Genomic DNA, 52,424 nt, shown 5'->3' on the forward strand with positions numbered 1-52,424 from the left:
GGACCAAACCCTGTAGAAGCAGAGGGCATTTCCATGATTAAATTGCCTTATGAGGTTATCTCATCTTACAGATGAGGGAAACAGAGGCTGTTAACCACACAAGTGAGAACCTGGATGGAGGGGAAGACGGGCACCTGACAATGGCCACAGCTCAGGCTCGGCCAGGACAGACAGACAGAAAGGAGAACAAGCCAGCTGGGCTGGAACTGGGAGGAGCTCCCAGGAGTGGGTTTGCGGTGGGAGGATATCTCCAATCAGAATGACCTTCAGGCTAAGTCAGCTCTCTAAAAACTAGAGCTCAAGCTCAACAGCCCTGCAGCCAGAGGCCTCAAACGTAGGGGGCGGGGGCGGGGCACTGGGGTAGGCCTGGGCTGCAGTGGCCAGAGCCTTCTTTAAGAGCAGGGGCTATTAAATTGAGGCAGTATCTCTTCCTATAACTTACATGTATTTTTTACATCATTCTCATCACTACAGTAAATTAAATAACTTCACAAGTCTATTAAGAATGACAACCAAAGAAGGCACAACCCGTTTTGGAAGCCAGTGCTTTAAACTGAGTCTGGCTAGTTAACAGGCAGTCAAGGAAGTCGGAGGACGCTTGGCTGCCACCTGGTGGGACAAGGAGAGAGAGGAAAAGGCCAGATAGAAATTTCTGGCCAAATTGTCTTCAAAAAACCATGGGTCTCCTGTAGAGGCAGTTGTGTGGGGCCTGTGTTCCAGCTCGCCACACTCACTGCCCCCCTCTTCACTCTCCACCCCCCCAATTCTTCACCACTGGAAAAAAAATGGACTCAAAGCTATAGTTCATACAATTGAAGATTTATGTAAGTTACTTAAGTTACTTATTTTTAAACTGCACAATGCTGAAGCCAGTCTAAAAAAGAATCAAACACACCACTGCAAGTTAATTCAATGAGTTACTATTTTTTTTTTAAACAGATTTGTACAGCAAAAAGTTCCCAGATCAGTCTCTACCATACAGTCACCCGTCCAGTGTGCAGGAAGCCACAGGGGCCCTGGCCAGAGGCGCCAAGAGCGGAAGCTGCACTGCAGAGTCTACTTCTACTTACAGGTAACATGTGGCTGGAAAAATCTTGAGTTCCCTTTGTTCTCCAGTGTATCTTGTACAAAATATTACATTTGTTTAAACACATATTTACAGAGTTTGCACAAATAGAAAATGGTTACAAATTACAACCAGGCTTGGCAGGATACCAGTTCCCCTCCCCACTGACCAAGGTCAGGTGTGATGACCATTTCATATTTACAGATGCAATTTAAAAAGTCTGTGTTTAGAGACCAAAATGAAGTTTATAAAAACTGGTTAAATATCATCAATTCATTTATGTAAGCTGTACAAGTAGTGGATACCAATTAGTCAGTTCATGTCTTGCTCCCTGAAGAAAGATTTTGAAGTAAAAGAAACCCTCTCAAGCAAGCAAACATACATCCCTGGCCTGTCTGCCAGTTTGTTTGGTTTTTGCCAGGGAAGGAGATAGAAGGAAGAAGAGGGGAATGGAACAGGGGGAACAGGACAGTCTGGTTGAGGCTGTTTCTATTCCTTTTTTTTTTTTTTTTTTTAAACAGCTGAGAACCAGGATAAGCCTGCTGGCTTGTTAAACACTATCCTTTGGCTTTGAGAAGAGAACCCATAGTTCCATCCTTTTTTCTCAGAGACGAAACGTCTTCTCAATAGGACTACAGTATGGAGGAAGAAAGGACTTTCTGGAGAGGACAATGTTTGTTATTCCGATGTTAATCTTAGACTTGAGTGCCAAGCCCAATTTCAACAGTGCAAAAAAAAGACTCTGAGGAAGCAGTATAGGGGTCAAAGGCTTGCGTAGTAGCTGTCTACCCACTGGGCAAGGCCTCGCTCCACCAGGGACCGGTTTATCAACACCACCTAGAAAAGAAAGTTCCCTTAAAGCTTTGTCCATGGCACCTTGGGGCCATCTCCCAAGCCAACATGAGTTCTCCCCTCCCCGGTTGCCACTGCAGGCAACAGATGTACGAGAGTAACAGTGTAGGCCAGACGCAGTGGCTCATGCCTGTAATCCTAGCATTTTGGGAGGCTGAGGCAGGTGGATCACCTGAGGTCAGGAGTTCGAGACCAGCCTGGCCAACATGGTGAAACCCCGTCTCTACTAAACATACAAAAATTAGCCAGGTGTGGTGGCAGGCACCTGTAATCCCAGTTACTGAGGCTGAGGCAGAATCGCTTGAACCCCGGAGGCGGAGGTTACAGTGAGCCAAAATCACGCCACTGCACTCCAGCCTGGACAACAAGAGCAAGACTCTGTCCCAAAAAAAAAAAAAAAAAAGAGTAACAGGGTGGGGGACATGGCTTATGCTCTAGCCAACAGGAACGTTTATTTAAGTGTTCTGTTGGCTGCTGTGACATAAGGATAGGTTTTTTTTTTTTTTTTTTTTTTTTTTTTTTTGTTGAGACAAGAGTCTTGCTCTGTCACCCAGACTGGAGTGCAGTGGCACAATGTTGTTTCACTGCAACCTCCATCTCCCAGGTTCAAGTGATTCTCCTGCCTCAGCCTCCCAAGCAGCTGGGATCACAGGTGTGCATCACCACACCTAGCAGATTTTTGCATTTTTAGTAGAGATGGGGGTTTCGCCGTGTTGGCCAGGCTGGTCTCAAACTCCTGACCTCAAGTGATCTGCCCGTCTCGGCCTCCCAAAGTGCTGGGATTACAGGGGTGAGCCACTGTACCTGGCCAGGATAGGCTTTTTAATATGCTGAGGAAATCTAAGCTTTCATAACCATAAGACAGAGGACAGAAAAACCCAACAGACAGAAGGTCCCACAGAGTCTCGCACAGGGTTTCTCCACCTTGGCGCTATTGACATTTGGGGTTGGATAATTCTTTGCTGTGGGGTGCTGTCCTGAATACTATGGGATGTTTAGTGGCATCCCTGGCCTCTACCCACTAGAGGATACTGACATCACCACTGCCAATCAGGACATCCAAAGTGTCCCCTAGGAGGTGCTTGTCTACAGTTATATCCTCTGATTAACTCAAGAGGAAACAAATCCCAGGACCAGCTCCTAATCAATCCATTACTTCGGGCCAGCAACACAGAGGGAAAAGAAGGGCAGAACTTACTTCATCTCCAACCACACTCCACAGCTGAATCAGAGGAAGACCAGTTGGACTGTAACTTGTCACCTGAAGAAGCGGGGGTGGAAAGTATAATATGGTTAGGTTTTGTGTCCCCGCTCAAATATCATCTTGAATTGTAATCTCCATAATCCCCACGTGTCGAGGGAGAGACCTGGTGGGAGGTGACTGGATCATGAGGCGGTGTGCCCATGCTGTTCTCGTGATAGTGAGTTCTCATGAGATCTGATGGTTTTGTAAGTATCTGACAGTTCCTCCTTCACATACTTGCCTGCCCATCATGTAAGACAGGCCTCTTCCCTTTCTGCCACGATTGTAAGTTTCCTGAGGTCTCCTCAGGCCCGCAGAATTGTGAGTCAATCACACCTCTTTCCTTTATAGATTATTCAGTCCCGGGTATTTCTTTATAGCAATGTGAGAACAGACTAATACCAAGTATTAGTTACTTTATGCACTTTTCCTTAAATACTGCTGGTCAATCCAGGGCCAAGCCACAGGAAAGAAGGAATTGAAAGGTCAGTTCCCAAGAACCCAAGCCAGCCTGCCTCCCCCACCCCTGCCAACCACACACCTGAGCAAGCAGTGCTGTATTCCCTGTCATCTCGCTCATGGCAGCATCTGCTTCAGGTGAAAACTGGTCATCGTCTTCAGGAGGAAAAGGAAAAGCAGCATTTAGGCTCTCGCTGAGGCAAGGCACCCTTGTCATATACACAAGTTTCAGGTGCATTCCAAGTAGAATGCTTCAGATGCTGTGGGACTTAAGAACTGCACTGGGGAGATCCACCCAGGTCAGAGACAGAGCCTAGGCCTCCATATGACTCCCAGTGGATAAACTCAGGGCTGCTGCTGCTGCATGTTGCCCACTGGAGCACAGACAACAGATGGACAGAAACTCTTGCCTTCACCACTAACACCACCACCAATACCACCAGCAGCAGCACCACCACCACCCCCACCAATTCGGGTGCTGGCAGTGCAGAGCATATAGTATGTGTTCTTCCACCAAATTAGTAACACCAAGTGCTATCGCCACTTTACAGGAGAGAACACTGAGGCAAAGGTGGATTTCTGAAGGTCAACCAGCTCCCAAGTGGTGAAGGTGGGAATCAAACCCAGGCAGTTGGCCACACAGCCCAATAAGGCCAGCCACTCAGAGTGGGCAAGGCGCTGCAGCAGCATTCAGCTTTGCTGGATTACAAAAGTTACATAGAACGACACACCCAAGGCAAGCAGTGGCAAGGATGGGAGGGACAGGGGTTTACCAAGGAAGATCTGGGAAAATCTTACGAAGGAGAAAGAGTTTCAGCTGGGTCTGGACAGATCACTTGGACAGAAGCAGAGAGGAAGGAGGGGCAACAGCAATAAAAGAAGCAAAACAAAGATCTTGCCCCAGTGCTCCCTCTGAGCCGACTCCAGCTAGACTATAGTATTTCTAACACATGCAATCACTTAAGATAAACAAGAAGAAGATCAGAAGGGGCAAACCTGGAGAGGGAGTGGGATGGGATGAACTATCACCTACAAATATAAAATTCCTCGCCATAAACAGCTGCCATTTCGCCACCCTCTACACACCAGATCTTAGGTTTATGTAATTCTCACAGCCAGCATCAAAGACAGGTATCATTCCCATGTTCTTGGGTGAAAACTGAGGCTAAGTAATTTACCCAAGATTTTGCCAGTCCTCTTCCCTCTGACAATGCTTTCACAGTCTAAGACACCAGATAGTGTGTCCCCACTGTGCCCTATGGAGCTATGGCCTGGCTGAGCAGTATCAGTGAGCAGCACATCCTCAACCACCAGGACTAAGACTCTGGGTCTGAACTATAATCTGGAAAGTGCCTTTGTTGGAAGCCCCTTGATGCCTGAGGTCTGAGTACAGTCTAGAGCAGTGGATCTCAAAGGATCAGCAGCACTGGTCTCACCTGGGAACTTGATAGCAATGTAAGTTCCTAGGCCTAAGCCCAGACCTATTCAATCAGAAACTCTTGAGTGGTAGCAACTTATGTTAGCATAAATCCTCCAGGTAAGAACGGAGGCTCTGAGAAAGACCTACTCTCAACAACTGTCCCCAACAATCCCCCAAGCCAAAGGCCCCCGCTGTTACCTGACAGGGGCATCACACTGTCCAGAAGGACTTCTGCTCCCTGAAACGGCAGGGTGACAAAGTCAGACCTGGGAAGGCAAAAAAGGAACAAGTTTAACGTGGACATGAAGGCTGACTCCACTCCAAGCCAGTATTCATCTTTGTACAGTGACACCCATAACCTGGGATGCAGCAAAGCAGAGGGTTCGTACTTTGCAGCAGGCCATGGCTCACGGCACACCCAAACACAGCCAGCCGACCCTGCTGCAAGCCTGACCTCAGAGGGACTAGGTCCTACAGCAAATTCCTAAAAAGGAGCCCGCTTCACTTTTTTCCTTTTTTGTTGTTGTTGTAGAGAGGAGGTCTCGCTATACTGCCCGGTCTGGTCTTGAACTCCTGCACTCAAGTGACCCTCCCAAAGCGCTGGGATTTGCAGCAGGCCACCACGCCTGGCCCAGCTTCACTTCTGAAGGATGATGCTGGGGATTCTTCCACAAGACAGGCCTTCTAGCTCAGTTTGGCTAAGCGAGTAATCGAGTTTGTATCAGACTCTGCTAAAACACAGTAGGCAGCAGGAGGGAAGAATTAACCCTCACCCAAGCCCTGGCACAACTGAGCCAGCCACGCAGAGATCACACATCCCAGAACAAGCAGGGCGTAGGCCTGTCTGAGGCATCTCCGCTCACCTGATTTGCCGGAGCACGTCTACTTTCACCCTCTTATATCCGCCGTAGTCCACGTATCGAATCTCCACTTCGTTGGTCTCCTCGTAGGAGGCAACCACTTGGGCTCGCCACCAGGCCCCGTCTGCACCAGGGGCGGCACAGATGACCGTTACTGCAGGGTAGGGAGCAGAGTGTGTGGAACGCCTGGGCCCAGGCAGGGCACCAAGGGCCACCTGGCCACTACCCACCTCCCTACGTTACCTCTCAGAGGCCTGCAACCTCCACAGTGCAGGGGACAGGAACAGCAACCGGCCCCAAGCAAAGCCTCCCCCAAGCCCAAGACCAGCCAAGGGAAGAACCTGGATGTGAGAAGTTCAGCCTAGCAAGTGTGCCGCCCCCGAGGCCATCCAGACTGAGAAGCATTCAGTCTAGATTCATTACTCCAAAACTTACTGGGACCCAAGAGGGACACAGATGAATAGGAATAAACCAAGTAAATATAGCACTCAGGGAATGGGGGCCAGGGCCAGCCTTACATTTAAAAGAAAGTCCCTGAAGAAATCAAGTGCAGCAGATCTCAGCATCCTCATACCTAGGGTGTGCTCCAGCCCACAACTCAGATGGAGAGCTTGACCAGAAGGGGCCTCCTGGGCCTAAACCCCCTTCTTCTAGCCTTTGCCTCTGGAAGGTGCTGACAGCACCTCGGCAGCCACCCAGGATCAAGGGGTCACTAACCCACTGTGGGTCAGAGGCAGATGAGACCAGGAGGTAAAGGTTCCCAGCAGCACCCCAACAGCTGCCCACGCTGGCCAGGATGAGGACCTGTGACATGAGGCTGACTGTGCTGGGTCCTGACCCTTAGAGAGAATCCCTGGCAGTTACCTCTCGGACTCCGGTTCAGTCTTTACTGCTAGGTTAAGGCAACTTTAGAGAAGCTGATGAAAACTAAGGCCTTATCCTTCCAAAAGGAAAAAACACACACAAAAGGCTACAGATCACTTCAGAAGGTTTTCTACTGCACTGAGTGACCCCGCCATCCCCTGGTGAGGAATGGGTGATGTTCTGACATTCAATCGTCTCTGATAAGGACAACAAAGATAATAATGACAAAGGCTGGGCTCAGACCCCAGATCCTGCTCACTTGGGCAAGTCACCTGAGGCTCAGTTTTCTCATCTGTTAAATGGAGATGACCCAACACACTGCACAGGCTTGTTGGACTTAGGGATTTTTTTATGGTAACCATTATATGCATCAAGTGCTTTATATGTAACACATACAGTATTCAACACTAATTCCTGGAACAAGTGGGTATCACCCCCTTTAACAGATAATAAATAGGTGGCAGATACTATGACACTGGCTTTGAGGGAAAAAAAAGAAAAAATTTTAAAAAAAATTAGTGGCAGAGCTGGGATCTGAATCCCTGTGTCAAAACTCTACTCCAACACCCATCACTCTGCCAGCCAGTGGAAACCCCAGCTCTGCCTCGCCAGGAAACCCACCCCAGCTCCATAACAATGGCAAGAATTGAAGGATGCTGCTTCCATGAAGGATCGCAGAACGGCCTCCTCCTGATCAGGATCCAGGGCAGAACAGGCAACCCCAGGGGTCCCCCTTCCCGACTCCTCAGGGCACTGCTTACTTTCCACTGGGGTGGGTAAGGTGGGGATTCCAGGCTGAGAGTAACAGAGGTACATCTGCTGGTCGAGGCTGCGCAGCGCGTGGAAGGTAGGGTGTGTGTGCTGCTGCACGAACAGGTGCCCGGCATTGACCTGGTTGACCACAATGACCTCCACGGTGATGCCATCAGGCAGCATGAGCTGTAGAGGGGAAGGGGGAGCGGCCACTGAAACAATCCTTCTTATCTCATCTTTCAATAAGTCCCAAGACCCAAGGGCAAGTCTCTAGGCTGGCATATCTTTGAAAAGGGCAACTCAAGACAACATGGTACCCAGAAGGCAGAGGTTGAAGGACTACTTTAACAACACAAAGTGTTCGACACCTCTGTGGCTGTTGTCCTGCAATACCATGAGCAGCCATTAGGGGCAGTCTCACCTCAGGGCCAGGCAGGGAGGGTCCCACAGATACTGGGCAACCAAGAAGCAACTGCGGAGGTAGTGCTGGGCCTTGCACAGGCCTGGGCAGGGTCCACCTACCAGCAGTGCCCTCCCTCTCACTTCTGTTGATGAATCTATAAGACCCAGGGAGGGCAACAGAGGAAAGAGGTGGCCGCTGAGAACAAGACTCCTGAAAATAAGCAGTAGGCAGGCCCCCAGGCCCTTTAGCCAACTCCTGTGGACTGGCAGATGACCCCAGGAGCCTATGGTCTGACAGCATCTATGCTGCCTTCCCAAGAGCAAGCAGTGGTCTCAGGTCAGGTCCATGGTCAAGGTCTAGCAGAGTCCGCCTCCTATTTGCTCTCCCCTCCTACTGCTTACCCTCCTGAGGTCAGGAGTTCAAGACCAGCCTGGCAAACGTGGTGAAATCCCATCTCTACTAAAAACATAAAAATTAGCCGGGCATAGTGGAGCACACCTGTAATCCCAACTACTCAGGAGGCTGGGGCAGGATAATCGCTTGAACCTGGTGGGCAGAGGTTGCAGTGAGCCAAGATCAGCCACTGCACTCCAGACTGGGCAACAGAGTGAGACTCTGTCTCAAAAAAAAAAAAAAAAGAGAGTGAGTCTAGGACTGAGCCTCCTGGGAAAAAAAACTCTTGATTCAGGAGTAAAGCATAAAGTGGTATTCAGCCGACTCTCACATATCCACAGGAAAAAGATATCCCAATCCTTTCCCTCCAGCCCAAGGGCCTTTGCAAAGGGGAAGACACAAAACTGAACTGCCTACCATCCATTTAAAAAAAAAAAAAAAAAAACCCACAAAGGAGGACAATTTCCTTGGAGCTACAGTCAGCCCATCTGTCCATCTGTGTAAAATGTAGTCAATAGTCTTTGGCCCACAGAATTCTGCAATTCTACTCCCAGTGAGATAAGACCCAACCAGGGCCAGAGGCACACTGCAGGATATGGGCGACGGCCCTGAGAGACCCTGCAGTCAGCAGCACACAGGGGCCCTGGAGACAGCAGCTCTTCCCTCTGCCAAACTCCTGGGGCAACCTCCAAAGAGTCACTGGGCTTCCGGGCCTGGCAGGGAGTATTCATTCTTCTTTGTAATTTAGGCACCTCCTGGGGAGGGTAAAGGGAAGGAGATCCTTCACCAGGGCCACTGCTAAGGCCTGACTCAACCAGAAGAAAGAACGAGCGCCATCCAAACCCATGATTCTAGTCCCACCCAGGTCTCAGGTGTTGAATGGCGACCCTGGACACACCCAGTCTCCTGGCTGAACTACACCATCCTTTCTAAGCAAATGCCTAGAAAACTTAAAAGGTGCCCAGGGGGCAGAGCCAGGGAAAGTAGTCTTCCCACGTGGGGACCAAGAGGCCTCTGGTTTCCTGCCAGCACTATCACCACCTAAGCCCTGTCCCCAGAACACAGTCCCATAGCAGAACCGACCAGTAGAGGCCAGAGAGGAGAGGGCACAGGCACTCATGTGCACTTGGCCTTCTTAGCCTGAGGTCTGGGGAGTTTCTTGTTTGGGGTAGGTTTGGGGGAAAGAGGCAAGAAGTCCGGATCACCCAGTAGCACACTCACCCAGGATGTCATCGGCAGAGAAGGCAGCGCCAGCGAAGGCAATGGGGGAGCGTAGATATTGGTGAGGTTCAGCTCTTTGAACTTCTTCCCAATCAAGTTCAGCGCTTTGTCTACATGATGTTGAGACCCTAAATAGCGGATGGGGGCAGGACATACAATCACTGTAAGAGGAAAGTCACACACACACTCACAAAAACACAGCCACAGACCCCACTCCACTGCACTTTGCATAGAGTTCAAATGCATCTTTGAGGTACTGAAACACTTAAGCTCTGCTTTAGGAAGAAAGGCATCTAAGCCTTTCAAATGATACCTCTGCCATTATGATCCATGCTTTCAATGCAACAGGAAGAGGCAGGCAGCTGGGAAAATGCCAAAGGGGAATTGCACACAGGGCACTTCTGCTTTGAGAGAAGCCTTTATGGGGTGGTGCGCACTATGAACCCAGGACCCAGGCCCCACCCAACCAAGCACCCACACTTCTCCTGGCCAAAGATCAGAGTAGGGAGGGACCTGAGTCTCCCACAGGCAACTGAAATGGGGGAAAGGCTGCAGGGAAGACACCTAATGCTCCCTTCCCTGGGATGAGAATCAGGGTTTCCTATTCCAAAAAGATAGCAATTGAAACTCAGATGCTATTCACTTCTATTTAATATTTCAGGTAAGAGGCAATACAAGCAGCAGATGCTACTGACCTTCTATGTGGCAGATCTGGACGCTCTGGGTGTAAGGCAGGGTTGAAATGTAGATCTTGGCACCAGATGTTTGCTTCAGAAAACTCACATAGCGCCCCTGCTTGCCAATTAGCCGACCGACTAAGTGCTTCCAGAAAGACAAAAGAGATGAGAGGGTTAACGGGAAACCAATTCCCTGGACACCCAAAGACCTACTTCTGTTTTACACAAGATCATGCTCAAACATATTAGCTGTTACCATGTCAGCATTTATTTTCCAGGACTATTCTAAGCACTTACATTTACTCATAGTACCTGTGAAACACAGATAACTTTATCACCATTCTGTAGATGGGGAAACAAGCCCAGAGAGGCTAAGGAACTACCTTAAGGTCACACAGCTGCTAACCAGGAAGTTGAATCAGGCAGTCTGGCTCCAGGACCAAGCAGTTCCCATTTCGCCCCAACAATGTGGCCCAGACCCAGAAAGCTGCAAAGGCAGCAGCATCTTCTCCTCTAAAACCCATGCTGAGAAGTTTCGCCAGCACACGATTTCTCGATTTCTCGTGCCCCTCTCCCTCAAGTCTACTCAGATCCAAAGATAAAGGGGTACGATTTGAAAATGAAGGTCTAAGAACCCTGGGCTCCCACTGCCAAGTGACAGCAGGCTGAAGCCTGCAGAGCAGGAGGCATGCAGAAGTGCCCAGTGCGACAGAGTTCAAGGCAGATAGAAGCAGCCAAACTTAGCCCTTACGTAAGATGGGCTCCCACACAACCGCCAACGACCCCCTCCCGGAGGAGCTACTGGGGACATGGTCCATCCTCAGGCACAGCCTTTCTCTTCATGCCCTATGTAACCACTGAAGGAAAAGCAGGCAGGACGGATAATAGGGCCCCCCAGGGAGGAAACCACCAAGAGAGCTCGCAACCCAGGGTCAAAACAGCCACTATGATCCAGAGTTCAGACCAAGCCAAGTCTCCACCTGAGCACAGAGCCCAGGGCCCTGGGAGAATGCGGTCTGACAAATTATTTCTGAGCCCCAGAGATAAACATCAAGATCAAGCTAATATGTTGTAAGTTCTAACGGCAAGAAGCTCGAAACCACTTAAGCACTCAGGAATGGGGACTGATGAAGTAAACCGACATCCACACAATGAATAATGCAGTTACAATTACATTTTCGAAGAATAACACACGAAAATTAAATTGTTAAATATTTAAAGTATTAATTAAAGCAACATAATCTCAGTTTTGTTTAAAAACCACAGGGTGCAAGATGAGAAGGAAATAAAAGTCTTTCACAGTCGCTCTCAAGGGTAGGATTAGAGCTGATTTTTATTTTCTGCATATATTTCTATACTTTTCAAGTTCTCTAAAATATGGATTTATGCTTTGCTCCATTATAAAATACACTTTACGTTGGAGCACTTGAGCAGAGCTCAGTGAAGGGATTCTGGCTGGCCCCCACGGCCTTGGTGTCTTTTTTCCAAATAGATCTGAGCCCCAGAATATGCAAGAACCACCCCCAAGGGAGACACACAGGCCTGCGAGTTTGAGAAGTACAAGAATAAGATGCTCCTGGAGGCAGCTGGAGGAATTCCACGTTGCAGGAAGCTCTCTGAGCCTTGGCAAAGTGTAGTGTGTCCTTTCCCTGCAGCCTTTGGCGGACCCAGGGCTCCTTCCGGTTTACCGTCCCTCTCCTGGCCCCCTCCCTCCCCGAGGTCTAATGGCCCTGGCCCCAGGGAGCTTTGCGCTTACCACAGAACCAGACTGGGGGACTCCGCCCCTACCTTTGGCACCTCGATCTCCCAGATGATGAGGTCGACCTTCTTAGGGTTGGAGCCTGCCTGGGCATTTTGGAAGCTCTCAGTCTTCTTGAGACTGCAACAGCTATCCACAGAATCCATGCTGTTCCTGTCAGAACCTGCAGGGGGGGAAGCAGCAGGCGCGCACACACACAGACCCCAGCTCAGAGCAGCCAGTAACCAAGAACTTCCCAAACTCACATTCCCAGGAGGCCCTGCCCCATACCCGCTCCTCAAGCTTGGCAGGTGACTGTCAACTTACAGTCTAGAAGGCTCAGAACAACCCCAGTGAAAGGAGGACTGGGGGTGTCGATACACCTAATTTTAGCCTGTCACTTACAGTCCCACTTGCTTAATTGGCAGCCGCACCCAGCCACAGCTGCTGGAGCAGAGACACAAGTGGTGAACTCAGAAGAGACAGACTGCGCCCAGGGAAGGGGAGCCCACAGGGCGGGGGAGGAGACATGCTTGAGGTCCACATGGTCCTGAGAGCCAGACCGATGGACCGCAAACACCTTGACACCCTTTCAACTATCCTACCCCCTCAGACCAAGAGTTGGTGTCTCCTGTCCCCAGGCCCAGTCCCAGGGTCACAGGTACTAGCCTTCAGCCCAGCAGAGCTAGACAAAGTCCTCACTGGCCTGCCTGAGGGCCCCATTCTTATACCTAGTGGGGACCTGCTCGTTCCTCTGCCATATGTGGACTAAAAAAGGAGAGTCTCCTTTCCCTTTGCTTAGGCCTGATTCGTGCAACTCTGAACATTTTTCTGGCTCAAATACTCCATTGGTCAAAAGACTGAGCCAAAGCTCATGCCCAAGAAAATCCAACGGGAACAGACTCTGCTCCCGACCTGGGCTGTTCCACTCTCACTCAAGAGCGTGCCAAAGGGACCGTCACAAAAAAGCGGGTCCAGATCAGCTCAAGAGAAGTGGCCCTGGCTTAAATATGGATGACTCAATCACCAGAAATAGATCACTCCTGAGAGTCTACCAATTAGGTTACCTTCCACATGGTTTCTCCAAACCCTGGGTATAATCCTTTGCCAAGTAACCCATACAGTGGATGCAGAGAACTAAGGCCCAAGAGATCCTGCTCCCAGCTAAGGAAGAATCACCTTCAAAGTGACTTCCCCCCTTAACACTAGGCGCTTGGAACAGGATTCATGCAGGGAAAAGTACCCCTTCTGGGGGAAGACTGCTTGGCTAGCCTGCTGGAAGCATAACAGGCTGACAGGGGTTGGGGGAGGGGGCAGGGAGCTCTGCTCACTCACAGCGTCCAGCCTCTGTCTCACAGAATGGGACTAGCTAATACCTGCCATCCCGATGGCTCCCAGCAGTGGCTCAGAACCACACCAGGACTCTAGCAGGCTGCACTCAAAGGCCAGCTTCCAGTTCCCTCAGTGGGGTGGTCCCTGGTCCCCTCTCAGCTTCAACTTCCTCACACACAAAGCAGGGCTGACATGAGGGTACATGCGAGGCACTAACCTGGTGCTTGGCACCCACCACATGCTCGTGGACAGTATTACTTCATTTCCACGTGCCATCCCTAAACCTCCCTGCCCATCACCACGGCTTAGGTTCAAGCCTAAACTCAGAAGACTTCAACAGGTCTGAGTAGCTACTACTATCCATCTGGAGTTGGCAGACAAGGCTGTGGGGCTTGTTAATTCAGCTGAGGGGCAGTAAGCAAAGGGAAACTCCTTTATTCTTAAAAAACAAATAAAATAAAAATCACCCATTTTAAGATGCAGTATTTTAAGAAATATTTAAACATCCCGAGATTAGGATGCATCATATAGTATCTTGCCTTCTATAATCATGACTGGCAGCACTTTTTTCTTTCCAAGGTATATAAAAATAGTAGTGTCTTAACAGCATCTTGGAGGTAACAAAATGTAGTGTGTGGCACAAACGAGATGCTGCTGAAAGTGGTAAAATTCCCAATAAAGATTCCCAACCTTCCTGGAGCTGAAATGGGAGGGAATGGCTCCAGGACAAACAAGTCAGAGAGCCACTCGGGATATTCGTGGCCTCTCTCCATGAGATAAATGAAAACACCCCAGGGTGGCTGCAGAAGCAGGGTCAGGAGCTGCTGACCTGTAAGTTAGCGGTCTGAACTGTCTACGTTGGGGTCAGCACTCGAAAAACCCAGGACACCTCGTTATCAAAGTGCCCCGCTTTCCCGGGGGTGGAGCTGCAACTGCACAGAAAGAAAATGGCTGAGGCTTTCTGCAAAGGTGACAGCGACAACTCAGGAAGCTCAAGCCTCCCACAAGTATTCAAAGCTGTGGCCGTTCTTTGGGCACTTACCCTGTAAGAGCTTCTGGAGAAGGAAAGCAGGTGAAGACATGGGAACAAGCACATGATTAAAAGGAAATAAAAACCATTCAAAACACTCACACCCATACCTGGCACTCAAGGGAAATAAAGCTAAGGAGGCCTCTCCATTAAAACACACACACACACACGCACACACAAAGAGGTTAGTGTTTAAAAAAGAAGAAAAATGGGCTGGGCATGGTGGCTCACACCTATAATCCCAGCACTCTGGGAGGCCAAGGGCGGAAGGATCACTTGAGCCCAGGAGTGCAAGACCAGCCTGGGCAACAAAGGAAGACTCCATCTGCACCAAAATAATAATAATTTTTTTAAACAAAGAAAAAGAGGCACATTAATGTTAATCAGCGAGCCCAACTTGGCGCTAGTTCCTTGGGAAGGGCTCACTGGGGAAGGTCACCGGTTGAGGAACCAAGTTACAGCTCCCATGACTTGTGGTTTCAGGGCAATCTAACTCCTCAGTTACCCACCAGCTCTACGCTGTGTCCAGCTCTCTGCAGGTTGCGATAAAGAGCTGAAGAGCACCATGACTTGGCTGCACAAGTAGCAGAAGGGAGAGGCAGACTGGCAGCCTTTCTCCAAGGAATACTGGGAGCGCCCCATCCTCTAAATGAACCCAAGACCCTCCTACCTCCTGAATGATCTGCTTCCGCATCCATGGTCCATCCATCCTCAGCCCCCAAGTCTGACAACTCCCCCTTCAGCACCCCATTGCTGAAGGGCACAGTACTTTCTGGCAGTGGCGGGGTGATGGCCTTGTCCCTGGGGCTTGAGCTGGTCTCTGTGCAAGAGTCTTCAAGCCCTGAAGTGCTGAAAGAATCTGAGCAGTGTCCTGGGGAAGCCACCAAAGGGACACTTTGGCTGCTGTCTGACATGCAGGTGGCACAGGTGGCATCTTCCACCAGGATGCCTGCCCGGTCTGGCGACTCTTCACTTGGGGTGGTCGGTGCCAGGCAGGGGGCCAGGGAGATGTGGTGTGCAGAGATCTTTGGCTTACTGTCCTTGGTGGGGCTGGACAGAGGGCTGTTCAGGCAGCTCACGTAGGTCTTTGGTGGTGGTGAGCCCTCTGCTGGTAGGCCTGGCAATGGGAGGGCAGCATCCGGCGGGGCAGCAGCTGCCTCTACTGGGGCAGGCTCTGCAGTGTCTGGGCCCAAGACAGTTTTCTGGTGAACTGGGACACAGCTCTCTTCCTTCTGCCCTTGGAGCTGACTGGCCTGATACACACGACCTGCAACCTTGCCCACCGTGGTGGCCAGCACCTGTTCGGTTGCTTCTGAGATCACTTGGGAGATTATCTGGAAGGCAGCCTGCTCAATCTCCTCATTTCTATCCAAGCCCTCCTCATTTCTATCCAAGCCCTCCTCATTTCTATCCAAGCCCTCCTCATTTCTATCCAAGCTCTCCTCATTGCCCAGTTCTCCCTCAACACCTCTGTCCTGGGCTTTGGTGTCTGTGACTGGGGGTGCTGGCGCCGCATCGTCCTTTGCCAGCTCTGTGTGAGCCGACTCGATGAACCTACTTGGCAACTTCTCTGCTACATACTCTTCCTCCTGCACCGGCCCCACCACCTGGGATGAGCTGCTCTTCCCCTTATCTTCTTCCCCCTCTAAAGAGGCCAGGCTAGGGCCCTTGCTGTTCTCCAATTCCAAGACATGCTCCTGAGACAATAGAGCTTCTTCAACCACCTTTCTCCCCAACACAGCATCACCGGTCCCTTCGGCCCCACCTGTCTCTCTTGCCCTCTCCCCAGAGCTACGCTTCTCTGCAGGGACTGCGGGGTAGCCTGGCTGGACCCTCCCTGGCACCCTGCTGAACGGGGAATCTTGCTTACACACCTCAGCTGATTTGTTGGGGAATAGTACACCCTTTGGAGATGAAAGGGGGCACTCTAGAGGAATCGATTTGGCTTCACCACCTGTCAGGGCTAGCTCCAGCTTTGTACTGTTGTCTCTGCGTGTTCCTGGTCGCGATCTCATGTCTGTGGTGTTAGGAAGAATGCCCGAGGACTCTGATCTTCGGCAAGGTGGGTGTGTCCGGAGCAATGCTGGGGGCTCTGCAGGCAGCTTGCTCACGGTGGACAGTTCCTTTTCTGGTGGCTCTGTGACACTGGGGGGTGTGGACACTACTTCGGGACAGACGTCTTCCATAGGGAGAGGTTCCTTGATGGCAGGGTCAGCCCTCAGCTGCACAGCACCAGCCTCCACCTGCTCATCATGGCTGCTGACATGGCCTTTTTTACGAGAGAAAAACCACCACCAGCTGAGGAGCGCCAGCATCCCAGGCAATGCCAAGGGGAAGAGCGAACGGAACTGGATTGCCATCCTGGAGGCTTGAAGTAATTACACCTGGGGAGAGCAGGAGAGCGAGGAGGAGGGATGTTACAGAGCCAGGTAGGAGGATACTGGCAACCGCACATGCAAGACAGTCAACAGGGTAGGGCCGGAGCCCTCTCCTCCGCCTTCCCTGCCCTCTAAGAGGAGCACACCTCTCAGCTCGTACCAGTCCACCCTCTGTGTGATCCACTGGGGGTCAGTGGCCAGGAAGAGCCATCTTCCCCTCCATGCTCCCCAACTCACGCACCCTCTTGAAACAAACCGAGCATTCTATTCTTTAACCCAAATCCCTCCCTTCATCACTTCATGATGCCAGATTCTCCCTACGTTCCCCAAAGGGGCTAGCTCTGCTCAGTGCGGCTCACTTCTCTCAACTCACAGAACGTTCTTATCTATCAAGTGGCATCGGAGCATTTCAAACCCCCATGGAATCCACATGTACATGGGTCCCTCACATCTACCCATAAAATCATGAGTCAATGAAATGGAACTTTGTTACTCAGCGATTAGAGATGGTGAGAATGAAGGAGGAATAAAATTCCAAATGGCTAAGGAGATGCTCCAGGGTGAGGGACCAACACAGCAAACTGCAGCCTGAAGGTCCAGGTCAGACTTGGAAGATTCAAGTACAGGCGTTCCCTGATCTTCCAAGGCTCAACTGAGAATTTTTCAACTTTACAATGGTGTGAAAACAATACCCATTCAGTGGAAACTACACTTCCAATTTTGGATTCTGATCTTTTCCTGGACTAGCGATAGGTGATGCGCTACTCTCTCGCAATGCTAGCTCCCAGTCATCCACTCTATCACAAGGGTGAAAAACGGGCACTCCAGAGTGGACCGTGTTGCTAGGTGATTTTGCCCAACTGTAGACTACTGTGAGTGTTCTCAGCTCATGTAAAGTAGGCTAGGCTAAACTATGGTGTTCAGTAGGTTAGGTGCATTAGATGTATTTATTTTCGATTTACGCTATTTTCAGCTTATAATGGGTCTACCAGGATGTAACTCCACTGTAAGCTGAGAAGCATCTGTACCATCGTGAGGTCAGTGAGGGTGTCCTAGGGCCCCACTGCGTAGTCTGGACTTTATCCTGCAGACAACAGAGAACCAACATAGGTCTGCAAGGCACACACACCAAATTGTTTCTAGAAGGCAATTCTGGGAACAGGATGAAAAGTGCATCGAGGGTGGGTGCAGTGGCTCATGCCTGAAGCCTGAAATCCCAGCACTTTTGGAGGCAGAGCTGGGCAGATCACCTAAGGTCAGAAGTTCGAGACTAGCCTGGGCAACACAGTGAAACCCTGTCTCTACTAAAAATACAAAAATTAGCTGGGCATGGTGGCAGGCACCTGTAATCCCAGCTACTCAGGAGGCTGAGGCAGGAGAATTGCTTGAACCCGGGGGGTGGAGGTTGCAGTGAGCCGAGATCAAGACTCCATCTCAAAAAAGAAAAGTGAAGTATATCGAGCAGAAGGAACCTAGAAACCTAAGTCTGTTAGGTCTAAGCAAGGAGGAATGGTAAGGGCCTAGAAGAAGGCAACAGACATGTAAAGGGGATAGAAAACTCAATTTTTCCTCATCTGTAAGACGGGGACACATCTCTTAATGGACGGTTGGTATAAGGATTAGCTGAGATATAGAAAGTTCTTTGCAAAGCAGAGTTAACACTCATTAAAGGTATATGACGGGCTTATTCTAGAACACTTACATTCAATGCTTCCTATGCCAGCAAACTTTAAATCTCTCTGCCCAAGTAATGTCTTTTTAAAATCAAAAATCCTTGAACTGACAAGCTGAATTACACCTTATTTGGGTTTGTTTTCTTTTAGAGATAACAAATGTACATGTTTTAACAACTCATATTGGTTTGACTTACATTGTTTTCTGGCAGAGCCAGAACATCAGTACTTTTTAAAGTTCCCTGAGAGGTTCTACTTTCCAGCCAAGGCTGGGAACCACTACTCTAGGACTCTGCTTCTGAACGTGCGATCCATGTACCAGAAGTCTTGAATATTGCCTAGGACCTTGCTAGAAACGCAGTATCCCAGCCTCACCTCAGACCTGCATTTTAACAAGACCCCTAGGGGATTGAGAAGGACCTTACAGTTTGTGAAGGAATGCTAAGAGGTGTGTTCTGCCCCTAAAGTGATGAAGTGGGGGCAGTGGTAGTGAGAAGGTCACCTCCATTTGAAAGTCCCTATATCTTTAAAGATAAACTTTCTTGCTGATATTTGAAGCAGCACCAATGATAGCATTTGAAGCACAATGCAGGGCTAGGCAGTGGCCAGGGCTAAGGCTTTACATCAATTCCTCTGGGAGGAAATTTAGTGCTACCGTTTTGCTTCACATTCAAACACAGAACCTTGCTAGATTGTTTTCCTTTTATCTTGCTGTCGTCCAGGCTGGAGTGCAGTGGTGTGATCTCGGCTCATTACAACCTCTGCCTCCAGGTTCATGCAATTCTCCTGCCTCAGCCTCCAGAGTAGCTGGGTCTACAGGCGCCCACCACCACACTTTGCTAATTTTTGTATTTTTGGTAGAGACGGGGTTTCGCCATGTTGGCTAGGCTGGAACTCCAGACCTCAGGTGATCCACCAGCCGGCCTCCCAAAGTGCTGGGATGACAGGCCATGGCGCCCAGCCAAATGTATTACTATCTTAAAGGTTAAAATAGCTCAAGGAAGCTGGGTGTGGTGGCTCACGCCTATAATCCTAGCACTTTCAGAGGCTGAGGCGGGTGGATCACGAGGTCAGGAGATCCAAAGACCATCCTGGTTAACATGTTAAACCCTGTTTCTACTAAAAATACAAAAAAAAAAAAAAAAAGAGAGAGAGAGCCGGGCATTGTGGTGGGAGCCTGTAATCCCAGCTACTCGGGAGGCTGAGCAGGACAATCACTTGAACCTGGAAGGCAGAGGTTGCAGTGAGCCAAGATAGCACCACTGCACTCCAGTCTGGGTGACAGAGCGAGACTCAAAAAAAAAAAAAAAAAAAAAAGCTCAAGGCATACAGCCAAGGGATGGGTACCTAAATTCTCTTCCACATTAAATCTGGAACCCGTTATTCTAGAACTGTGGGGAAGAGGCGCTATATGAGCCAAGAAAACGGGAAGTCTGTACTACCTTTCCGGAGAGCCTTATGATAGCTCTTAAAAGCTCATAACCACATCCTACAACTCTGAAATCCCACACTTGGCATCTTTAAATTAAAAAAACAAAAACAAACCTACAACAAAGAAAAATCCACAAAGCCAAGTGCCTGTGATCCCAGCTACTTAAAGAGGCAGAGACAGGAGGATCACTGAAGTCTAGGAGTTGCCACCAGCCTGGGCAACATAGCGAGACTAGTCCCTTAAAAATTTTTGTTTCAAAATGTTTTTAGCCCACGTACCTCTGCATAGGCTGAGGCATCATTTGAAACAAAATTGGGATTAACAAACATTTCAGGGGAATCACTGCTAGGTAGATTATGGAATCCATGGACATACCGATGTTACAGAAAGAAGTTGATCTCATGTGCCAATATGGAAAACATCACCTGGATATGTAAAACAAAAAGGTACAGACCACCATGTGTATGGAATGTCTATGTTCACATAATCCCATGGAAAAACTGGGAAGGACACACAACAAGCCATTCAGTTGTAGGAGAGGGGAAGTTTCTGCACACTGATCTTGTATCCTGCAAACTTGCTGAACTCACTAATTCTAACCATTTAGTAGATTTCCTTGGGATTTCTTACCTACAGATAGAGTCTTACTTCCTCCTTTTGGGAGGAGAGATTTTTAATTTCTTTCACAACGGTTCTCCAACTTGACTTCACATTAGCATCATCTGGTAAGCTTTTAAAAGCCCAAGGCCAAGGCAGCACCAGCCCTATTAAATCAGAATCTTAGAGTGAGACCCCAGCAGCAGGGTTTTTTTTTAAACCAAGGTGATTACAATGTGCAGTCAAGTTTGAGAATCACTGTTCTGAGGCCACGTGTGGTGGCTCATACCCAAAATCCCAGCACTTTGGGAGGCTGGGGTTGGGGGTGGTGGAGGCGGCGGCAAATCGCTTGAGGCCAGGAGTTTGAGACCAGCCTGGGCAACATGTGAAACCCTGTCTCTAAAAAAAAAAAAAAAAATTAGCCAGGTGGTATAGTTCCAGCTGCTCCAGAGGCTGAGGCAGGGAGGTGGAGGTTGCAGTGAGCTGAGATCGTGCCACTGCACCTGCAACAGAGTGAGACCCCATCCTGGGGGGAAAAAAGAGAGAATCACTGTTCTCTAACAACCTGCCCACACCTAAAAAAGTGGTAATGATGGGAGATTTGCCTTGTATTTGCTTTGTGTTCAATTGTCTTTCAAATAAAAGAGTAAAGACAGGGAAGTCTCCCTAAACCTATTCTGGTTTGGGGGCTGCCCAATAAAAATTATTTTATTTTATTTTATTTTTTGCTCTCGTTGCCCAGGCTGGAGTGCAATGGCGTGATCTCGGCTCACCGCAACCTCCGCCTCCTGGGTTCAAGCAATTCTTATGCCTCAGCCTCCTGAGTACCTGACGTTACAGGCATGCGCCACCACGCCCAGCTAATTTTGTATTTTTAGTAGAGACAGGGTTTCTCCATGTTGATCTGGCTGGAAAAAATAATTAAAAAAAAAGAGTAAGTACAGTTTGAGACGGGAAAGTGGCTATGAGGAAAGGCTGCAACGGATAGGGGAGTGTGCCCATGGCCTGCTGTCAGGAGATCAAATCCTACCCAACAAGGCACATGCCAGCAGGAAGAGGAACGGAGTCTAAACCCGGGTTTTCATCTGGTCAGTTTGTTTGTTTGTTTACGTCTTTATTTATTTAAGACAGAGTCTTGCTCTGTCACCCAAGCTGGAGTGCAGTGGGCACGATCTCGGCTTACAGCAACCTCTGCCTACTAGGTTCAAGTGATTCTCCCACCTCAGCCTCCCAAGTAGCTGGGATCACAGGCACACACCACCATGTGTTTTTCTTTTTTTTTTTTTAAGCAGAGATGGAGTTTCATACCATGTTGGCCAGGCTGGTCTCAAACTCCTGACCTCAAGTGATCCCACCCATCTCGGCCTCAAAAACTGCTGGGATTATAGGCGTGAGCTACTGCGCCTGGCCAGGTCAGTAAATTTAGATTGTGATTCCTTATTAACTAGGCAATCCCATTTCACCCAGATTTATAGCTGTGACTCCCATAGTAATTATCTGATCTTAGGAAAAAGATTAAATGGGATGGGGTAGAGAGGAAGAAAAACAATCCTAACAGCTACCCCACCGGGGGCCAGTTCTCCTTATTTTACATATCAAGGGCCCAAGGCCGCAGACTCTAATTGGCTGTCTGCTCAAAACACAAACCACCTCTCAAGATGGCTGGGAGAAGCCCCACCCCTTTAGAGCTAAAAGTTGATCCCAAGGGGTCCTGCTTGTCTCCAGCAGTTAGTTGCTGGTCCCACACCACACTACCACACCCAGCCTCCCAAGAACCCATAAGGGGGCTATACTACAGTGAGGTAGAGACCCAACACTCAAAGCACGCACCTCTGCCCTGGCTTTGGTCCTTTACCCTGGGCCACCCATAGCCAGTCCCCAGCGCCTTCTGTCACTAGGCTCCCTGCACTTCACCTGCCCTGTTCTCAGTCCTCAGACAGAATGCACAGAATCACCACTGCGGGCCACAACACCCATCTCTGCCTGCTGCTCTGTAGCTTACCGGGACACCACCACTAGCCCTCCCAGCCCAGCTTATTCCCCAGAGACTGAGGCTCTAGGCCCCCAGACCACCTCTAGAGTCACCCCTATAGTCACTGGAGCTACTGAAGAATTACTGCCTGGGAAACATGGTTTCTACAACATTTCCAAGCCAGGGAAGGCCTCCTAGAAGGCACTGAATACTGCTACCCATTTCACCCAACCCACAGAATCCAGGATGTCCCACCTAAATTCCCAGTGCCCATCACTCCCCAGCCTTCACCCCGCACTCTGGACTAGAGCCAGAGACCCAAGGCTGAGCAATCAGGAACCAGGTGTCACTGCTTCTATGCAGTGAGTGGCTCAAGATAAAGCCCTTCTCACACCATTGCTTCCAGGAACAGGAACTACCTGGCTTGAAGCGTTCCACCAGCACTTGAGAACAGAGATTACCAGATCCCCAAAGAGCAGAGTGGAAGATGTGTTTTTTTACCTTGCTACCAGGGAATTGTGCTTAGAGATGTGAACCATCTTCCAACAAGAACAGAGCCAAGAGACCCTGGGATCAGCAGGCCTTGGCTGGGTCTCACTAAGGGCGCCCATTGCCAGGAGACACCTCACAGATGCCCCTCCACCAGTCCCCACTTCACACTAGTCAAGAAATCAGCTAGGCTAGGTGCGGTGGCTCATGCCTGTAATCCCAGCACTTTGGGAGGCCAAGGCGGGCGGATCATGAGATCAGGAGATCAAGACCATCCTGGCTAATACAGTGAAACCCCGTCTCTACTAAAAATACAAAAAAAATTAGCCGGGCTTGGTGGTGGGCACCTGTAGTCCCAGCTACTCTGGAGGCTGAGGCAGGAGAATGGCATGAACCTGGGAGCCGGAGCTTGCAGTGAGCTGAGATCGCACCACTGCAGTCCAGCCTGGGCAATGGAGCGAGACTCCGTCTCAAAAAAAAAAAAAAAAAAAATCAGCTAGCTCCTCACTCCCTCAGCCCTGAGCCACTCTCACCTCAGTCAAATACACTTCTTAGGAATTGGTAAGATGCCATTTTGCCCAATTTACGTGGTCCGACAGGCCTACAAGAGGTGGTATAAAATGCATCAGCCTTTCCTGAATGCCCAGGTAGTGCCACCTTCTCATACATACACATACCCCCTCGGCCTTACAAGGCTCTTCTGACATCTTCCTTCCTGCACTGGGCCAGACTCTTCGGAGTTGCTCTCTTTGCCCTGAGGTGTTTTCGTAAACCTGAACTTCTCAACATTTAAGTGGTATCACAGTAGTCCCCAAAGCCTTCCTGCTCACAAGCTAATCAAAGGCTGGCTCCTCCTCCGGGCCCAGGACTAAGGGCAGACCTATCTGCAGTCAGAGAAAAGCCTCCCAGAAGGATGCTGCAGAGCCCTGCTCTAGGGTTGGTGGGGAGGACACTCTGTCATTTTGAGTCTGTTGGAATTAAATAGCTGCCTGCTTATTTTTAGCAGGTCCATTTGCCTGGGAATAGATGCATACTGGCTAGTTGCCAAGTGGTCACACAGAGCTGAAGTTAGGCATGTGCTACAGCCACAGGCCTCAGCATTCATCTGCTCACTCCAGGTTCCAAAGGATCTCTTCTTTCTCCAGGGAGGTACCTGCAGCTTCTCAGAACAGCCCTCAGAAAAGTAATGGCCTCACTCTCAACTCAGCTGACAAACCTGGTAACTGCAGGCTACAGCCTTCTGCTAAATAAGAAAACAAATCCCTGGCAATGGTACAAAGAGTGTTGGTCCCAGTGACTAAGCCAATTTGGCTGCAGTTACTGCAAAAAGAGCCGCATGTAACTGATGGGAAAGTCCACCATAAAAACAACAGCTTAGGAGCCAAGTGCCCAACAAGCCCAATTTGGGCTTGGGCCTGGTCAGTGAAGCCACGTCTACTTTGCGTTCTGAATGAACATTTACACTGGAATTTGAAAATTTCTTCCATTATTCCAGTGTTCACACTGACGAAGGCTGTCCCCAGGCGTTCTACCAATAGGAAGGAGCCTGCCCAAGACACTCCACCTCCAGAGTGCCCAGCTCATTAAGTTCCTGCTGAGGGACTCTTCCTCTTGAAGGGGGTCTTCCAAGGGCAGGGAGTCAGAGCCACTGCATTCAGAGAATACCAGCAGACTGTGGCCAGGCCGAGGCATACTCCCTTCCATGGGAGTTCGGTGGACGAAAATCACAAACTCGGAGTTCTCCGCAAGATTCCAAAAGCGCCTCTTGGCTTGTATCAGATGCATTTACCTATTTCCTCATCAGGTCACAGTCATTCATCTTGCTCATTCATTCAAATACGTTTAAGTTGCTACAAGCAGCAGATTCTGATCACCAGAAGCACACAATTCTGATAGAAGAATCAATCTCTTTCACTCATTCACACACACACCCCTGCGCCACAAGCAGCTGAGAAGTGGGCAAGGGAGCCCAGGAAGGCTTTCTCAAAGAGGGCCAGGATTTCCTTAGGCTGCAATGGGTGGGTAGGGAGGGGGACAGGACACAAATTGAGGTTCTAATATCTTTGGGCATGGGAGGGAACAGTGAGTCCCAGAGTAAAACAGGAAGAAATCCTAGGAGCTGAAGTGCTGGTCAGGCGAGACAAAGAGTTTGACCTTTGCCACAGAAGCCATAGTCGCGGCAGTTGCAACATGGTAAAGAAGAGTAGGTCACAAGAGGTAAAGGTCTGGGTGACCCTCAAGTGACTGCTATCCAATACTGGCAGCCACTTAGTCATGGGAGATTACTGAGCACTTGAAATGTGACCAGTGTGACTAGGGCACTGAATTCTACTTTCGGTTAATTTAACTTGAACGCTCCACCTGCAGCTGGCAGCTACCTACTGGACAATGCAGCTCTAAAGGGTGTTCCCAGAAGGCCCCAATGAACACGAGGGCTGCATACACGCTGCAGCTGCCAACACCTACCTTGCTGGGTAGTGCTCGGTTCTGCCACCAAGGGTGGGGGCGATGGTAGGCCTGGGCTGTGCACCCTCAGCAGCATGGCCGGGCCAGGAATCAGAGTGCTGGAGCCATGGCTCAGGTGTTGGTCCCAGCCCAGCCTCAGTGCTCACAGGACTGTTACCTTCATCCTCAGGGGCCTGTGTAAGTCACAGTAAGCTATGACTTCATGTGGGTACCCTAGAGATCCCAAATTAGCTCACAGTGGGGCTATGAGGTCCTGTCCAGGATTGTCCCCCACCCTCCATTGTGATGGCCCACAGAGAAGCCAGGGGGGCCAGCACCACCAGACCAGCACACTTTGGGGGTGCTTCTGCCCTTCCATGTAGAGCAGCTGTTAGGAACTCGGGACACTTTCCCAGCCCAATTCACAGAAGGAAGGCCAGAAGGCCAGAAGGCCAGAGGCTTAACCCGGTAGTGTCTGAGTACCTGCTTGGCAAAGCCTTCTACGGCCAAAATGGAAACCCTGAATCCACTACCAGGAGCTCTAGGTAAGAAAAGCCAAAAGCCAGAAATACCATCTCTGGACATGGCCTCAAATTAAGAGCTCCTCCAGTCCAACTAAAAGTTAAACTAACTCCTGCTCTGGAAAACTTAGTACCCAAGGGTGAATTGCCCAGTCTCCTTCCTGCTCTGCTGGCCAAATCAATGGCAGGTCCAAGTCACATGCCTCTTTTCGTGAAGGAAAAATCATCAGCACCTCCTACAAAGGTCTTCCTAATCACTTCATTTGGCGGGTAAGGGTGTGGATTTTAAAACTTTGAAGACTATGTCACACTCACCTTGCCCCTCACCTCTGGCCTTGACAACCATCTTGCTTTACAAGTGAATTCCACCAGGTTTCTAAAGATGGTCACAACACAGGTGCCAGGAATGCCTTCCTGGGTACATGCAGTTCCCGCCCATGACCACAGAAGACGTTACACAAAACTGCCCAAAAGGTACGAAATGGCAATCTGACAACAATCTGACTTAAAAGTCAGTAAAGACATCAGAAAAGATGTTGGCGTGCAGCAAAAAACCCTTCACAGCACCTCACATGGGCAAAACCAAAGAGGTAAGACCCTGATCTTCCTAATGGCAGACAGTGAACTACGACTGCCGCAGAAATCACATAAAAGCATAGAAGGTAATTTCTATTCAACAAATAATTACTGGCACTCACAGGGAAAAGCATGGGGGGACACAAATTAATCAGGCAAGGCATTGCCCTGGAGGCACTTTCGGTCTGAGTGGGGAGTAGTGGAGATGAGGGCAGAAGAAAAAAAAAAAAAAGCCCAAACAGGCCACCACGGTAGCTCACGCCTGCAATCCCCAACACTTTGGGAGGATTGCTTGAGGCGAGGAGCTCAAGACCAGCCTGGGCAATATAGTGAGACCTTGTATCTACAAAAAAAAAATTTTTTTTTAATTACCCAGGCATAGTGGCGCACACCTGTAGTCCCAACTACTCGAGAGGCTGAGGTAGGAGAATTGCTTGAACCTAGGAGGCAGAGGTTGCAGTGAGCCGAGATCGCACCACTGCACTCCAGCCTGGGCAACAGAGTGACACTTTGTCTCAAAAAACAAGCAATGACCTTTTCTCCAGTGGGCTTGTTACTGCCACTCTCTGCTACTGACCAACTGAAAGTTTTGTCCATGGGACAGGGAAGTGCCCTGTTAGGTGTGAAGGAGGAACAGAAAATGGGGTGCCAGTGTCCTCAGACTAGAATGTTCTAGTATCTTGGGGTAGGAATGAGAGGATATAAGCCTGAATGCCAGCATTATGGGAGCCAAGGAGAGTTGGGATGCCCCATTCAATATATTGACTTTCATTCAAGACCCATCTTCAGCCAGGCATGATGGCTCACACCTGTAATCCCAACAGTTTGGGAAGCTGGAAGATTACTTGAGCCCAGGAGTTCGACACTAGCCTGGGCAATGTGGTGAGACCTCATCTCTACAAAAAAAAATTTAAAAGAATTAGTCGGACATAGTAGTACATGCCTCTTGTCCCAGCTACTAAGCAGGCTGAGGTGGGAGGATCACTTGAGCCCAGGAAATCAAGGCTGCAGTGAGCTATGATGGCATCACTGCACTCCAGCCTGGGGGACAGTGAGATCTGTCTTTTAAAAAAAAAAAAAAAAAAAAGTGGGGGGGGACCCATTTTCACCACTACCTGGTACCCAAATCCAGATCCCCACATTTATAACTTCTCTAAAAAGTGAAGCCAGACCTTCTGCTGGCCTGGCCTGGCGGGAGGGCTCCACGGGCCTAGTTGTCTGCTGACTTCAGCCACCCAACTGAAGGCCCAATCCATGCCTTCAAAGGTGCCTGTCCCTGCATGGATCGGCTGGCTTCTTGTGGGCCACAAACCACGCACACCTTCTCAGCAAGCTACTGAACAATGGGCTCCCCCAAGACAAGGAAATCAACCAAGAAAGGAGGGGCACTGGATCCAGAAACGAGACAAGAGAAGGGGAGAGGGAATTCCAGGGCTGAAGGGGAAGCAGAGCCAAGGAAAAGGGATGCGCCCAGGAGCAACATGGAACTGTTGCGAGTACCTGATGTGGAGCCACAGTGAGAGCCACTTTCCCCCAATGACAGGCGTTCCACAGTGGAGGCTGCGAGGTGGTCAGGGAACTGGTGAGAGAGAAAGAAAATTAAGCAAAAGAAACTAAGGAAATTAACTAGGAGAGGAGAAGAAGAAAATGAAGGAAAATAAGAAATATGGGAAACTAAAAGCCTTGCAGCCATAAACAAGGTTCATATTATAATAATGTATATTCTGAATAGCAACATGACCAAAACTTGGGCTATCTCTACACTGGGATGATGAGGGAAGAAAAAAGCATAGGAATGAGCTAAATCCTATCTCCCACAGCAGAAAAACAAATCAGATAATAATCCTTAAAAAGAAAGAAAATAATACTACTGACAATGGTGGGGACAGCTGGAAGAATTGAAAGCAATGGGGGTGGGGGGCAGTGGGCAAAGGACTGTCCTTTCAAGCCTTGTACACAGTCAAAAGCCAAATCCTTTCTACAAGTAATGTTTTGACAGAAAACACATTATTAAGCTACATACAAGTAGCAATGTGTGCTCTATTACCACACAGCTTTATGTTTCCTATTAACCATCCTAAATTTGCATTAATGTCAACTCATCTGTGTATAAACTTGTAAGGCCTTATTTTCCTATAATAATTGATGCCAATTTTGCTTCAGAGACCCCCAACTGCCCAGCTGACATAATAGTAATATCAAAAAGAAAGCATGCTTATTGACAGGTTAGACCCCTCGGGAAGCAAGGCACTGAGGGCTAGCCAGCATCAGATGGCTGGACCTCTCAGGGCCAGTCATTTAACAAAGAGTTTAACACGCACTGCGAGCCAAGTTCACCGGGCACATAAGGGAAAGAGATCCCTCAGGAAGCAAAGGTGGAAGGAAGGGTAGAGAGTCAAATTATACATAAGATACTGCAAAGATTCAGTGACTTAAATATAAAGACCTGCAGCATCTCTCAACTGATTGAGAGAACTGAGCCCTAAGGCTGCCCTTGCATGTGATGAATTACCTATATCCCTGTGCGTGTAGCAAGGCACCAGCTGGGAGAGTTGAGGAATGGTCACCTAGTCCTTTTCTGTGTGCTGCGGTTGAAATGAGAAAGGCTGGATGGAGCACTTGATAGGGGAAGCTGCAGACAGAATGAGGCGGGAATGCCTCTTGGAAGAGGTGGCATCAGAACTGGAACACTTGAGAACTGTGCCAAGATCTGGGGGGAGGCAGGAGGACAGCGGGGAGAAAGTTCCAGGCAGGAAGAACATGTGCCAAAGTCCTAAGGCAGGAACAGGCTTGGCTGACTCAAGAGGTAGCAAAAGGGGAGGTGAAGATGAGGTCAGAGCATGGCTCTCCAACATCACTGTGTGGAAGGCCAGCTGGACTCGCAAGAACCCCAAGGGATACAGTCCACCAAACTTTCTCCAGGGGGGAAAGTGATGTGCCTGAAGAGCCAAGGGGCTTTAGTTCTTAATTAATAAGCAGAAGCTGCTTCCAGACTTGATTCCTGAAACGGGACGCCTCTGTGGCTGGTGGCATGACAGGTACACTGTGTAGGTAAACGGGCTTGCTTTTACCTTTACGTTCTCAGCGAATACACTTGCCAGGAAGCCCTGCGGCCACACCACACATTAGCCTTACAGAGCCACCGCTAAGGGTAAGGGGTAGTAAGCCCTCCTCACTTTCAGGCTCTGTCAAAGGAACCTGTTCCAGTAAGGCAGTCCAGCCCCAGGAGGCGGACACACACAGCCTGCGTAAGCCCTTGCCACTTCTTTGAATCAGACTTTGCAAAAAACAACCTTGCTCTCCAGCCAACGTAAACCATAGGCAACAGAGGGCCTTATAAGGCTTGAAGCTTTCTTAATCAGAAACAGATAGATGGGCTGGAGTTAGCAGCTCCAAGTTAGAGGGAAGGAGGAACTGAAAAGGAGAGAAGAAAGGGTGGCCTAGGGAACCAGCCAGCTTGCTGGTCAAACTGCTTTTTCATCCCTCTTCAGCTTCTGTGGCATCACAGTAAAGAATTCTCACTGGGGGTCTATGGCCATGCCTCCTTTCATGTTTGCATTTTGGTTTAAGCCAGAGGAATCAGACTGCCCACCAATCCACACTATTAGAGAGTTTTTAGTGTCCATTTAGTGGCCGGCCCTTAGGCTGGGAAACTTCACATAAAAATGAAGTTATGGGGCCAGGCACGGTAGCTCACACCTGTAATCTCAGCACTTTGGGAGACCAACATGGAATGATCACTTGAGCCTAGGAGTCTTGAGATCGGTCTGGGCAAGGTGATGAGACCCCATTGCTACAAAAAATTTTTTTTTAATTAGCCAGGCTTCATGATGTGCACCTATAGTCCTGGGTACTTGGGAGGCTGAGGCAGGAGGATCCCTTGAACCTAGGAATTCAAGGCAGCAGTGAGCTATGATCGAGCCACTGTACTCTAGCCTGGGTGACAAAGCAAGACCTCGTCTCTAAATAAATAAATAAATAATGTTTTTAATGGAGTTATGTGGTTTCCTGAGAAATTGGCTGCTGGGGCAACAAAGGGTCCTCACTCCCCAGGCAGCAGTCTGACACCTAGCTCCCCAGCTCCCTGGGCTGCCTCAGTCACATGCCTGCCTGCACCAGGAGGCAGGCTGGGCCCCTGCCACAGATCCAGAATAGAAAAGGCAGCCCTGGAGACCTCTTAAGCAGCCACCCCCTCCACACACCCCTTGGCAGCTTCCAGGGTGGCTTTATTCTCCTCTCCCTCCTGACGAGGCGGTGGCAGCAGAGACAGCAGCAGCTTTGGCACCAGGACCTGTCCCGTACACTGCAGCCACATGCACTTGGCCCTCCTAAAGGATGCCACCTGCTAAAAATAGCACCAGCACATGCTTGGCCAGGTGAGTCACACCAAAGCCAAAGGACAAAGCAGGGAGGTTATTTGCAGCACAGCCTTTTCTCCCAGAGACAGCTAAAGGCACAGCTGAGTGTGGGTCTCCCTCCAAGGCAGTTCAGGAAAGTGAGAATCACTCCTGCTCCTTTTTCTTGGGAGGGGCAAGAAGGAGTGTACAGAAGACTGAACTGTCCTTCAGATCTGTCATCAAGATCTGTCATCGACCCAACCTCACAAAGGCACATCCAGGCCCAGGCCAGAGAAGGGATGGGGGCTGGGGCTGTGCTTGAACAGATCTTACTGCCTCCTCTAATCAGGAGGCCAGCTACTGCTGGGTGACAGCCTTTGGAGGGCCAGGAGATGGTCTCGTGATCTCCAAGTGAGGTCTGACAGGTGTCAGGAAATTAGTGACTTCAGGATTGTCTTTTTCAACAGCTCAGTCTTCAGAGCAGTTTCCCTGAGCCCTCAGGCACAGCTTTTTTTATTCATAGTCATTACTTGTGCATTTCAAAAGCACCTGAGGGTTGCATAATTCTTATGATAAAATATGGCTTTGGAAAGACAAGAGAGTTAAGAGTAGGATTCCGTACTTCAGTTTCCCATAAAATGAAGATGTCCTGTAATATGGAATAAGAATATCTCCCTCACAGAGTTGTAACGAGGCTGAAAACACTTAATAGTCAGACTCCATATGTGGGATAAATGATTTTAATCTTTCTAAAACCCAGTTTAGTTTCCTGAATGAGGATGTGGTGATAAAGGGGCAGTAAATAAGCAACAACCAATGAGCATGGGGGGCGGCGGGGGCAGAGGAGGAGGTGGGGAGCACGTCCCAACCCAGGTCCAAGCCAGTCCAGCCCTCGCTGTGTCCAGGGACCAGTTTACTCTACTCGGATCTTGTTTCTTCACCCACAGACTAATCACTGTACTAACCTCAAAGGGCTGACAGAGAATAAAAATGACACAGTTAGAAAAAAAAAAAGCCACTAATATGCCAGTAGGTGCCCATCAATAAGTGTCCTTTATGCTGCCTGGCTCCAAGAAAAGAGGTCTCACATTATATATACCAAACGTCAATCTAGCAGGGTTCAAACAAAGCACACCCAGGACTAGAAGAGGGGGCATCTGGAAACAAAGAACCCCCCACCCCTGCCACAACAGAACACGTTAGCATCCGCGCTGTGGCCCCACTCTCCCCCAACACCTTCTGTGAAGAATGGCCCCTAACATTTAGGTGGACTGGAAAGAGCAGAATGAAAACACAACCTGGTTTAAGAGAAGGGTCGCACTGAGATCTGTAGGAAGTCATCAGGTGGGTGAAGGACCAAGTAACAATATGTTGACATCTGACATTTGGAGACCAAGGACAAACCAGCAGGGATCTTTATGATAATAAACAGGCTCTCAAACCAAAAGGGCTTTCTAAGGGCTTAGCGTCTGGACCTTTGCTTCATGCTCCCATCCCCAGGTCCTTTCTGAAGGTCCTCACTCAAACTGTTTCAAAACTGATTGTCCACTCCCAACTGGCAGACTAGAACTCACCTGTAGTATGCCATAGAGACAACCAGTAGATAACTTGTCACCAAAGCTGTTGGGTTTATGGACTCTGGAAGACTAAGCTCAAACATGTTATGCTTTAGAGATTTACAAGTTGAGACAATTAAGCTTTTAGAGTTGGAGAAAAAAAAAACTTTCTAGGCCAGCGCTGTCCAACAAAACTTTCTTCGATTATGGAAAATGTTCTTGACCTGTACTGACCAGGACGGCAGCCACTAGCTACACAAGGCCACTGAGAACCTGAAATGCGGCTAATGTCACTGAGAAATTTTTTTTAAAATACTTTGAAAAGCTTAATTAGTCACACAGCTAGCAGCTACCCTATAGACAAGGCAGCTCTAAACTCCCTACACCCAGGACAAATTTAGGCAAATAGAGCTATCTTTAAAAATAAAAAATATTTAGAACAGTAGCACACCTTAGAGCTAAGAACTTGAGATGAACAGTGAGTTGTTTTTTCTCCCCTTAAGTCTTTGACATGTACTACCCATTGAGCTGTGCTCCCCAGCCCAAACACATCACTCCAGTGGCCCCTGGGCACGTTTGGTCTAACTCCAAGGCTCCTAGGACCATAATCTGAATACTGATAATTTTGACCAACCCTCCTTTAGCCACTGAATAAACCAAGACCTGGAAGGCCAACCAGCCTGCCTAGAATCACAGCCAGGTTTCAGCTCTGAGAGCTGCAGCAAGTCCCAGGCTCTCGTCAGCTAAGCCCAGCAGTGAAACAAGCCTCATCAGCCCTAGGTTATACATACTTTTACTTCCAGGACTCACCTCGGGGCCCTTCTTTGCTCCCAAATGCAACTGGGCCTTAGTGACACATGGCTCGGTGAACACAGCCAGCCACCATTACAGAACAGGTAACACGTTTACCACTGACTGCTGCAAACTATCAAACCAAGCTGGAAAAACAATCAGATGGTGAAGACCCGGACAGAACGTGGACAAGGCTGCACCATTTAGTAAAATGAAAAACTTAAGGCAAAGGACACCTTGAAAGCTATTTATTGCTGGAAAGCTAGTTCTCAGAATGCTGAATGATAACACACACAATGTTAACAATCTACTTAGAAAGCAGCAGAAAGATTAGGAGAAAAGCCCAGGGATTTAAGAATATTCCTTGGTTCTTCTCACAAAAGCCATCCAGAGGACCCAGTTTTAACTCCACACCCACACTTCCTAGTTCTTCTACCCCTCAATTTGAATTTGTGTGACAGCCACTGAAACAATCCAGAATGACCTCCAGCTTCACCCTCACTGTACTCAGAGGTGTGAGGATTAAAGGATTAGTGTGCTCATAACTCACCTAGCACAGTAACTATCAAGAAAGAGGCATCCTCTCAAGTTTAGCTCCCAGGTCCCCCACTACCTGTTTCTCCAGCCAGACTCTGTCCTACTCCAAACACGCTCATTGATGATGTTTTCCACAGCCCAAGCTTAAAATCAGGTACCAAGGCCAGCAGGTTCCTTCAGTGAGATGCCACATATGATGGGAACTTAATGTTAAATGATCATAAAAGTGAAAACTGCCTGAGGTATTACACCAGGAAGGAACATGGAAGAAACAGAACTTGCCCTAAGAAGCAAGATTTAGGACTAAAATACACCCCCCACCATAAAGATGAGCAACTCTCAAACAGTATATGAATTTCAATGGGACAAGATGCCCACAGGATCTACTACCTCCCCATAGTGGAAGAAAACACCTGAGAATGACAAGCTGAAGGTATTAACTCATACCTGAAACAACTGATTTCCCCACAATAGGAAAACAGACCAAGCTACAGAGAGGCCCAGTCATTCAGACTCACAGGTAAGATTAGGAAGGAGTGGCCTAGGGGAACTCTATGGCCAGCTCTCCGGGTACATTGGCTACAAGCTGCCTGCTCTTCAAAGCCCTGAAATGCACACACAATCAAGTCATGTTGCAGGCTCGGAACAGGAGGCTGGGAGCAGGAGGCTAGCCAGCAAAGCTTAGGGAAACCAATTCGTTTTTCCTCCCAAACAAGCTTCTGGGTCAGAGGCTAAGGAGAGGGGTGCTTTTAATAGAATTCGAGTCACTCAAGTAATTCCAGAGAAACAAAGTCAGTCTCAGGGATTGTTTAGGGAGGAGAGGGGAAGAGCAATGCTTAAGCACCTATCACAGTCCCCAGTATCACAAATATGATCTCCATTTGTCTTTAGGACAGGAAAAGGGAATACTGTAGAGGCTAACACCAACCTTCCTCTAAAATATGGCTGCAACCCAGCCTATGTCCAAAGCTCAAGAATAATTTGGGTTACCAGGTAGCAAGATAAATTGCTTTTAAATATTGATGTTCAGCAACCTTACACTGGAGACATATCGACTTCAGCACCTGAGCAGGCCACTTACAACAGACACCTCTACTGTCATCCTGCAGTGGCCAAGTGAGAATGCATTTCCTAGAAACAACTGGGAGATGGGAGAGATATTCCTACAAGGAACTAGACCTAGACGCAAATCCATTAGACCTGTCTCACTCATTGGCTAGGATCTGTTACCTGCAAGTTCTGAGCCATCATCTGACAACATGCATGAAGACAGAGCCTATTTAATCCAGTAATGGACTCAAGCTTTAGTGATTTGCATGCCTGTAGGATCCAGAGGACCTCCTCTAACCTAGGGCCATATTTCAAAGAGAATACACCCAGGAATTATGCAGAACCTACAAAACTAGTTAGAGGTTAAAGAAGAAAAGTTCAACGCAAGTCAAAAGGCTCCCAAAACATAACTTCACTTGCTTCCAGTGCTCAGGGTCTTAAATAATCAGCAGGTGAACCATTTCAATGCCAAGATCAGAGGAATCATATAAATGATCAAGTCAGGCAGCCCTCTTCATTTCAAAGATGTTCTGTACCTTTAAGAGCAAAGTGGATGGGTGGTGCTAAGAGTCCAAGCTTTGCTTTCTAAATAAAGAGTTAAAAAAAAAAAAAAGGTACTAATTTGGGAAGGACTTAGCAGTTACATGAGCATGTAAGGCTACTAGTTGCCAGAATTAATAGCTTTTTGTGAACGGTGTTCCTTGATCAGTAACTAACAGATACTGTTGCACCAGGTCCAGCAGCCTAGATTTCACTGGAGACAAATTTAAACACGAAGTAACGCGCACTACAGTAGAGGAAAGATACCCAGGTTAACCTCACTAATTGCCCTGCGCATATACCCTACCCAGCTTGAGAGGCCTCGACTCGCACCTGGAGCGAAGTCCACCGGGTTTGTGTTAACGGCGGCAGGAAGGCGCCGCCACCCAGGACATCCCCCAGGAGAGGAAGATCCCGAAACGCCCAGGGCTCCCATGCCGTTCCGAGTCGCCACAGCACCGCCTACCACGATCAGCACCTTTCTTCTCCTATCCCTCCCTGGAAGGGAAACAAGAAGACCTTCAGCTAGGGCACAAAAGAGTTGAACGCCAGAAAGCCCGCGTTCGAGGCATCCAGCCACTGCCTCTCCTAGCACATCGTAACCCCGAAACTGGCACGGTCCCTCCAGATCGCGGACCCGGGGCCCTGGGCCGCAGGCGGGGCTGGACACGTGACCCTCGGCGCCCCCGGGCGTGAGGTCCGCAGACATCCCAGGCTGGACGGCCTCCGCCCCTCCGGACACGCCTGCAGAGGCTACGAATGCAAATCCCCCCGAGACGCCCCTGAGCCTCCGACCTCCAGACGCCAACACGGTTCGAACGGTCCCTCAGCCCGAAACACGGTTGGATCACAACCGGCCGATGTCCCGGCCCATCTTCCCAGTTCCCCTAGCTCGCCGCACGGAACTCCCAGGGGCTGCGCTGGCGGGCGAGCCGAGGGTGAGAAGTTGGGCGAGGCTCCAGAAGTGAAGGGGCAGCTCCGGCTCAGACTGTGTACACACGACCTTTGAAAAGTAAACGCCCGCGGGGCTGGGCGACCTTGGGTGGGACGCGCTCGGGTCAGCCTCGCAGGCGAGTGTGCGCGCTCCGGTAAAGTTGAGGTGCAGAGAGGCGACCCGGGCGTCGCGCCCTCACCCCCCGCCCCCGAGGACAGTGACGCGCGTGGGGAGGACGGCGCGGCCGCAGAGCGCCGCCCAGAGCCGCGCACACGCGATCTGTCAGGAGCCCGCGGGCAGACAACCGGCGGGGGAGGACGAGAGGCGGCGCAGGCGAGGGAGGGAAAGATGGGCCTGCCTGACAGCGCGCGGCGGCCGAGAGCCCCCAGGACACCTCTGCGTCCGGAGCGTCCCGCCCCCGGGGTACCTGGAGCGTGCGTCGCACCCTGCACCTGCACCTCAGGCTCCCCATCGCCCCGACCCCGCCGCCTTCGGGTCTCCGGCAGGGGGTCCCCGGCGCAGCCGCCCCCGACCTACCAGCTCCTCGGCGACCGTCGGGGTGCGGGGTGCGGAGTCAGCGCGCCGCCGCCGGCCCCCGGCTGTGCCCCGCGGCCGGGCCTGCAGCACCGCGCTTCCGCAGCTCCCCCACGTGCTCGCCCAGGCGGGTGGAACACAGAGACATTAAATACTGAAGACGCGCGGCGGCGTGCCCGCAGCGCGACGCAGGCCCCGCCCCTCGCCCTCGTGCCCCCGCGCTCCCGAGCCCGCCCCGCTCACCTGCGCGTGCGCGCCGCTGGCCGCTCCCGGCAGTGCCTCCGCCGCGCCTCTCCCAGCTGCGCCAGAGGGGGCGCGGTCTAAAGCGCTGAGCTGACATCCCGCCGCCTCCCGGAGCCGGGTCTTGCTCGCGCTCTCGCGAGAGGAGCCGTCATCTCTCCTGTACCCGGGAGAGGGGCCGGCGGGACGGTACAGCACCCGGAGAAACGTTGATGCCGTGTCCCTCAAGCCCAGCACCGGTTTTGCCGCCTTGACTCGAAGGGTCAACCAGGCCATCTCCTGCCTCGGGACGGAGAGCGCCCTGGAAAAGGCAGACGGGCCCGGTGCGGAGCAGGGCTTCCCTCGCTTCGGGGCTTTGAGCTTCCCTGTGACCGTCATTTCCTTGTAGCGTGTAATTGGGTTGGCCATTAATAATTGCTCGATAACTGCATAATGGTGAAACCTGGTACCACTCAAATGCAACTTTCTTGCTCGTTTTCACAAGTCGATGTTATCGAAATGAAGCGCTTTTCTCTGAATTGGTGTGGGTTTTGGAATGATTTTTGCAGAGATAGTCACGGTGAGTCACTCTCTCTGCCAGGAACTTGGGAAAATAAATTCCTCCAAAATAAATGGAGAGGGTAGGATTTTGGCTGTCCAGCCTTGCTCTCATCCTTAAAACAAAGTGACTTTAAATGAACATTTGTTTGGCCAAAATATAGAAAGTAAATCATGCTAAGAACTAACAATTACTTGGGAAAATGCTTAATCTTCACTAGTGATCAAATGCAAGTTTAAATGACAGATGCCATTTACTATACCTAATGAGATTTAAGTCAAATTCATATATATATGAATCCCAATTGCATGGTGTGATAGATGTCAGGAAGGAAACAAATAGGAAACTGACATAGGAAAGAAAGAAAAAGAGCCCTGTTTTTTGTTTTTTTTTTTTTTGAGACGGAGTCTTGCTCTGTCGCCCAGGCTGGAGTGCAGTGGCATGATCTCGGCTGACTGCAAGCTCTGCCTCCCAGGTTCACGCCATTCTCCTGCCTCAGCCTCCCGAGTAGCTGGGACTACAGGCGCCCGCCACCACGCCCGGCTAAGTTTTTCTATTTTTAATAGAGACGGGTTTCACCGTGTTAGCTAGGATGGTCTCGATCTCCTGACCTCGTGATCCGTCTGCCTCGGCCTCCCAAAGTGCTGGGATTACAGGCGTGAGCCACCGCGCCCGGCCAAAAAGAGCCCAAATGTTTTAGGTCCTGTGGTCAGAAAAGGCCTAAAGTGTAATTTAAACTGAGACCTATTGGATGAGAAGGAACCAGCCTTGCAAATTGTATACGGGCATAAGGGTTGGAGGAGTATTCCTAGCAGATGCACGACATAGGAAAAAGCAGGAAACAACTTCTGGTAAACTGGAAGACCAGTGTGGATGGTATGTATTGAGGGAGGGGGTGTCAGGAAAGGAGATAAAGAGGATCGTTTCTTTTCTTTGTTTTTTGGGGGAATAGGGGCCTGGGCTGCCTTAGTAAATACTTAGTATTTGCCATAGTAAATAGTGAAGTTTGGATTTTATTCTATTCTGCTCAGTCCCAAAGCCAGTCATGACTCTGCCTCAGGGCCTCCCTCCACATGGAATATTCTGCAAAGCTCACTGTCTTCACCTCTTTCAAGTCCTTTGCTCAAAGGTCACCTACTCAGACTCAGTGAAGTCTTCCCTGGACTCTGTTTTATTTTATTTTTTATTTTTTGAGAAGTCTCTGTCACCCAAGCTGGAGTGCAGTGGTGCAATCTCAGCTCATTGCAACCTCCACCTACCAGGTTCAAGCGATTCTCCTCCCTCAGCCACCAGAGTAGTCCCACTACCGGCATGTGGCACCATGCCCAGCTAAATTTTTTTGTATTTTTAGTAGAGACAGGGTTTCACCATGTTGATCAGGCTGGTCTCACACTCCTAACCTTAGGTGATCCATCCGCCTCGGCCTCCCAAAGTGCTGGGACTACAGACGTGAGTCACCACGCCTGGCCTGGACTCTCTGTTTTAAATTGTACACACACACACACACACACACAAATTGTACACACACACACACACACACTCCCCATCCCTCACCCCTTCTTTCCTTCATAACCCTTGCCCCTGTCTAGACTTCATTTATTTCATGAGGGCAGGGATTTTTGAGGGCCTGGTACATAGAGGGTGTTCAGTAAAAATGTGTTTCGTGAATGAATAGGAAGCTATTAAAGAGGGTTAAGTAGAGAGTGACATAATTTCTGTTTTTAAAAGCAAGCTGTAGCTGCTGTGGGAAGAACAGATTAGAGAGAGATCAGTGTCGAATCAGGGAGAGTAGTGAAAGAGGATGCTGGACGTGGTTCAGGTAAGAAATGATGCTAGTTTGAGCTAAGGATTATGGCTCTGGGGATGAAGACACTGCTTTGGACTTAAGATATATTTTGAAAGAGGAGCAGACTTACTCATGTTGGTGGTGGTAAAGAAAAAAGAACAATGAATGATGATTCTTCTGGCTTGAGTTACAATGTGAACTGGGGTGCAATTGCCTGAGAAGGAGAAAGCTGGGGGCAGAGAAGTGTTGGTTTCATTTTTGACCCATTGTTTTTGTGACATCGAAGTGTAAATAGTAATTAGGTTGGATATGCAAGTCTGGAGCTCAGAGGAATGGTCTGAATGGGAAATACAAATATGGTTTGAAAATCATGTTTAAAAAGATATATTAAAGAAAGACAATGCTAGGCCGGGCACGGTGGCTCACACCTATAATCCCAGCACTTTGGGAGGCTGAGGCCGGTGGATCATGAGGTCAGGAGTTCAAGACTAGCCTGGCCAACATGGTGAAATCCTGTCTCTACTAAAAATACAAAAGTTAGCCGGGCGTGTTGTGCACCTGTAATCCCAGCTACTCGGGAGGCTGAGGCAGGAGAATCACTTCAACCCGGGGGTCAGAGGTTGCAGTGAGCAGAGATCGCATCACTGCACTCCAGCCTGGGTGACAGAGCAAGATTCCATCTCGGGAAAAAAAAAAAAAAAAAAAGGCAATGCTTAGCAGTAGTGGAGGTAGGAATAGAAAGAAACTGAGAAAATGATGTCCAGGGATGTAAGCCCTGGAAGCATTGGTAGGAAAGAAAAACAGGGAGATGGAAGGAGTAAAACAGGGAGATGGGGCTATGAATATGGTTATGAGAAAGAAGGACAAAGACCAGGGGTGAATGAGAGAAATATGTCAGTCATACCCAATGCAAGGGGACATGGGCACAGCCTGCCAGAAAAAAGGAATGAGGGAAGAGAAGAGGAGTGTGTTAACTGGAATACTAGAGAAAGTGCAAGATACAAGTCAAAGGGGGAAAGGTGAGAAAATAGGATTGACTGCAATCACCATTAGACCTCAACCCAGTACCTGTGGCTGAGGAAGTATCCACAAGGTCTGAGCAGTTCCAAGGTCACCACGGTGGCCCTAATATAAGATTAGAAGGTAGAGGAATGAGAAGAGAGGTGAGGATGGAAGGTGATCCTAAGAACTTGGCCATGAGGAAAATAAGATAAGGTTGTTAGGCTTCAGCTTTGTCAGCTCAAAAATGGGCAAGGTCTGCTTAAGGCAGGAATTTTAACCTAGGATGCATAGGAATTTAACCTGGGACATCAAGGATGTCCACAACACCCTGAAATCATTTGCATGGTCTTATAAATATGGCATTTTTTCGGTACAGATTAGTTATGGATCATTTCTATCAGACTCTAATCCTGACCTTAACAACAACAACAAAAAATTAGAATCTGGTGAATAGAGCAGAACATTTTATCCAGAAAGGAGTATGTCAGTCAGAATAAGAAGGTAAAAAATAAAAGTATTCAAAGGAGACCAAAAAAATAAAAATAAAAATAGAAGAAGTAGTAAGTGTCCGTGAAACGAAGAAGGTATCCAATCTCATTTAATCAAGAAGCTGGGCTCTCTGAGAAGTCAAACCAGTCAGATCTGAACCCAGTGCTATTATTCATTTAAATTCTATGACCCAAGCCCCTCACTCTGACTCTGTACCCACCCAGCAGCCTTCTGATCATTTTCACTAAGAAGAGAAGCCATGATCGGACCAATGAAAGGCACTGGTCCACCAATGACATTTTTATCATTATAAATTACATTACCTACCCTCTCTCATTTTCTGTATCTTGTACATCATGTGAATATTTTTAGTATGAGTCAGCTTTCAGTTCTGGGACTTGAACATGGTGAAGTTTCTGAACCTGTTTTAAAGCTTAGTGAGGGCTTGACACAGGACCATGGGAAAATCCATCAAGGTAAATGTCACCTTGTGAGTCTCTTTTTAAAAGGTAGTTAATTCTCATGCATGTAATCCCAGCACTTTGAGAGGCCGAGGCAGAAGGATCGCTTGAGCCCAGGAGTTCAAGACCAGCCTGGACAAAATGGCAAAACCCCATCTCTACAAAAATTTTAAAAATTAGCTAAACAGGCTGGTACTTGCCTTTAGTCCTTGCTACTTGTGGAGCTGAGGCGGGAGGATTGCTTGAGCCCAGCAGGTTGAGGCTGTAATGAGCTATCATCGTACCACTGCACTGTAGCCCAGGCAACAAAGTGAGACTCTGTCTCAAAAAAAGAAAAAACAAAAACAAAAAAACAGTTAGCTAGTTAATGAGCCGGGTGCAGTGGCTCATACCTATATAATCCCAGAGCTTTGAGAGGCAAGGCAGGAAGATCGCTTGAGGCTAGGAGTTCAAGAGCAGCATGAGCAATGTAGCAAGACTGTATCTCTACAAGAAAATTTTAGAAATTAGCTCGATATATGGCCAGGTGCAGTGGTTCACACCTGTAATCCCAACACTTTGGGAGGCTGATGCAGGAGGAGTGCTTGAGCCTAGGAGTTCAATACCAGCTTAGGCAACATAAGAAGACCCTGTCTCTTACAAAAAATAAAAAACATTAGCTGGGCATGGTGGCACTCACCTGTAGTCCCAGCTACTCAGGAGGCTGAGGCAGGAGGATCTGCCTGACTCCAGGAGGTTGAGCTGCAGTGAACTGTGATTGTGCCACTGCATAGCAGCCTGGGCAACAGAGTGAGACCCTGTCTCAAAAAAATAAAAAAAATTTGCTGGATGTGGTGGCGCACTCCTGTAGTCTTAACTACTCCAGAGACTGAGGTGGAGGGATGTCTTGAGCCCAGGAGTTCAAGGTTGCAGTGAGCTATGATCACACCACTGCACTCCAGCCTGGGCAACATAACAAGACTGTCTCAAAAAAAAAAAATTAGTCAGTTGGTTTTCTTCTCTTGGCAGTCCCTCCAATTTCAGGGGCACATGTTTGAGAAATGCCCTACTTTTCTATTGGAAGCATCTACAGGAAGAACTTTTTTAGTGCTAATAAATATGAACTGTCTCCTTTATATGTATACACTGAAGGAGCCCTCCTACACTCCACCCCACTCCCAGTTCTCTTAAAATGGAGACGCATTTGGTTATGCCCCAAGACCATGTGTGTCTGCAGAGAAGAATAAATAACCCACTCCTAGAGAAGTCAATGGAAAGAGCTGGGGAATAACAATACTAATGGCACTTAAGTAACTAAGGCTTAATGAACACTTAATGCCCAGCACCATGCAGAGTCCTTTATCCTAATCCTCCATCAACCTCAAATACTAGATACTCTTGTTATCTGTATTTATTTCTGTATCACAGCAATCTGTATCACTGTATTTCTGTTTCACAGACCTTAGTCACACAACAGCAATGGCAAGGTTTTCACCCAAGCAATCTGACTTGGAACCCATGGATTAACCAACTGCCACTGGAGGCAAATCCAGAGACCAAGGGAGCAGTTTATACAGAAACAGGTCTGTTATGGGTGGAATTAGGTCCCTTCAAAAAGAATGTTGAAACCCTAACCCGCAGTACCTCAGAATGTGACCTTATGTGGGTACAGGGTTATTGCAAATGTAATTAGTTAAGCTGAGGTCATCCTGGGATAGATTAGACCCCTACTCTGGTGTGACTGGCGTCTTTATAAGAAGACAACCAGGCCGGGCGCGGTGGCTCACACCTGTAATCCCAGCACTTTGGGAGGCCGAGGCGGGTGGATCACAAGGTCAGGAGATCAAGACCATCCTGGCTAACACAGTGAAACCCTGTCTCTACTAAAAATACAAAAAATTAGCGCAGCATGGTGGCATGTGCCTGTGGTCCCAACTACTTGGAAGGCTGAGGTGGGAGGATCACTTGAGCTTGAAAGGTTGAGGCTGCAGTGAGCTATGATGGTGCCACCACACTCCAGCCTGGGCAAATGATGTTTTGGTCGGGCGCAGTGGCTCACGCCTGTAATCCCAATACTTTGGGAGGCCAAGGTGGGCGGATCGTGAGGTCAGGAGATCGAGACCATCCTGGCTAACATGGTGAAACCCTGTGTTTACTAAAAATACAAAAAAATTAGCTGGGCATGGTGGTGGGCGCCTGTAGTCCCAGCTACTCGGAAGGCTGAGGCAGGAGAATGGTGTGAACCCAGGAGGCGGAGGTTGCAGTCAGCCGAGATCGCACCACCGTACTCCAGTCTGGGCAACAGAGCGAGACTCCATCTCAAAAAAAAAAAAAAGACAACCATGTGAAGGCAGGGAGACACAGAGACAGCACCATGTGAAGACAGAAAATTGGATTAATGTATCTATAAGCCAAAGAATGCCAGATCGCCAGCAAACCACCAGAAGTAAGGAAGAGGCGAAGAAGGATTCCCCTGCAGGTTTCAGAGAGGGAGCATGGCCCCGCTGACACCTTGATTTGGACTTCTTCCCACTAGAACTGTGATACAATAAATTTCTGCTGTCTTAAGCCACTCAGTTTGCAGTATTTTGTTACAGAGGCCCTAGGAAATTAACACAGTGCCCTTCTTTCTTGAACCATGGACAGCAGTTGGTAAAAGGGAATGTGATGCCAGTCAGAACATGATAAAAGAGGGCTGTCCCCTGACTCCCCTCTGAACCTCAGGTGCCCTGGCTTCCCAGGGGAGGAGCCCCATCCAGGGGGCTGTGATGAAGGGGCCTGCTACCCAGGCACCATCACCACCACATACTACTTGGGAATTTTTTAGCTAGTTATTTAAGATCCTGATTCTGGTTCTGTTTAATGGGTGGCTGTCAGGAATATGGTTGGCCATATTTCCCAGCTTCCCAGAGCCCCCTCCATTCTTCCCAGCTTCTTCAATTGGAATTTAGTTTAGAAATGAAGCCTAAGAAACTCTGCAGACTCCTTCAGGTAGGGTGAGGTTCTATCCACAGCCAATTTAGGTCCTTTAACTACAGCAAGGTTCATGCATGTAGAGAAGCAATTAAATCATCAAACACTGTTACCTACCTCATTTGATTCCATGGGAGATATCTTCTGGTCCAACTATTAAGATCCTCCTGGATGCCACCCAACCATGCTGGATGCCTGTGTATGGGCATTTGAATTGCCTGAATCTATAGGGAGACTGCAGTGAACTCTTTCTGGGTGAGGTTTGCAATCTCATGTACCATATTTATTTTGTTAGTTTTCATACCCTTAGGCACACAGTTGCAGCTGAGATGGTCTGAAACAGCAAGACCCAGAAGTCTCGCCGAACTTCAGGGAGACAGGAGCTTCCCTGGGGATGAGACATTTGGCCAAGGTGACCCACTCCTAGGAGTGATGGGGCAGAGTACATAGCAATATGAGAGCTTGGACACTGCACCCAAATTTTCCATTGCCACCAACCTCCACACACACCCCCTCCTATTTCTCTGGAACCATTTTCTGGCTTTACCTATTCTAAAACCTAGCAAATTTCTTAGTAATCTCTGTCTCCCATTTGATCAGGTACACCACTTTCCCACAGATGAATGCATTCTACCCAGGACTGCCATGAGCCTATTCAGTGGCATTATGCAAATTAGGCAATAGGTGTTCCATTCCCTAGACAGGCACAGCCCTGTGTGAGGCTTCGTGGTGAGTAGAGTGCAGAAGCCCAGCCTGGATTTCAGCCCCTACTTGCCCTTGGACTGGATGCCCATGTGCAGGGCTTGACCTGCATGACCCTCTGAGACACTTTTGTAGTTGGGGATGAGTCCTAACAGAGCTAGTGCTATCTACCATGACACAACCAACCAGACCTCTTAGGGTTTTGTGCACACACTGCAATGGCTTCATTCACTTAATTGCTGCAAATGCCTAAAGTATTGCCTTGCCCAGCACAGATACTTTAAAAACACTTGTTTGGTTATAACCCTAGAACTGATATCAAGATTTTTGCTTACGGTTGGGTGCGGTATCTCATGCCTATAATCCTGGTGCTTTGGGAGGATTGCTTGAACTCAGGAGTTCAAGACCAGCCTGGGCAATATAGCGAAACCTCATCTGTACTAAAAATAAAAATAAAACAAATTAGTTGGGCATAATGGCATGCACCTGTAGTCCCAGCTACTTGGGAGGCGGAAGCGGGAGAATCACTTGAGGCTGGGAGATCAAAGCTGCAGTAATCTATGACTGCACCACTGCATTCCAGCCAGGGCAACAGAGTGAGACCTTGTCTAAAAAAAAAAGACAATTGCATAATGTTTAAGAAACTGGGCTCTGGGAATATTAATCAGTACAACCACTTTGCACAACATTTGGAAAAAATCTAGTAAAGTTAAAGATGTATGTAAACTGTAATCCAGCAACTGGACTCCTAGGTGGAAACTGTTACTGATCTGCTTAGGGAGACATGTATACAAATGTACATTGAGACATTGTTTGTAATAGCAACAAAAAAAATTCTTTTTGGAAACAATTTCCCTCAACAGGTGAATGACTAAATAAATTATGGTGTAGTTCTACAGTGAAATATTATATAGCATCACAAAGCTACATATATTAACATAGATGAATCTCAAAAATGTATTTATTGACTGAGAAAAAGCCATTTCTGGCATGGAAGGGTGTAAACAATATGATTCCTTTTATGTAGTTTTTTAAAACCCACAAAACATTGCCTGTGAATGCATGCATATGCTGAAAAAACAAAAACAGGCCTGAGTTGCCTGTCATGAGTGACACCAGATTCAGATTGATGGTTATCTTGGGATCAAGGATAAAGGAGGAAGAGAAGGATATAGATCAGTTGAAGTTCACTGTGTACCCTCCTAATGGCAAGTACACAAGGGACTTAAGCTGAATCTGTAATATTTTATGTATTTAAAAGCATTGTAAAGACTTGAGGCAAATATAAAAGGTTAAGGCTTTGGGGAAGCAGAAGTACACTGGTGTGTGTTACATTCATCTCTATAGTTATTTGTGTGATTGAAATGTTTTATAATAAAATATTTTCTCTTTGCAAAGTGGCGTTTGAATCTGTGCTGGCCCCTAGCAGTGTCACCTCAATTAAGTTACCTAGCCTCTTAGTTTCCTTATCTGTAAAATGAAGATAATCATAGGACCTATTTCATGGGATCATTGTGAAGATTAAATGAAATAATCTATGTAAAATACTTTGCACAATGCTGAGCTCAATAAATAAAAGCTATTATTCCATTTCAAGTGCTTTCATCAATCAATCAAGAGCAAGTCAAAGTTCATTCAACAAATATGTATTAAGCAACTCTTTTGTGCCAGGCCTTGTGTAAAAGGCTGTGGTTACCAAGGTAATTTACACCTAATCTGGTAGGGAAGGGAGACATGTACGTAAGTTAAGGCTGCGTGCAGCAGAGTCAGTGTCATGATAGAGGTTAAGTGCTAGGTGGCATGAGAGGTGGTAAATGTCAACGAGTTTTATTCTGCTTGTGTTAGGGTTAGGGAAGACTGGACATATTGCTGATACTCTTTCTGCATTTGGTTTTCACCAAAATAAACCCTATTGCTTCAGTTATTTTTGTTGCATAACAGAGCACCTCAATATTTAACAGCATTTAAAACAACAGCTGATTTTTAGCTCATCAGGGATGGTTTGTTTCTGTTCCACATGTTGCCAACTGGGTGACTTAACTGAGGATAGAGGATCCAAGATGGTGACAGTCATGTCTAGAGCCTCAGCAGTGATGGCTGAAAAAGCTGGGCTGGCCACACAGTTCTTCTGTGGTCTCTCTAGAAAGACTGGTCCTCTTTACATAGTGGCTTGGGGCTCCAAGAGGGTGAACACTGAAGCTGTCAGGCCTAAGTCTGGGTGTGATGTAGTGATGCTGCTGCATTCTATTGGTCAAAAAAAGTCACAGGCCAGCCCAGACTTAAGGGGAGGGTCAATAGACCACCTCTTGATGGGAGAAGCAGCAGGACATTGTGGATATCCTTAACCTACTGCATCTATTGTGTCATATTCCATTTTACAGCCAATTTGTGAATTAGGAGGCACCTAGCTGGTGAGATTTTGGGACTGCTTTAGGAATCAATGGTGTGAAATTTATTAGGTTGGTGCAAAAGTAATTGCGGGTTTTGCCATTAAAAGTGAACTGTAAGGCAGGGCATGGTGGCTCACATCCCAGCACTTTGGGATGCCAAGGTGGGTGGATCACTTGAGGTCAGGAGTTCGAGACCAGTCTGGCCAACATGGTGAAACCCCATCTCTACTGAAAATACAAAAATTAGTCAGGCGTGGTGGCGCATTTCTGTAATCCCAGCTACTAGGGAGGCTGAAGCAGGAGAATTGCTTGAGCCTGGGCGGCGGAGGTTGCAGTGAGCCGAGATGGTGCCACTGCACTCCAGCCTGGGTAACAGAGCAAGACTTTGTCTCAAAAAAAAAAAAAAAAAAGTAAACTGTAATGGCAAAACTCACAATCACTTTTGCACCAACCTGATAGCATAGCAACAGTTGTAAAACACAGGGTTCATTCTGATTCAAGCAGCAAAGAAAGAAAAAAGAAAACAAAAAAAAAATTTTTTTAAGTTTTTGAAAAAGATGAAATAATAAAATTTTAAAGCCCAACAATACAGGGTTCAAATCCACATTACAATACTAACTCACTGTATAACCCTTGGGCAAGGCATTAAACGTCTCTTCCCATCCTTGTCTCATCTGTGAACTGAGAAGCAGCAAGATCTAACTTCCTAGGGTATTGAGAATTATAGAATATATATTAGAATTATATGATAGAAAGAATGCAAGGAAAGTGCTGGCCCATAGAGGGTGAGATGGTCGAGCAGTGCCATAATACTGTTGTTATTACTAGGCTTCTTGCCTTTCTTCTTAGGTAAGGTAATAGGACTTGCATATTTAGTGTCATTTATTGATTTGTCATGGGAAAACCCAACAGACTTCTAGTATTGTCTGCCCCTCTCTGAAAACCTCAGCAATTATGCCATGGAGTTGGGGCATGGCTTTGTGAATTTGTTCAACCTTTTGGGAAGCAATTTAGTAATCATTAACAAGAGACATAAAAAACGTTCATATCCTCTGACCCAATAACTAGACTTCCAGAAAATTATCCCAAGGGAATTGGTTCAAAACAAAAGCAAAATCCATACATATCAAGCTCCTTAGGGCAACTAAAAATAGAGAAATAGCTTAAAGGTCTGATAGTAAAGGAATGGTTAGCTAAGTTATGATACAAATAAATACATGTTGGAATATCATGCAATTGCTAAAAATGACAATTACTATTACTATATGGTAGCATGGAAATTTAAAAAAATAAAATGCTAAGTGACAAATTCAGAATTCCAGAATTTCTCTATATGAACAAGGATCAGAGCCAGACATGGAAAAAACATCATTTGTTTGTGTTTGGAAGGTTGTTCTGTTTTGCTTTGTTTTGAGACAGGGTCTCACTCTGTCACCCAGGCTGGAGTGCAGTGGTGCATTCACGGCTCACTGCAGCCTCAACCTCCTGGGTGCAAGTGATTCTCCCACCTCAGCCTCCTGAGTAGCTGGGACTACAGGCATGAGCTATCACACTGGGCATTTTTTTTTTTTTTTTTCGGTCGAGACATAGTCTCCCTCTGTTGCCCAGGCAAGTCTTGAAATCCTAGGCTCAAGCTATCCTCTTGCCTTGGCCTCCTAAAGTGCTGGGATTACAGGAATGAGCTGTCGCTTCTGGCTGGAATTTATTTTTTTTTACTTAAAAATGTTCTCTTTTTTTTTTTTTTTTTTTGAGATGGAGTCTTGCTCTGTCGCCCAGGCTGGAGTGCAGTGGCACGATCTTGGCTCACTGCAAGCTCTGCCTCCCGGGTTCACGCCATTTTCCTGCCTCAGCCTCCGGAGTAGCTGGGACTACAGGTGCCCGCCATCACGCCCGGCTAATTTTTTGTATTTTTAATAGAGACGGGGTTTCACCGTGTTAGCCAGGATGGTCTCGATCTCCTGACCTTGTGATCCGCCCGCCTCAGCCTCCCAAAGTGCTGGGATTACAGGCTTGAGCCACCGCGCCTGGCCTTAAAAGTATTCTTTATTGTTATTTTAAATCGAAGTCAGGAAAAAAAATGTAGGCAAGACCATTTTGAAAGATGATTTATTTAAAAAGAAAGGCAACATAATAAATGCCAGAGAATGAAGTCCAGAACATTTAAAAATACAAGTGCTTAAGCTCGTCACTGAAGATTCTAATTCAGAGGGTCCCAGTTGGGGAAAAACCTGTATTTTTTCAGAGGTCCTCAAGTAAGTTTGATGTGAGACCCACTAAGGTAGGCACTCATTATTGTCCTTTCAGATAATGTAATAAGCACCCTGATCAGAAATAGCAATCCAAGGAAAACTTACATAATCACAGCTTTTTTCCCCCAATAAAATATGTTCCTATTTGTGGAGCTTTTATATTTCCATTTATTTAGTTGTACTCTGTCAAATTTTTAGCCTTTGTACATAATGCAGAACACAGAAAGGACAGCTTTTGATAAACACTTGTGGTTCTGTATAATGTAAGGAAAAACACACGGCATGAGAGCTGATGGCCTGGGGTTTAGCAGGAAGGGAAACAAACAAAAAAAATGTGATCTCAACATCAGTTAAAAGATACTGATGGGAATTCCGAGGACAATCTCCCACTGTGACCAGCTGTGACCCTTTCCTGAGGAACAGACATACTGGGTAGCCTCATGAGATTTAATGTGCATATTTTTCTTTCTTTCAGATGCCAGCATTAACCCACAGGGAGTTATTGTTACAGACTGAAGAATAGAAAAAGAAAAAAGCCAAATAGAGCCTTATTCCACCCGGCTTAGCTTCCGTAGAACATTGTGAATGAGAGAGTAGATTCTTGAGAAAATCCTGGGGTTACCCAGTTTTCATGACTCGTTTCATTAGACCGTCATTTCCCAAAGTGTGTTCTTTATAAAAAGTAGTTCTTCAGAAGGATGGAAAGTATTGTTTGGAAGGGGGTTCCATACCCAATTTTGAGAAGTTTCTTTGCAGGACTTCTCAGGGCCTTTGTGAAAAGAATGTAGTGTGAAGTATGAAAACTTTCTCCTGGCTGATGGAACACACGTTGCAAAGCACTTCCATAGACCAATATGATTTCCAGTAAGAGCTAAATAAATTTTGTTAGTTGTTAAGGCATTAAACATTAATATAGGATATTACAGTCCTAGGCTTACATTACTTAATTTGGATTTTTCACAAAAATTAACTTTAATGTGAAAAATTAGGAGACAATATAGAGAAAATTCAAGAGCCTCTCCAGATAAATTCTTAGAACTAATGAGAAAGTTCACTAAAGTTTCTGGATATAAAATGCCTGCGGCACTGGAGGGGGAAATACTTTCTTGTATATTAATAGCAAACAATTAGAATAATTTTTTAAATACCATTTATAATAGTACCAAAATCTATAAAGCATCTAAGAATAAGTCTAATAAAATATGGCCAAAACATTCATGGAGAAAACTTATAGCCTTTATTTAAGGACATAAAATAATTCTTAAACAAATGGAGACATTATTAAATATGTTTATGGATAGAGAGACTCAATGTAGTAAAGATGTAATCTTCTCCATCTTTCACTTCCTTTGCTTCCTAATTAAGACTTATATCGTCTTGGCTAGGCACAGTGGCTCACACCTGCAATCCCAGCACTCTGGGAGGCCAAGGCTGGCAGATCACATGAGGCCAGGAGTTCGAGACCAGCCTGGCCAATAAGGTGAAACCTTATATCTACTAAAAAAAAAAAAAAAAAAAAATAGCTGGATGTAGTGGTGCATGCCTGTAATCCCAGCTACTTGGGAGGCTGAGGCAGGAGAATCACTTGAACCTGGGCAGCGGAGGTTGCTGTGACCAAGATTGTGCCTCTACACTCCAGCCTGGGCAACAGAGCAAGACTCCACCTAAAAAAAAAAACTTATATTGTTCTTCTCACCCTTCTTTCACTGTCAGAATGTCTTCTGCCCATCTTAGCAAGCCTCTAGTGAGACACATTTTGGAGCTCCATCTAAAGATCCTCAATAACCTGATGTTTGTAAGGTTTCCAGTAAAGTACAAAGAGCTCTCAAGCTGGGCACAGTGGCTCATGCCTGTAATCCCAGCACTTTGGGAGGCCAAGGCGGGGGGATCACGAGGTCAGGAGATCGAGACCATCCTGGCTAACACGGTGAAACCCCGTTTCTACTAAAAATTCAAAAAGTTAACCGGGCGTGGTGGCGGGCGCCTGTAGTCCCAGCTACTCAGGAGGCTGAAGCAGGAGAATGGTATGAACCCGGGAAGTAGAGCTTGCAGTGAGCCGAGATTGTACCACTGCACTCCAGCCTGGGGGACAGAGCACGACTCCATCTCAAAAAAAAAAAAAAAAAAAAAAACTCTCAACACATTTTAGTATAATATCAGATTCTTTTTTTTTTTTTTTTTTTGAGACAGAGTTTTGCCCTTCTTGCTCAGACAAGTGCAGTGGCGCAATCTCGGCTCACTGCAACCTCCGCCTCCCGGGTTCAAGTGATTCTCCTGCCTCAGCCTCCCAAGTAGCTGCAATTACAGGCGTGCGCCACCACACCTGGCTAATTTTTGTATTATTAGTGGAGATGGGGCTTCACCATGTTGGCCAGGCTGGTCTCGAACTCCTGACCTCAGATGATCCACCCGTCTCAGCCTCCCAAAGTGCTGGGATTGCAGGTGTGAGCCACAATGCCCAGCCTGTAATATCAGATTCTATGAAGGGCCTATGCAACTTATTTGTGTCCTCCAACTACTAGATATGTCTTTAAATGCGTTAGCTAGAAAGGGCTTTGGTTATGCTCAAAATTGCCCAGTTTAATTTTACTAAATGTAGTGTAGTAGATGTAACTGGAGGTAGTTTCCTGGCTTACAGTTCTCCCAGCAGCCACATTCATGCTACACTTTTTTCTAATAATAGGCTCAATTCCAAATCATGGAGGTGGGCAAGTGACCCCGGTGGATCAATTATAATGCCTCATTCCTCTAGCCTGTGATTAGTCCACGTGGTGGACGCATGATCCAAGCTGGGCTGATCAGCCTTCCCCATGGAGGGAAGAATAAAGCTAGCAGGAAAAGAGCGGCAGAGATAAGAGACTGACAGTTTTTAAATTCCTGGCTCTAGTCACTCCAGCACTTTCATGGTTTGAGAACATCAGCCAATAAAGGCCCCCTTTTT

The 52,424-nt window shown here is 47.9% G+C and overlaps 1 protein-coding gene across 5 annotated transcripts; it reads right to left on the reverse strand.

Moving 5' to 3' along the window:
- Positions 1 to 798: 798 nt before the first annotated feature.
- Positions 799 to 36,966, reverse strand: AKAP1 (A-kinase anchoring protein 1). 5 transcript variants are annotated; one of them, XM_054460179.2, is made up of 12 exons: positions 36,002 to 36,344; positions 35,540 to 35,704; positions 14,982 to 16,695; positions 12,000 to 12,133; positions 10,230 to 10,356; positions 9,535 to 9,662; positions 7,526 to 7,703; positions 5,904 to 6,054; positions 5,239 to 5,306; positions 3,703 to 3,776; positions 3,117 to 3,179; positions 799 to 1,903 (listed from the first exon to the last, which is right to left on the reverse strand). In XM_054460179.2, the coding sequence occupies exons 3-12, from the start codon at positions 16,669 to 16,671 to the stop codon at positions 1,829 to 1,831; spliced, it is 2,688 nt and encodes an 895-aa protein (XP_054316154.2). In that variant the 5' UTR covers positions 16,672 to 16,695; positions 35,540 to 35,704; positions 36,002 to 36,344; the 3' UTR covers positions 799 to 1,828. The 5 variants fall into 5 exon arrangements, with proteins under 5 accessions (XP_054316154.2, XP_063512117.1, XP_054316155.2 ...); XM_063656047.1 differs by lacking the exons at positions 35,540 to 35,704; positions 36,002 to 36,344 and adding an exon at positions 36,918 to 36,966; XM_054460180.2 differs by lacking the exon at positions 35,540 to 35,704 and having other exon boundaries at positions 36,002 to 36,369.
- Between the last annotated feature and the right edge of the window lie 15,458 nt (positions 36,967 to 52,424).

Source organism: Pongo pygmaeus, chromosome 19 (genome assembly GCF_028885625.2).
Source record: "Pongo pygmaeus isolate AG05252 chromosome 19, NHGRI_mPonPyg2-v2.0_pri, whole genome shotgun sequence".
NCBI classification, from domain to species: domain Eukaryota; kingdom Metazoa; phylum Chordata; class Mammalia; order Primates; family Hominidae; genus Pongo; species Pongo pygmaeus.

Bases quoted from the DNA above. Each gene is read 5' to 3' on its own strand.
- AKAP1 (XM_063656047.1), bottom strand. From the start codon at position 16,671: ATGGCAATCCAGTTCCGTTCGCTCTTCCCCTTGGCATTGCCTGGGATG. The intron at 12,134-14,981 runs GTAGGAGGGTCT...CCCCCCCTGCAG, and splicing joins GGAAGCAGATCATTCAGGAG to GTTCTGACAGGAACAGCATG. The intron at 3,777-5,238 runs GTAACAGCGGGG...TTCCTCCTGAAG, and splicing joins CAGTGTGATGCCCCTGTCAG to ACGATGACCAGTTTTCACCT.